This window comes from Pholis gunnellus (assembly GCF_910591455.1).
Source record: "Pholis gunnellus genome assembly, chromosome: 13".
Classification (NCBI taxonomy): domain Eukaryota; kingdom Metazoa; phylum Chordata; class Actinopteri; order Perciformes; family Pholidae; genus Pholis; species Pholis gunnellus.
The window spans coordinates 11,926,691-11,997,993 of NC_136540.1; the positions used below are offsets into that span (position 1 = coordinate 11,926,691).

The 71,303-nt window shown below is 42.0% G+C and overlaps 5 protein-coding genes across 5 annotated transcripts in view; 3 read left to right on the forward strand and 2 right to left on the reverse strand.

Moving 5' to 3' along the window:
• Window positions 1–200, forward strand: part of LOC306704782 (uncharacterized protein) — a 1,688-nt gene extending 1,488 nt beyond the window's left edge. Inside the window, exon 4 of the mRNA XM_079171300.1 lies at window positions 1–200. This exon is cut by the window's left edge and continues 609 nt beyond it. The gene's annotated coding sequence lies outside the window, so the exon portion shown is untranslated.
• Window positions 201–9,985: 9,785 nt separating this feature from the next.
• On the reverse strand, window positions 9,986–11,405 carry pou4f3 (POU class 4 homeobox 3; the record flags this gene model as incomplete). The annotated part of the gene is made up of 2 exons (XM_079171697.1): window positions 9,986–10,921; window positions 11,286–11,405. 2 exons carry the CDS (start codon window positions 11,403–11,405, stop codon window positions 9,986–9,988), a joined length of 1,056 nt encoding a protein of 351 aa, XP_079027823.1.
• A 2,542-nt stretch (window positions 11,406–13,947) lies between these two features.
• Window positions 13,948–30,555, reverse strand: rbm27 (RNA binding motif protein 27). Its single transcript, XM_079171698.1, has 21 exons — window positions 30,463–30,555; window positions 29,037–29,155; window positions 28,085–28,212; window positions 27,148–27,227; window positions 26,110–26,315; window positions 25,233–25,607; window positions 24,354–24,581; window positions 23,446–23,622; window positions 22,598–22,744; window positions 22,255–22,408; window positions 21,584–21,737; window positions 20,801–21,034; window positions 20,564–20,698; window positions 19,870–19,995; window positions 19,610–19,684; window positions 19,258–19,434; window positions 18,973–19,077; window positions 17,543–17,770; window positions 17,333–17,416; window positions 17,070–17,189; window positions 13,948–16,667 (listed from the first exon to the last, which is right to left on the reverse strand). The coding sequence occupies exons 1-21, from the start codon at window positions 30,519–30,521 to the stop codon at window positions 16,572–16,574; spliced, it is 3,207 nt and encodes a 1,068-aa protein (XP_079027824.1). The 5' UTR covers window positions 30,522–30,555; the 3' UTR covers window positions 13,948–16,571.
• A 362-nt stretch (window positions 30,556–30,917) lies between these two features.
• On the forward strand, window positions 30,918–50,744 carry lars1b (leucyl-tRNA synthetase 1b). Its single transcript, XM_079172240.1, has 32 exons — window positions 30,918–31,031; window positions 31,396–31,517; window positions 31,900–31,987; window positions 32,098–32,178; window positions 32,291–32,434; window positions 32,631–32,792; window positions 33,001–33,113; window positions 33,375–33,438; window positions 33,834–33,922; window positions 34,071–34,296; window positions 34,490–34,577; window positions 35,400–35,476; window positions 35,752–35,805; window positions 35,910–36,050; window positions 36,636–36,713; window positions 36,899–36,984; window positions 37,273–37,338; window positions 37,546–37,628; window positions 39,212–39,350; window positions 39,836–40,048; window positions 40,417–40,474; window positions 40,829–40,892; window positions 42,678–42,861; window positions 43,257–43,347; window positions 43,543–43,683; window positions 44,476–44,616; window positions 45,844–45,954; window positions 46,181–46,291; window positions 47,139–47,243; window positions 48,207–48,302; window positions 48,587–48,719; window positions 49,670–50,744. The coding sequence occupies exons 1-32, from the start codon at window positions 31,026–31,028 to the stop codon at window positions 49,873–49,875; spliced, it is 3,561 nt and encodes a 1,186-aa protein (XP_079028366.1). The 5' UTR covers window positions 30,918–31,025; the 3' UTR covers window positions 49,876–50,744.
• A 1,889-nt stretch (window positions 50,745–52,633) lies between these two features.
• On the forward strand, window positions 52,634–54,667 carry plac8l1 (PLAC8 like 1). The gene is made up of 4 exons (XM_079171804.1): window positions 52,634–52,762; window positions 53,325–53,557; window positions 53,741–53,877; window positions 54,144–54,667. Exons 1-4 carry the CDS (start codon window positions 52,737–52,739, stop codon window positions 54,273–54,275), a joined length of 528 nt encoding a protein of 175 aa, XP_079027930.1. The 5' UTR covers window positions 52,634–52,736; the 3' UTR covers window positions 54,276–54,667.
• Window positions 54,668–71,303: the final 16,636 nt, after the last annotated feature.

Sequence of the window (71,303 nt, forward strand, 5' to 3'; positions counted from 1 at the left end):
AGGGTCTGGTCTCAAACAGCTTTCCAAGTAGAAAATTAAACACCAGCATTGTTGTGACCCAGATCCAGGTCTCCAAACACACCTGCATATTTATTTCATTGTTTCCATTGTATTTAACCTAAGTTAATAAGTTATGGCTCTTAAATATATGAATGACATATTTATTGTAATAATATCATACAGCGTTGAAATAAGTGTGAACAGGAAAATCAATTGCATTGCCCATGAGTGGAGTGTGTATGGAAATGCTTTGTTCTATATGTTAATAAACACTTACAGAAAAATACTTTTCATCACGATTATTTTGATGTATTGCATAGATTTCTGAGGGTGCTGTACTTCGGACAAGTCATCTTTTCTCTATCAGTTCTTCAATCTACTTACTTCATGCCTTTGACATCTTGTTATATTAAAATAAAGCCTTGAAATGTGTTGAATCACATTTAAACTGCCTATTATGAATGCAGCATATTGACCTCATCCAACCTAGATGTTTGTCATCTATTTATATAGAGCATTGCATAATTAAAAAAATATAGGCCAAATGACTCTGCAGATAAGTAGAGCATAGGCTGCTAATCTAGCTGATTGATTAATCATTTCCTTTGTATATATGACTAGTGAAACATTTGGGGCTTTTTTGTTTACTGAACTGTAAACACAATGAAACTGTGACATCTCGGTAAAGGTTCATCCACTTGACACTTGGCGGGTGTTACTAGGTACCCAAGGGCTTGCCTTGGACAGGCTAGATGTTTAGTATGTAAAAAGAAACCTGAATAAGCAAGACCCTCTGTGCTGCAGCGGGGGCGTGGCTTCGCGGACCCCAGCGAAGCTCCGTAGCTGACGTCACTTTGTCCATGCGCGCACTCTCGCGACCCTCACAGCTGCGGCGAGCACAAATCAAGCTCGAGTCGAGCATGTCATCCGCAGCGGGCCTCGCGGCCCATTGACTGCGGGCCCTTCTTCTTCACTTCCCCCGGGGCCAAACTGCACGAGCGCATGCTGGAACAGCGCCACTCTGCCATTGGAACTCAAATTAAGTACGTTTTTGCCATATTAACCTATAACCTTACCGCTGGTGTTCAACGGGGAACAGACCTACAACAAACACCTGCAAAATACCTCTGCTAATTAAGTCCATGCTAATTTGAAACACCTGCATGTGTATTTTTTTTTGTGTGGCGTAGATCACTGGTGGCGACATTCTCATAAACCTCCCTGCTTTAGGGCAAACAGTGAAAATAGAAAGGTGTTTTATGCTAAAAGAAAGACATTTATTCACTTATTACTGGTTTCCTGAATCTCTAACCGATAGGCGGTGGTTGCTTGAATGGTTTTGTTCTAGTATGGCTACCGCCTTATTGATTCAAGTTCAGAGAATCATAGTGACGTTTCTCATCACCCATGCTAGTGGCGGCATCTTCTTTTTCAACCCCTAACCCTAATGAGTGGACAAACAAAGGTGTGGGCAAAGCAAGTATAAATCCTGCGTTCTCAGCTGAGGCCTCAGAAAAAGCTGAGTAATCAGTTTGAAGGCTTGTTGAAATCGCTTCTTCTAGAGTTCAACGACTAGATCGAGCTAGTATCATAAATATATTGATGCTTCTCCTGGGTCCTGAGTCTCGGGTTGGTCAACGCAGCTGTTGCCGGTCCTCTTCACATTCTCAAGTCCGATGTTCTTCAGCAAAATCTAAACAGGATGTATGACCTGCAATGCAGAGCATCTATCACTAAGGTAAGAACTGTATTCTTGTTTTGTGATCTTCTCCGTTTATTGATGCATTAGCTTTCAAAACTATCTTGTGCAGCACTGACTGACCTGCTGATTTCTTGTCTTTCAGGTAAAGTGTGAAAAGGTGGGGACAGACGTTTGGAACATCTCGAGCACTGTGTCCAGCAGAGAAACACCAGTGATAATGAATGATAGCAGCCTCTGAATACCACCCAGACCCAACACGTGTGTGTGATATTTGCGAACACACGATAGTGAACCAAAATGAGCAACAAGTAGAGAACTACAACATGGAAGTTGTTGTGGTCTGGTCTGAATGCTATCAAATACACCTGCTTGTTTATTACTTTTCTTACTGTATTTAACATGAATTATTAGTAAGCTATGACTGTTGAATATACTTGAATAACATGTATGGTAATGATATCATATCAGCATTGAAATATAATTGTGGGGTGAACCAGTGAAATAAATCTCATTACTCTTGAATGTAGTGTGTATGGAAATGCTTTTTGCTGTCATTTCATCAAATGTTACAGAAAGAAAATGTGTAATATCTATAGGCTTAAGAGGTCTCACATTGTGTTGAATTCAAAATAGATTTAGCAAAAGTGATCATGAATAGTCAATTAAAAACAAGAGCAAGCCAAATGATACTTGAAATTGTAATCTGTTGATTATTTACTTTTCAATAGGACCACAGGGGGAACCACACAATAAGAGTATAACTTTATTTATGTGTGTGCAGAAATAGCAATGCAGAAACGTTTAGAAGTTCAAGTGATCGCTCAAACATTAATGACTGTAAACCATTCAGCCCCCAAAGAACTTCTGAAGAACCCTGTTTTCGTAGAGTGCACTCAACCAATCGGCGCGCCCCAGAAATCCATTTTTGTGTATAGATGCTCCGAGCCTGGCTGTGGTGAGCTGGTTCCCTGACGGAGGAGCTCTCTGGGAGAAACATTTTTCACCACTCTTTTCCCGCTTGCCTGGGACAATGTACCCGTCACTCAGTGACTTGATGCAATGTGAGAGCTGTGGGGAGGCGTGCTCTTGGTGGTGGTTGGGTCTCTGTGTGGCGCTCAGCTGTGTGTATGTGGGCCACTGAACCGTGGCTCCCTCATTACTAAGTAAAGAGAATCACTCTCCTTTTCAACAGTTCTTTTTATAGAACTGTTGGAATATTCCCAATACTTTTCCTCCCATGCTTTTTTTTTTTTATATATATATAAAGGGCTTCAAAGGACAAATAAACTCTCAGGTCAGGTCAGCATTGTGTAGAGAGAAGATAAACCTTTACGTGGCCACTGCACTGCATGGCCATTTTCTTGTAGACCATAGCGTTATTAGCAGTGGATGAAGGAAGCATGTTGAGCCTTTACTTAAGTAAAAGCCGCAGTGCAGTGATGGAGAAATACATCATTACAAGTACATTTTATTCATCCACAATCTTATGAAGAAAAAACAAACCAGAAGTATTTCATATATATATATGTTAAAACTACTCATGACGTCTGTGAGTGTTCCATTATTATTTTTGTATAATTTCATTATTATTATTTGTCAACGTAAGCAGCATTTTAATGTTGTAGCAGGTCCAGAATAAGCTAATAACTCTTTATACGGTTTGGTAATTTTAGAAACGAAAATGTATCATATTTGTCAAAAAATGTCAGATTTTCACAGCCAAAACAGTTTACAATAACGGTATTATTGCCATATCTATAGAAAATTGGAAAAGAAAATAATGCTATCAATCATATTCATCTCTGACTTTGTTTTATTTTTTCTTATTTTTTTAGCAAATTACACCTAAAATACTCTATCTGTAACCATAACTGTATATGCAAAACTATTTAAGAGGCGCTGGATTTACACCATATTATCATATCAACATGATATAAATATGTAATTTTTTTACAATATCACGGCTATCGTCAATACCAGTATATCGCAACACCCCTAAAGCAATCATCCATTTTGGATTTTAAAAAATGCAGATACCTCAAAATTGCACTCCGGTCTGGTTTAAATGGGCTAAATGTACTTGGATACATTCCAGCACTGCTGATAAACGTTTGTTGGATGTATGTGTAGGAGAAAGAACATACTTTGATGTTGCTTGTTGAATCAGAGGACCAAATGTGCCGACATGCACTTCAGTCATTTAAAGCACTGAGTATACCAGTGGCATCCTGTCGCCTCATTAAAGGGTAAAATAAGATTTGTTTAGAACTGTTATCATGGCTTCTAGTCCAAACCCCATGTGGGAATGTTTGAAAGCATGCAAATGAGCTTGAATCACCCCAAGGCAATTTAACCTGAACAGAACCATATCACACTATCTTTGCTCCTCTACCTGATCTGATGGGTATTATTCTGTAGACTGAAGGTCTCATTGAGCTGCATCGTGTGCATGAATCTCTTTTGGTCTGCAAAAGGCCGAGCTGATCAGGATCATTACTTGTATTTAGAGCGGCTTGATGCATATCGTAACGGTACGTTTCTTTTTCTTGATCAGTGCACGCTCAGACATATGCGCTCAGCACCGGCTGACTCTGCTCCTTCTTCATTGTGTTCCTGGTCGATTAGCCTCGGGGCTGTCTTCAGGGCCTGGGGCCAGTGGGAGTAGACGAGGAGGGGGGAGGCGGGTGGCTGAATCTGCTAGGGGACCGCCTTCAGGGGCCCCACTGTGGCCTGGCTTGGTTTTCATGTCTGTCTTCAAAAGCACAGCCTCGTGGAGGGAGGGATGGGGGGAGAGAGAGAGAGAGAGAGACAGTTTGCCATCAATGGTGCTGCCATCGCAGCTTGCATGTGCTCCCGGTCTGTATACGGGTCTGAGGTGGCGGAGCGTGTCAACAGCGAGCTGCTTTTCACTTCCTTGTTTACATGATTTTCCTCCTTGAGGCTGTCAGAAATACAGAATGTACTCAGTGCTATCAAAGGATATGTTTCCAACCAATGTTATGATTAGATTGAGGCATTCAAACTCTGATTTAGGTTATAAGCAGCATGATTATTATTATTCATAAAGTATTTGTATAAATGAATGTATTGGCAGACAAAATACAGAAAGTACTGCATGTTTCCATGGCCTACTGTACTTTTAATATTCTAAAGAGGACTTGGCAAGATTATGTAATCAACACTCGGCCCATCACATCTTCCTACCTAACATTGTATTTATTTGTATAGTTATACAAAATTATTGGACACCTTTTTCTTTCTTTCTTGGCTTTCTGGTGGAGCGGCCATCTAACGGCAGCAGCCGCCCGAGGTTGCATCTCCATATTTCTAAATAAAACAAAAAGAAGAAGAAGCAGCTCTCAGCTCTTTATTTTAAAAAGGCCCTTCAATCTCTCTTTTGTACACGATCGCGTACTCATGTAAAACTGTAATATTCGGCATTCATATTCGGTTTCTCTTGTGCACAAATTCAAAATCAACGTAAAACAGGAGTGACGAGCTCATTAACAGGCCGTGGAAATGGCCTCCTGGTATCTCGTCTCCTCTCGGCGGTGTGTCCTCTGGGTGCTCCTGCTGTCACAGAAGTTTAGTGTCAGACCGTCCGGACCGGCGGGGACGCACTCACCTTGACGTGAGCAACTTGGAAATGAAAAGAACCAAATCCAGACAGTCAGAATGACAGATATGTCGACCAGGGAGTTAGTCTTATTCTTTCTTCTCTCTTCCCCTCTTTCCTTCACATGTCATTTCTCTCTGGCTTCCCTTTCTTTTACCCAGCTTCCTCCTTCCTTTTCCTCCTTCCGTCCATCATTCCTGTCTCTATTGCGTTGTCTTTCTTTGTTCTTTATCTTTTTTCCCTCATATTCTCTTCCTGACTGTGATCGCTCTCCTTCCCCTCTTCTGTTCTTCAAATCATGCCTCCCCCCTAACAATTCTTTCCTTCCTTTTTTCACTCGTCTCCTCTTCCCGTCTCACCCATTTCTCCCGTATCTACTATACACTATACAGCCACATTTTCTTGGAGAGGATTATTATGTTCAGCAGACTGTATGGTGATTATATGTTCATCTAGTCTAATCTGAGTTTGTGTGCAGACCTGTACCCGACCAGCTAAGTGCTTTGTAGAAAAAAAAAATCACGCCACAGTGAGTTATTTCTGGCTGGGTTAATCTTATTTCTCTGGGCACTTTGATAATGGAGAGGAGTTGAATAATGAATGTAGTATATAATACTGTTCTTCAGGCCCACTGAATGAATTAAGCAAGTACCTATAAGTGAGTTTCTGTGAGTGTCTCTAATATAGTGCCCCACGTCCTCCTTTGTCCTTTCAATTCCATGTTCTTATTTAGTATTTGTGGAATTAAAGCAAAAATATACACTTCGGCAGAGAAAAATGAAAGGATGCTCTATTAATGCTCGGTGAAATGTAGATCACACAATTGTCTCTAATAATCCTTATCTAGAAGGATCTCTGTGTGTGTGTGTGTTTCCTCACATCTCTACATGTGTGTGTGCACATCTCAGTAGTCTCTGAATAATGCATGGTGTGTTAGTTAGCAGACAATTTGACCTCACACACAGACAGACCATAATAGTGTTTCTCCGTCACAGAGGTCCATGGTCTCTCTGCAGAGCTGATGCTTAAGAGCAATGGTCTTGTGTGAGATCTTTCATTTCGTAGACGATTGTTCCGTTAACGCATAAATCACTGATGTGGTTTATTTGATGAAACATAGCGACCGATGGGGGAAAGTTTTGGCTTCAAATCCACTTTGTCGTAGTTCAGAATGCAGCGAGGAAAAGTCACAGAATCAAAAAATAAGAATAAAAGTTCTTAAAAGTATTTTACTGAGGTGTAATCAGCTTAATTTACACTACTATAAGTTTAAAACTAAAATGGCTTCTATTATATTTGCTTATAGGTTTTTTTAAGCTCTTAATCTGCAAAGTGACAAGTAAATTAGAAAAAATATATTGAAATCAAAATACATCTGTACTTGAATCAATGTAAATACATATTTTATATCACTGGCATCTTTAGCCACAATAGTCCTTCTTGCCGTGATCTGACTAGAATCAATTGTATAATGTGCATTCACACACAAAAGTGAGAAGGGAGGAGGGAAAGGGAGCTACAGATGGACAGCATCTCCTTCTACCTTTTAAAAGACACCCATCACCCCGGCCTCAAGTTTCTAGAGAGTAACACAATCTCACTGTGTGTGTGTGTGTGTGTGTGTGTGTGTGTGTGTGTGTGTGTGTGTGTGTGTGTGTGTCCATACTTGTACTGCACACAGGTGTGCGTGTAGACTTCAGCAGTAGTTGGGTCCCCAGCTGGTTTGTGTTCTGATGATAATAGAAGGTGACTAATAGAGAGCGCAGAGGTAGCTGTCTCCCTTCGCTCTGGTCACATTCTCATTTGTTGCTACTGGCATTGGATGAATTATTGAGTTTGGGGTGTCTTGGCTCCGACCCCTCCCCTCGTTGCATTCCCTCACTCTGCTCCTAAAGATGACAGCCACCCTGTGTGTGTGTATGTGCATGCATTCTTCAGCAATTAAACATAGCTTTCATCCTCATTCTGTCAAAAAAGGTCTTCCCTGCATGAAAACATCTCAAACAACCTCTCTCTCTCTCTCTCTCTCTCTCTCTCTCTCTCTCTCTCTCTCTCTCTCTCTCTCTCTCTCTCTCTCTATATCTCTGTATGTTTGTCTGTCTCCCTCTCTCTCCTCATAATTGTCTTCACATGTGTCAAACACCAGTCTTAACTCGGCTCTTTAATTCTGCTTACAGTTTGAACTAATCAACTTGCATGAGGCTTGGTTGAAAACGAGTTTTCCTACTAAACAGAATGCATAAATTGGACCCAACACCCCCATTATTGCATGAGAATATGCAACACACCTTTGAGCTGCTGCTGAATAATTCACGTGCCCTCAGTCGCCACATGCCGCTAACGCTTACAAGCCCTTCAGCTCAACTTACCACATAGCGAGTACGTTATGATATCAATACGGGTATTACAAAGATCAATAATTCACACGGCGAAGCTCCTATTTTAACCTTTGCATTGCGTCAGAAACATCATTGTGAGAGGGTTCGATGAGGTTTTAATGGCGAAGCACCTCCTGAAACATGTGAAGTATTTCCAAATGTGTCAGAAAGAAGCTTATACTGACAACAATAAACATTCGCATTTTATTCTGCACTTCCCTTTAAAAAAAAAAGAAAAATCACATGTATAGCCATAAATTAAAGACTGTGTTTAATCACGTCTCGGCATCAAAGAGAATATTAATAAGTGCCACAAACGTTTCCGCCTAATTGCGATGTATTGATCCCCTGGCTGAAACAACCCGCCGATAGTCTCACTGGGAAAACCACACAACCGCTGGCCACGGTGGCTTGGAGGATTCCGGTGGAAGCCTTTTATTCTTGTAATTATTTAACACAAAGTGTTTGGTTAATATTAGAAGAAAGTGGCCATTGTTGTAAGCGGAGACACATACAGTAGACCTGGAATAAAATGCGTAACATTACTCTTAACATGAATAAAGTCATACGAGTTGCGATTGCTTTTAACAATAATAATAATAATAGCAATTTGTAATAGCAATGTTGGCTAGATGGATACCGAGGTAGCATAGTGAAATTGTGTCCCGATCCTCTGAAGTCAAATTATTTAAAGAAAAATAAAGGGGAAAATACTTACTTAGTCAAAAGAGTAAAACTAAATAAAAATAATAATAAAAATACTTTAACGTCCCAATTTCCTCGGTAAACCTGTTGTGTGTCCAGTTCGTCTCTCCCTAGAGTTTCCAGTCCGACTTCTACTCCCAACGCCTCCACATTACTTTGTTTTATACCAATATATAATTAATATTGCATCGTCATTACTTAATAATTTCAAACCCCGTGCAGGAGATAACCCGGTGACACGAGGGCATCCATAATTAAAAGCGCACTAATCAGAAGGGCCTTTAGCAGCGCGTGCACGGGCGCGCATTCAGCGCTCCGCGGTGTGAAAATGACTGTGACAATCGAGGCCCTTTATTTTTCTGCGGCGTTTATATCATGTACGACAATACATTTTTAATCCCAGCAGAGGTTTGGGGAGTCATAAATAAAACAGTCGGGCGAATTCCCATTAAACAAACAAAGATTGTATCGCCCACTGCAGCTCAGAGAGTTTGAGACAGTGCATCACCTTTTTTGAGTCTGTTAAACTATTTGTGTGCCGCATTTATATGCCTAAATATTAGAGTAATACAACTAAATAAAACACAAAAAGTCGCTGCCCCATGTGAATTTCTTTTTTAAAAATAACCAATAATTTATTAAGTTTAAACTTCACACATTTTTAAAAGTGAAATCAAGAGTGAGGAAAAAAATAAATACTTAAATTAGGTGATACTGTATATATCTGGGCTACATAATAATTATAGCTCAAAAACATGTTCACATCAAAATACTAAAATATAGCAGCAGCCAAAGCCACATATATGTGCCTCATAAGAAGGTGTCATTTCCATTTCTTAATAATTCAAGATAAACAGACTCAGTGTGTCATAGCTTGTGAAATTACATTACTGTAATTATTAATATTTGTGCGTAAATGACCATCGAACAGTTCACGAGGAGAACAGATTGTTTTGCAAATTAAAAAAGAAAATCGTGGTTTAAATATGTGGTATTCTTTAACCCTTCATCTTCAACTCACATTCGTCTGAATTAGATTAAAAAAATAAGTGAGAACACAGTTCAAGATATGATGCACGTGTGAGCCAGTGATGTGGAGGATGAACTCAACCAACATTACAAAAAATCCATCATCATCATCATCTCTTTCTCTTTTAAAATCCATACAACATCAGTTTTACAAATAAACAGCCCATACATATATAGCCTCTAATCTCCACTTCATTATTTAAAAAAGTGAGTTTATATCCCTGAATGTGACAAACTGTCAGGGTGGATTTGCTGAAAGTTCATATTTAGTGTGTGCAAGATACATGATCAACAACATTAAAATCACCCTCCTCACAGATCCATAACGCAATCATTTATGAGTCCCATATTAATAACTAAATCGAAAAAAAGTGCAACAACGAAGAGTGAGTGACACGAAATGGAAAAAAAGGAGAAAAAAAAGGTCTTTTAGGAGATAATCCCAGACGAGACGTGAAGAGCTGTTGATAAATCCCTGTTAGTTAGGCTACTTAGGCTATTATTAATCACTCGATCAAAAATGTAGTAGGCTATTTTATTCATGATGTGTGAAACTCAGTGCACCGCAGAGTACTTCATTCGTTTCTGTTTCTGCCGCTGGTTACAAAACCACACTCGGACCACGTTCTTTTTCAGGTCCAGTTTTTCGGCGATGGCCGCAATTTTTTCCGAGGAGGGCCGGGGCTGGATGGCAAAGTACGCCTCCAAAGAGCGCTTCTCCGGCGCGGCGATGGAGGTGCGCTTTCTTTTCCTCTCGTTCCCGTTGAAAAGGTCCGGCTTGGTGCTCTTCTCTCGGTACGCTGCCTCCGCTTCCTCCAGCCAGGCCTGGAGAACCGGCTTGAGCGCGATCATGTTGTTGTGGGACAAGGTGAGGGACTCGAACCTGCAGATGGTGCTCTGGCTCAAGCACCCCACGCCGGGGATCTTGAGGTTGGCCAGTGCCGACCCGACGTCTGCTTGGGTCACTCCGAGTTTGATCCGCCTCTGCTTGAACCGCTCGGCGAAGGCTTCCAGCTCCCTGGGATCCGACTCCACGTCGTTGATGCACGCCATGCCGCCGTGCACCGACAGCGAGTGAGGGTGGGCCATGTTGGCCATCGCCTGGTGCAGCTGCCCCATGGTCTGCAGGTGGTGGTGAGGGTGCTGGTGGTGGTGCGCCGACGCGGTCATCCCGGGAGGCTCCGGAGCGCCCATCCCGGTCATGGACAGGCTGGTGGAGAGGTGGTCCAGGAGGTCCCCGGCCTCCAGGCTCTGTCCGAGGTGGTGGTGATGGTGGTGGGAGGCGATGGCGGAGGGGACGTGGGAGATGGGCACGGTGGTGGAGGAAGAAGAGGATGCTGAGGTGCAGGGGACACTGCTCATGGTATGGTAAGTCACGTCTGGTTTGAACGGGTGACTCTTGCCGTGAGAGACAATGCTGTCAGCAGCTGCCAGAGCCTCTGCCCGTGCCAGCAGGCTCTCATCAAAGCCTCCGAATATATTGCCCTGCAGCTGCAAGCAAGAGTGCGCATACTGGAGTCAGTGGGGAATTCTGTCAGGCAGCTCTCAGGATCTAAAAAACATTTTCCAAAGGCAAGCAGCGCCGAGGAGAGAAGAGAACCCTCCTCAAAGCGCAGGTCATAAAAATTAATATGAAAGCAAGAGCATTGCTTGAAAAGACATGTGGATGAGAAGGGGGGGAGGAGAGACGGGGGACACAGACAGGGGGGAGAGAGAGAGAGAGGGAGAGAGAGAGAGGGAGATAGTGGATAGAACAAAGTCCTGTCAAATCAACTTTACAGACATTTCCAGTGTGATATTTTCCCTCCTCTCCCCCAGTATGCTCCACAGCCATTCTCCCCTGACCCGAACGTACCTGCGGGGCGGGCAGACAGACTCTGCGCATGCCCTCCGAGCCTGAGTGCAGGCCGGGATACTTGGGCTCGTGCAGAGCCGGGTGCATGGAGAAATGCTGTTTGCCGTTCATGGTCATCATCCTCCTCCCTTCAAGCACCTCAGTGTGGCCCCTGACATGAAAGCCGGGGAGCGGACAGCTATACGGAGCTCCTCTGCTCTCCTTCACCAGACTGAGCTGTTATCATCGACAGCGCCTCCCGGCATCCCTCTCTCCCTCGTACCCCCCCCCCCCTCTCCTCCTCCCCCTGCTCTTCTTTCAGCCTCCCTCTCCTCCTTCCCTCCCACTTTGCTCCGTTTACAAGTTGAAAAATGTTGGCCTCTGTGCGCAAGCGTCAAATGAACCCAAACTAAATCACTAATGATATTCTAATAAAACGCTGTTTTGTGGTCACATCGTCATTATGTTGTATCAGTTAATTAGTTTTTCTGATGATGATATAGGGCGTAACAAAAATGAAAACACGTCACTACAAAGGTCCAATTATTTCAGCACCATGGACAGAGCAGCATCGCTGAGAATAGTGCGGGCTGTTCCACCGCTGTCCGTGGTGCTGACAGTGTTCCCTATATAATGCTATACCACAGCTAGATGAAAGTCCACAATAATTGACCTATAGTTTTGGTATTACATAAATACAACACTTTTTTATACGTAATAGGGCCCGCATGGTTGCTGACCAGTTGACCCGAGGGCCTTGGCCTGTGAACGCCCATCCTCCGGGCTGCTTTACAGCCGTCTCGTGTGGCTGCTTGGTAACTCGCGGAGTCGGGCCGGACGGGCCGAAAGAGGAGCCAGGCGGGCCGAGAAAGACCGATGACACCAGCGGAGTCCATCCGATCCTCCTAGCCGCCTCTCTGGTTCCCCAGACTCTGAATAATTTAGCTGCACGGTGGCAGGCATCCATTACCACGCTGGCATGTTCTTATTCATTACACAGATTAAAACAGCCGAGGTCTTTTCTCACCATGCAAACCTGTTGCAGTCTGGAGAGCCAAACGCTAAGAGCTGCGTGTAGGCTGGCTATTGCATGAGGATAGGGGAGAGAAAAGACTTAATTTGCGTTTTGCAGATAGAGATGTATTTAAATAATTAAAAAGAAAAGTTGAGATCTTTGATCACAGACTGAACGTTTTGATTGTGTACCTAATGAATGCATATTGAAATGTTACAATATAACAATACAATTCATCTGTTTTTTTTAATATAAAAAACGTAAAAGTGAGAGATAATGTAAGTGTCCTAAAACAGGCAACATGTGAGGAACTGTGAGGAAGCTGTGCAGGGATCCTATGGAATTCATGAGATGCTAGTCTGAATAAAGCCCCAAGTCCCTTTTCACACCCTTCCCTTTTCCTTTACCCTCAATAGCTGTTGTATAGCTGGGACCATTCATAATTTACAGCCCAATGTTTACGTCTGTCATATCTGTGCCTATTCTGGAGATTGAATATGACATGTTTTATGAAGAGTGCTCTCATATTGGGGCCAAATGTAAGAGAGGCTCTTTTCTTTTCACCCCCCATCTGGCCAGAATGCACTCCACCAGATGACCTAACTACTGTCACACCATGCATTCATTTATGTGGTGAGTAGTTTAAGGAGGCTACTAATTTTGGTTAGCTACAATTCAGCAGCCTTTTTTTGATGTTTCTCAATTCATCATCACTGATATGGTTGTTTTGCAACTTAATTTAATCAAAAAACTTTGTTTTGTCGTTGTATTTGATACATGTGATTTTCTAGACATGTCCGATCAGAGTTTAATTGTTTAAACATATACAGTATATACTGTGTATTCAAACAATATAAAACATGTAAATGTAAAATATATATAACTTGACTTACTATAGTAGTATTCCTTAGATGTCTAGTAATTTTAACATGTCCTTTTATTACTATACTAACCAATGCCATTGTATTAGAAAAACGTCCATTCTAATTTTTGTCAAATCTTTTTTATTTATAGTTATATCAAATTGTAGTGGTAATTGGCTTCCATAGAGCACAATTAGGCTACAAGTTCTGGTTTCCTCTGCAGTTACCAGGCTGCTGCTGGATCTGCCCAGAACAGTGCAGCGCTCACGGCCTACTTTGAAATTCTTTCCCCTTGGAGCCGGAAGCGTCTGCATTAAACTCAACGGACTCCGTTAACATCCAAACGTAAGAAACACTATTGCACTATATTCACAGATATTTCAATAGGTCATTAAACTGAGACTCAAAGGTCACAGTTTGTACCGTGATGTGGTGGGATTTGTTTGGGGGTGTGGGTGACAAAGTGAAGGTTATTTTTATATATGCCATTATTAGTATGAGACACACAATGGAAGGTATTGAAATATGACAATCCAGTTACATGTTCTTTAAAATTATGCCCAACATGTAACTCTAGACTAATGCTAAAACCTGCAGCAATAGTGTTTTTGAGTAATATATAGAGCCCTGAGCACTCCAAGGTGCCCTGTAGTATGAAATAGTGAGTAAGGCAGAAGACATTCTTTTTTATAAACAAGGACACCTTGTCTCAGAGTTCTCCTAGTACTTCAGATCAGCTAATGGATGCATTAACATTTCTGTCATAACATGCAAAATGAAGGAGACCACACAAGAGTTTCAGGTAATATTTTCTGGAATGCCTTTGCTTTCATTTTTTTCCCTCTCGCCAATATTGACATCTTTTTTTTGGGTCAATTTTCTTTTTATCTCAAAATGTTTTTTTCTTTCTTTCCCAGATCCAATTTAAATCGTATTTTCCCCTCTTTTCTTTTTTTTTTCTTTTCTTTCTTCTGTTTTGATTGTTTTCCAAGCACCCCATTCCTCTATCTTTATTGGCAAAAGCAAACATGCTAGTAAATTAGAAATCCATTTTTTACAAACAAAATACATGAAGAAAATACATCCACATCCTGCAAATATAAACAGTAACAAATCCAAAACTATTATCCAATAAACATTTACATATTTTTTTTTTACACCATTGTGATAGTAGCATACAGAAGATAGTACAAAAAGTGGGGGAGAGGCCTTCGCTGTATCCTCACCTACACAAGCAACAACCCTGCCTGTATAGGTCTGTCCTATACAAATGCCAGTGACCTCCTATAAATAAAAATATCACACGGGCAAATCATATTGAAGCATCGAGTGCTTTCCGTTGCACACCTGAACCTAATTGAATGCCACAGAACTCGATGGTTTAAATGAGACAATGAGGTCACTCGCAGGAGGCTTCTGAGTCATTAGTCAACAGTGAGATATGCAATCCCAACAAGAGTGCTACTGACATTGTAGGAGGGAGGAAATCACGTAATGTGTTGCAAACAGATTCCTTGTGGTGCTAGTTAAAGTTAGGAAACAATGCAGACCATTGCTGTTATGAATGCTATTGCAGACTACTCCCATGCAGGTAGATATCTGCGTGTATATTTACATGCAGACTCCCATATACAGCAAGATCTCTACCTGCATATTTGTGTAAAGTAGTCAGACTGCTACAGTTAATGAATAAGTTGCTATCCTTTGTTTTGGTGCTTCAATCTGACTGTTATTGGATATGGTTAGTCACGTTATGATAAGCATACGCCAAACACTTTATTAGGCTGCATGTAAACATAGTCCAAAGTAAAAACTTCTGTTCTTGCATTAAGCACATTTTCATATAAACTTTTAATGAATTTCATTCCTCCCACCTTAAGTATTTGCAAAGAAGGCAAAATGCAAAATAAAAACGTCTTGTCATGAAAGGTGTACACGTGCACTTGTAGAGTGGGTTTAGAGCACTGGCTGACAATGTTCAGATGCAGCCAAAGCTGCACCGGTGTAAAATTAATAGTGAGTGTTCTCCACAGCTCAGAAACCTCATTTAAAAAAAGAAAGAAATGTCCTTCTCAGATGACAAATTAAGTGAAGTAACAACATGGACTGGTTTAACACCAAATAAAAATCCTTGTAGGTAAGCAGAGACGCTAAGCACTCTTGCTCGACCTTTTCTACCTGACTGAACCTCGTCATTTGTTAAAAATGACAGAAAAAGAAACTCAAAGAAAACAAACAAAAAACAGTAATTTCTCTTTCAAGCATTTACAAAATTTACAAAAGTAAATCCCATTTCTTGTAAAAATTCAGCCATCCGCTGATTGTGTAAGGCAAAGAAATGATATATATAGATATAGATATCTATATCTATATCTATATATTAAAATCAACTGTTCAATATTACATTCAAACACCTGTCTCGGGATCTCACATTTTTTAAATGGGTGATCTGATCCTTGTCCTGCCCGGCCGTTTGGATGACCAGGAGACAGAATACAACAAGTGAAAAATGTTACACACTCTTGGAAAATGTAGAACTCCCGTGAGGGAGTTTATATTCACACAGAGCGGCACCGGACATTTAGTGAACACGCAAGCGGGGAAAATATGAAGATTTACTACAAGACTGTATCTGACGTGCATGGACACGGCAATTTGTAAACATAGTTTAGATTTTTCTATTGCACTAGTATCCTTCTGTACCTGCACTGGCTCTAATATGGTTAGGGCATCGCCACCTTTGGGTGCTAAGCAGTTTGTTTGTTTGTTTAGAGTACAACATGCGCACACTAGTATGCATTCATGCCACCACAGTGAGTCAAACATATTTGGATTGTTTAACATTTTTGGGCTTACCCATACCGAAACAAACGGACCAAAGTGAAATGGGAAACCATACCGTGCCACTATAGGTACGGCACGGGGCATTTATGCAGTGGAAAAATAAATAAATATCTCTCTGGTAGCAACAGAGAACGTTCTATTGGTGAAGGAATGGCTGACCCTGAACTGAGGACAAGATTTTTTCCAAAAAACTGGTGAGAAAAGAGCTTAAATACAGTATGTATAAAAATACCTATTCACAGTAGACACAAATGTTGTGCATTACTGATATTAATCATCTGGTATGCACACTGAAACTTACATAGGTTTTTTCTATCTATAAGAACAACTTAACATTTATCTTTCTCAGCAAAAGTGAGAGGTTTTAAATAATTGTTCAGTTCGAGGGATACAAAACCTCTGCCCTCTAAACTTCTTTCGATGTACAGTAAAGTAAAACACGTTTTTACTTCGATTAGAGTCTAAAATTATTTAGTTTGAAAATACTGGAAAGGAAAAAAAAAAAAAAAAAAGTCTATTGTATTGATTCTATCTGCACGCGGGAGGAGAAACGCCGCATTCTGCTGGAGACGAATCCCAACGCCCTCATCGTCTCCAAGACCGGCTCTCATACTCGTCATCTTCATCGTCGTCTTCCTCCTCCTCTTCTTCTTCACCGGGCAAATAAGCAATAGCTTCCTTCTGTAACACAAAAAGTCAAAACTTACTCGCACACGAGGAAGAACGCGACCTCAAAAAAACCAAACAAAAAACATGAAGATACAGTATGAGGATTTCACCTGACAGTAATGCAGTTCTACTCAAAGGGCTAAGATGCTCTTAGTACTGAGAGGCTGGCCCTGATTCTCCTTTGGGAGCAGCAGTGAAAGATTTAGAAGCACCGGAAAGAAATGTTCAAGTAAAATCTGTGAATAATACTAAAACTTTCTAAACTTCTCCCGCTTAGAATCTCAAGATGTGTTGAAAACGGACTACCTTTCATGGTTTCTGGGTGGCTATAGGCTACCGATGAAAACACATGAAGCCATAGGGGTGTGTGTGTGTGTGTGTGTGTGTGTGTGTGTGTGTGTGTGTGTGTCGTACCGTATTGTCCTCATCTTTAGCCTCTTCTTCCTCCGGCTCTGTTGTAACAGAAGGCGTCTTAGGCTTGTACCAGGAAATCTGCAGCACACGGCCTTTGAACTTAGCTCCCTGGTTAGCTGCCTAGAAAACAAAACAGTTGCAAGTTATACTTTTCGTACCAGTTAAACCAGAAAAAGAACTTTAATATTATGTATTTATTTAGTATTTTAGGTGATAAGGAAAAGAAAGAAAGAACGGGTCTGGTCCACAGTAATGTGACTTACATTCTCGGCGTCGCTTCGCGTCTTAAAGGTCATGACAACACTGTTTGCGTCTTGGTCACGGACATCTTCAATCTCACCAAAATTCTATCATAAAAAAAGGAAAAGAGTATTCATTTCAGTGTAATTCTTCAATAATCAATTCAGTTCTCTGCGTAAGAGTTCTTAGTGTAACTCCTGAAGCCGTTACTAAATGTGCAACACCGTCCTCACCACAAAGTGTGGCATCAGCTCTTCCTTCTCCTCCTGAGTGACCCCCAAAATAGACAGGGCCCTGGGTCTGTGGTCCACCACCATGCGGTTCACGGTCCCGCTTCGACCCATCATCTCCCGGCTCCGTCCCCTACCGCGGCCCACGTATACCGACCCGGGCTCCAGCGCCATCTTCCCTCGGCCCCGGCCTCGACCCACTGGGGGCCGGATCAGACCCAACCGAGTCGCCTAGAGGAGGACAGGAGGTTTAATGACACAAAACAACTGACTGGCTGCTTTTCAACAGACACAGACAAGAGTGAATAGGCGCCACCTGGCTGTGTTAAAATAATCATGAGGAACAGATGTGGAAAACTTGCGTAGAGGTGTTGAGCTTTTCAATGTTAAAAAAAAAAAAAAAAAAAAAACATACCAGGAAACTACATTGTGTCTAACTTAAAAACAAAATAAAATCTTAATTCATACAATAAACAACTTCAAGGAAAATATAAAAAATAACATTCAGTATAAGCTAAATATTACATATTGTAAACATTTTCTTGACTCTGGCCTCCTCCTCCGTCACGCTCTGCCCTTTACCATTAGTCGTCACTCCTACATTTTTAAAGGGACATCTCCTTGCTTCCTAAGCATTCCACAGCCTCACAACCACTCTCTCATCCATTTGTCCCGTGCTCACTTCTCTCCTCTAATTGTCACCTCACAATTTTCTTACAAGGACCAGCAGCTCAAACTTTAATGAAGCCGGCTCCATCAGAGTAGGACCGGTGTATGATTTGGCTTCGTTAGCGGCTGTTCCTCTGGGCTTGCTTAAGTGGCTGCAGTTTAATGTGCAGAAGGAGGGTTAGTTTTGGATGGGGGGGGGGGGTGGAATATGCATTTTTAATAACTAGCTAATTTAAGACCCACAGGGGTAGAGAAAAAAAACAAAACATGCTAGGCAGGGAGTTGCTAACGAAAGCTATGTTCTTGTTCGGCTGATCTTGTGACACAGCCGACCTCGTCTGTGTTTGTGTGCTCCAGAAGTCTGAGCTGATAACAGCTGCCGATGCAGCTTCTTTTCTTTTTCTTTCTTCTCATTAATGTTATGATGAGCCGCCTCAGCAAACAAATTCACAGATTCAAGTACGTTATGGGCGTGTGATGTGTAAGAAACAATTATCCACTCAAATATTGCAGAATAAATAAGATATGTTAATTTAAAACTGTATTACACAAACAAAACATCTGGGGATTGCATTCCTCTAGTTTCTTAGTGTCACATGGCCTCAAATTCTGTGCCCAAGAAAAACGCTGCTGATGCAAGCTGCTGTCACTGTCCATCTCTTTGTGTGGGGTGTGTCTTTTTAGACCCGTTGGTGGCAGTGCTAGTTATCTTCTCAGATCGTTGGCCTGTGGTTATGTACTGTGCGTGTGTGTGTGCGCCTTACCTCCACCTGTAACAGTCCCAGTTTTCTCTTGAGGTCTGTTGTATCCTCTCCAGAGCTCATCTTCTTGTGAAAGTCCAGCTCAGCATCCAGCAATTCCTTCTGGGCCTGGTCACATATGTCAAATAAAGTACACGTAATTCAGAAAAAAATACATAAAAGCAATGAAAGACTGATTAAGAGCTTCATATTAGATCTACAGTAGCAGGACAGAACTTCACTCCCGTCTCTAAATAAAGGAAATGAAACATTCCCAGCAAGCTCCCGACCAAAAGGGCCCAAACTTACATCAGTCTTTGTCTTGGACTGGCCGTGGTTTGGTTTAGCACTGGATACCTGGGAGGCGGGGTTCATTTCGTTCTGCAGCTGTGCGATCTTCTCGGTCAGCTCCTTTAGCGTCTTCATGATGTTGGCTCGCTCCTCAGGTTTCGTCCCTCGGTTCTTCTCCAGGCGGTTTATCAAGGCCTGGAGACAGAAGGACAAGCGGTGAGAGAAGAAGGTGTAAACGGCAGTAGACGAGATACAGCGGAGGGAGAATATAGTAAAAGGCATGGACAGAGCACAGGGGAAAAAAAGATGAGGAGGACGGCAAGAGCTGCAGGGATAAATGGATAGGAAGGGACGGGAAGGTCGGTCTTACCTTCTGGCACTCAATCTGTGTCTTCAACATCTCTTGCTTCTTCTTTCTCATGTCCTGCTGGAGTTTTAAAGTCTCCTAAATGGAAAAAAGCAAATGAAATACAGTCACTGAGGTGAGAAATATGCCATTGGTGAAATTTCATTTCTCAATGGTTGCTGGCTTCCCACTAGTGGCCCCAGAGAAAAAAAAATGAAAGGTCACTCCCGGCATTGCTATTCTTGTACCCATCAAAATACATATTAAAGAATGAAGCTGCATGCCTGTTTCTTCTTGAGGACTTCCTGTGCTTCTAGTGCTTTTCCCGTTTTCCCAAAGCTCTTCGAAGATGACTTGAGGGGTGTGGAAGTGTAAGGGCCCTTCTGGGTGTTCGTCAGGGCAGGCGAGACCTAAGTGTCACAGAGAGTGAGTGAGAGAGTGAGAGTGAGAGCGAGAGCGCGAGCAACACATTTAGGTCTCCAGAATGAGAGTAAAAATGCATTCTCAGTGTCAACAAAATATTATTTATTCTCCTGCATTGCTCCTAATGTTATATCCTGTTAAGCTGTGTGAGGGCTGTTATGAATATTCCATCTTCACTGCTTAGTTAAACAGCACGTTGGACAGACAGCTGGCAGATAAGTCTCTCCCTGTTATTTGGAAAGCCTCTAGACAGGACACACCAAGTCATAGTACTGATAATATTATACCGAGCATGCCAATATGCTGAACTAAGGGAGTTGACGTTATACCTGTTTCAACATTAGCATGTTAGCATTGGCATTGTGAGCATATCAGCAGGCTTTGGTCAACTTAAATCAACTTTTCACAGAAAAAACTACCAGCCTGACCATATCTGTATAGATATTAACAAGTGTGGTATTCCAAGCTTGTTGATACAAATCATATATTTGAAATTGCCATTTGACCCAGGTCTGGCATCACCTCACACACACATGCGTAGAGACTAAAACGTACAGTGACAGCGTCTGTGTTTGGGTTCAGGCTGTCCGGCTTGGTTGCAGCTGTGATCCCAGGCAGCGCTGGCATGCGATGCTTGGGTACAGTCTTGTTCAACACATAGGCGGCCGGGCTGTGCTGCTTTATCCCCTGCTGATAAAAGAAAAGAGGAGAACAAAAAGTTAATCGGATGAAGGGTGGCAGAAGCGTGGTGAGACTAAGAGACTTCCGTATGTTTCGGCTCTTGACACTAACCTTATGCATGTTGCCGTGCTGCAGCGCCTGGCTGGGTGCCGATCCGGCCGCCTGGCTGCCTGAACTCTGCTCCTGCTGCTGAAGCCCTGTTGTGTTGGTGCCGGGCTCGCGGTGCCAGTACACGCGGATGAAGCGGTTGTTGAGGACCGCTTCGGTGCTAGATATGGCCCGCCTGGCTTCTTCATTCTTTGTGTACTGGATTAACGCCGCCTCTGGGTCTCCGCCAAACACCACCTGGATTTAGAGCAGAGCACGCACATTAGGTATCTGTATATGACAAAACTAATTCTTAACGTCAATGCAAAGCCGCAGAGTAGCTTTGGGTGGGATCCAATCAGAAGGCTTTGTTAGCAGTCAATGAAGCCGTTTCAATTATCTGACTACGACCAATAAAAAGTCTCACTTCTTGCTTTCTGTTTACTTGATAGGTCCGATTTTTTTAAGAGGAAGTGCATTTTGCAAATGCCAGATTGCGAGTAGTCCCTCCTCTTTCACTCAGTGTACAGCCGATGTTTTGCTCTAACAAGTGACTGGTGTCTCCAAGTCGAATAATATTGTTTATTTGGTAGCTTTTGATGGGTGCACGATTGGATTTTATGCTGATGTTGTGGCGTCGGCCATCTGTGGTTTATGTATGTGCCTTATGTGGCCACCATGCCAGGCTATGTCATGCTGTTAGTTGTGATGATGATGTATAAGACTTGTTTAATTTAACTGTGGCGCATTCAGGTTAGTATAGTAGTAATGTCCTATTTTGGTCAACTGACAACTGGTGCATTTTACCTGGATATTGACGATGGTTCCAAACTTGCTGAAGTGCTCATTGAGCTTGGTGATGTTGTTGAGCTCACGTGGGATCTTGCGCACCTCCAACTTGGTGTTCACATAGTAATACCTCTTGGGGAAAGTGTTCTTATGTTGGTTGTTAAAGCTTGGCCTGAAACGAGAAGAAGACTGTGATGCTGACATCTGTAGTTTTTGTTTGAAAGAAAAATTTGTAATGAAATCATTTTGAGCGAGATAACGATGATGATGATGGCAGTGAAATACAACCCAGATTCATGGCCCAAGGTTCAAGTTCCTGCCTTCATATTGAAGTTCCTAACCCTATACTTAGGGTCACTAGTGACACATGTCAACCTGGTTGACACTTAAGATAGATTACAAGTAGACCCTTTGCAAATTAAGCAACATAGTCATGGTGATGTGGTTTGTGTGCACCTTCTTCCCATAACTGACACAAAAGATGGGCTCCTGAACTATGAGTCACCTTGGCTTGAAACAAGGCTCCCAATACTTTTACAAGAAAAAGCGGGGGTGGGTAGTTTGTGTGATGGGATCTTTGCACACCACCCTGATGCAGTACAGTTCACATGCGATCCAAGCTTGAGAATGTTCTCCCTTTAAAAAAATGATTACATCTTATTTTGGAGTGAAATTTTTAAAATCCGTACTTCTCCAACCATGGTTTTTTAATTACTGGTCCCTCAGCTGTACTGGGTCCCATGGTTCTCTTCCTGCTGTCCTGCTCTGTGTTGAAACGGCACACGTTATTTCCAGGAGTGCTGGCTGCAGTGGCAGGCTCCGTCTGTATCACTATGTTGGCAGCTAGAACACACAAAGAAAAAAAACAAAGAGAAACCACAATGAACACGAGGGAGCTTTTTCAATCGTCTACAGAACTTTAGTTTGGACAAGCATTCACACTTTCCCAATCAAATATCAGCCCAACAGTACCCATTACCCAGGATTAGGTTGGGGGAGAGTGTGAGTACTAAGAAGGCCAATACGGGTTACCTCTGGATCCTTGTCCTTCGTTGGAGGTGAGGCCGATAAGGTTGGAGCGCTGGGTCTGCACCCGGGGAATGAACTGACGGTACGTGTTACGACCTGCTGCAGTCAGGCCTGGAGATTCTGGGTTATAGCCCTCTGGATCATAGTTATCTAATGTGTACAAATGAAGACAGACACACAGGTTCAGAGGGAATATGAAACATTTTTAACAGCCATAATGTGAAAAAAACAACTTAAAAAACACAAAAAAAAATAACCGAGGAAGACTGAAATTACACAATGAAGTCAAGCTGTACTGCATGAATAAATAAGTGATGCCTGGCATTTAGTGACTTAGCTAGCACAAAACCAATCTCATAAATAGCGTGATGAGTTTAAATGTGTGCAGAGAAGTTACAGCAACCTGTGACAGTCTATGGTAAATACAGCGGAGTACGAATTCAAATTAAAAAGGTTATATTGAGAAAACTCACAAGGTGAAAAAAGATGAAACATCATAATATGATAATTCTTATCCTGACACACGGTTTACTGTAACACTAAATTAAACAAAATGGGACCTTACATGACAGTAAGGAGTTGAATTAAGGTCAAAAACCTGAGTTTGTAACTAACAAAAAAAAACAACAACTCCATTTTTTGTGTAATTGGAATTATTCATGAGCTGAAGTATGGGAGAAGAGCACAACACAATAGGATAGGACAGAGTTCATGTTAATTGCTCAGAGCTCCTCTGTCTTCTGTTAATTAACAGCGCTACCCTCTGGTCAACCGCCGTCACTGCAGCCTGAAGAAACCGTGCATCTCAAACACAATTTCCTAATCCGAACACAAAAAGCACCCCTGCTTACATTCAGACTGGACATATTGGGGACGAAGAGACACTGATGAGGACGAGGAGGGCGGAGGTGGAGGAGGAGGAAGAGTAGGCGGCAGCCCCACACCAGGTGGTCGGATAGGAGGAGAAGAAGTGATTGCTGTTTGGTGGTTGGGGGTATCGATAACACCGGTTGGTATCATTGGGGGTCCTGAGGGAGATACAAGCCCACGCTTATGTCTCAGGTATGACAGTGAGTCTCTGGTTTGTGCTACTGAAGCGTTTGCTTTAATATGGCCGTAAAGGTGGCAGGAAGTGATGACAACTGTTCAATGCAATGCTTCAACTTTAACATAAAGCTCGGAATAAGCTATAGACACAGTTATGGAAACGGTGTCACATAAAATGAAAGGCTACATAAAACACATAACTTATATTCAATTCTATTTACTGAAGTGGTGGTGGAAGCCAGACTAACTTTGAAAAATTGATGATGGAGCACAATAGCAGAGATGGAGGAAAAATGTGTCTCATGGTGCAAACAAGGGCTTTGTTGCACTACAACCTGGAATTAGAGTTGTTTTTTTTAATTTAGATTTTATGTAATGGACCTACACAAAATAGTCAAAATTGGTGAAGTGAAAAGAGGTAACACCAGATCTTAATTAGAGGCTTCACAGCAAAGGGGGGGTCAATATCAATGCACACACACAAACATTTTTTTTCTCTATTTTCCTATTTTGTGTAGGCCCATTACATAAAATTCAAATAAAAATCCATTTTGAGTCCAGGTTGTAGTGCAACAAAATAGAAAAACCGCCATGGAGGGTGACTCGTGACAGGCACTGTAACTAGCTGCAGTGGTTTGTTGTTGTTCACATCAAATGGCACCACATACGTGATTTGTAGAAGTTGCATTTGTGTTGCGGCGGTACTACTTACCACTCATAGGGAAGACCCCTGGTGGTGGAGGCTGGCCATAGGGCGGCATCACGGGCATCCTGAGGGGAGGGGGTGGCTCAGTGATCGGGGGCATGGGCAGGCCAGCAGGGGGCATGACGGGCGGAGGAGGGAACGGAATCATGTTCGGCAGATTGACGTCATCGACGATGAGAGGGTCGTTTCCGTGGTCGAACGGACAAAGGTCACCACGTACACAAAATCCCTTTTCTGTGTGAGACAGAGAGACGGATTTACACATGTAGGTGTATTACACGTCCAGGACAGAGCAAACAAACATCCTCTAGGCTCCAAGGTAACCTCCTGTAATACTTCTAAGGGCTTTGGGCCCCTGGAAGTCAAACTAATTCACGAAAAATATGACTGAAAAGGAAAATAAGAACAAATAAAAGGGCAATGAGAATAAAAACAAAACGAGATGAAAGCTTGTCCAAGTTCAAAGCAGCTAAGACACAGAGTGCATGTATTTACCCCACAGTCTCATTAAGGAACGGGGTCCCTGGTGGCAGTGTTTGAGTACTGTGACAGATAGCAGTGTGCTTCAGGGACAGTGGGTAAATTTAAACCCTTGTGTCTCTGGGGTGAGGTGGGTGCGAGCCTGCTTGCTTTCCTTCCTTTCACGGGGGACAAAGAAGTATGGGAGTGCCTAACAGTGGTCATTAGCGATGAGACTAAACAAGGCAATCAATAACCCTCACGGGAGGAAAATGGTGGCAGTTACACAGCAAACTTCACACAATGACCTCGTCATTTTCTTGGGAAATAGTTCTAAACATCAATAGGCACCGAGATGGAGGGAGGAATGTGTCAGCAAAAATAGCAGAAAGGCTTTGAGGTATTGACAATTCAGTCTGTTCCTACCGTCGTAGTCCCTGCAGCGCTGTTTGAGCGAAACGCTCTTGTTGCTGAATGGCTTGATGCCACCATCCTGCCTCTGGGCGCCATAGTAGCCGGACCAGCTGTCTGTGGTGCTGTCGGGCAGGTGAGCCGGTGTTACTACGGGAACACCTCCGGCTACGGAGACGCCAGCGGACGACGAGGAAGAAAACGGGTGCGGAGGTGTGGGCAGCGGCAGGAGAGGCGATGGGTGCTGCTGATGCTGCTGCTGATGCTGCTGCTGCAGCTGCTGCAACTGCTGCTGCTGCTGCTGCTGCTGCTGCTGCTGGGAGCCGGATGTGTTGGAAGAGTTGTAGCAGTCTGTATCCTTCCTTTCCAACTCAAACTTTGACTTGAAGTCTGTTAAAGACGAGCACAAAACACAAATAAGTACAACAGCAGAGTCGTGGACCACAGCAGAAATTCTAACCCTGAACATTTTGAAGCTAAAGCTAATGTAGATTACCGTAAACCTGTGAGTGATATGGCCAATTCCAGGCCGTGTTGTTGAATCCCCACTGATGTAATTTCAAAGCTGTCCACATTGTTCCTTATCGATAAAACACTGACCAACAATCCAGTAGAATATAATACAAGCAGCTACATCCAGAGCTCTGTTCAGCCTACTCTCAAAAACCTTAAGGGCGTCTGTGCATTTCACACTCAGGATGTCTCCAGCAGCACTTCTGCATCACTACTGCACAGTTCAACCGTGCCGACAGGAGCTTCTCCTGGGTCTGATGCCCTCCCTGTGTTGTTGTCATTGGCTGTGTGTGTGTGTGTGTGTGTGTGTGTGTGTGTGTGTGTGTGTGTGTGTGTGTGTGTGTGTGTGTGTGTGTGTGTGTGGGGGGGGCTTTCTCACCTCTGCCTCCTCTGTGCTCCCTGTCCCTGCTCTTCCCTCGGCTGCCACTCCTGCTCCGGCTGAGGCTCCGGCTGTAGCTCCTCCCACGGGGGCTGCCCCTGCGCCGCTCGTGGCGCTCCCGCTCGCGGTTGGACTCGTTTCCACTTTTCCCGTGCCGATCGAAGTCGCGGCGCTTGCGCTCGTCTCGCCTCCTGTCATCGCGGCCCCTGTGTGGTTGATGAGTTGGAGGGGAATTTATTTCAATAATTATCTGTATGCCTGTTTTGAGTCCAACAAGGCTTTGAGTTGAGACGTTTTCACTCGAAAGATGCTTTTATTTTCCTTGTTTTGTGAGTCTATTCAATCACATCTTAAAAAGTGAAAGGCCTCCCTTCTTTCTGTTCTGCTCATAAGCTCAGTGTTAATTTGCTGTTGCTGCAGCTTGCTGTTAATGAAACCTCAGCACATTTCTCAATGTATTTTATATTACAACAATTACAGCATTTCTTGGAGCATAATCCCGTTCATTCCCTAAAAGGCTGTTGGTGTTCAAAATCTACAGGAAGTCTTGACTTTCATTAACTTTACACAGGAAAAACACAATAGATCAGAATGAATAAACATCACGAAGAGAGAGCAAGTGGTGAGAACCACATGATTATGTTGTTCCACTGTTTTAATGCTGAAGAATATAAATCACAGAGCAAAGCTCATTAAACACGCCAACTGTTGTTCTGAATGTTAGCACGACAGCCATTGTTTTGTTCTATCCGTTACCGACGAGGTGTGCTACAGTCAAGGGACCGGCTACTGGACACCAGGGCCTTCATCAAGCTAAAGGCAGCACTCACGGGGTTTTCGAAATAACCATGCAAATATATCAACAATGTCAACTAGACGATGCAAAACAATGTTTTAGTTCTTTTTTCAGCAGTAAGAAATGAAGGACCTTAACTCTATTAGAATGTTTAGCCTGACAGACTGGATTTAAGTTCCTAGATGTCAGAATAGCATCTGCTCCGCTTCGACATTAAGCTGTTCTCAAAGGCACAGCCGTACCTGGCATCGTTGAAGTCGGTGCGGTTTCTCAGAGGACTTCTTCTCCGCCTGTTTTCTCTCTCTTCATCTGGAGTTTCAGCCTTGAGGGGGAAAAAACTGTTATTTGACTTAAACTCCTCTCTATTTGGCATTTTTAAAAACAGAAGATTTATACACAGTGTCCTATGAGATATTCAGCAGATTTGTTGATCCAAAGTCCTAAATACGGAATCACCATCTGCTGTGATATGCTCTACCAACTTATCTATAAAAGTAGTTAAAAGACACTTTGATGTGTGGGAAGCTATATTTCACAGGAAAGTTATTCTTTTTCAAAGTCTTATCGTAGCCAATACATGTCACTGTAGAAAGCAGAGGCCTGTTTTGGACACATTTGTCTATCCTGAGCTTTATATGTCAGACAGATGCTGTCATTCCTTTTTTTACTTCCTGTTAAAAGGTTTTCTTTTGGGGGGGGGGGGGGGGGTTTTCCTCTCCTAATACGAAGGTCCTGGGACAGAGGATGTCATATGTGCACAGATTGTAAAGCCCTCTGAGGCAAAATGTGTGATTTTGGGCTCTACAAAATGAATTGCATAGCAAAGACTGAAGCCCATTTATGGGAGCAGTTCAGCCGGCCGGACACTGAATGTTGCTCATGAGTGTTGTGCTTTTATAGCCCTACACGTTGTGTGCGACGGACTGTCCTCCTTGCTTGTTATGGCTGTCAGATTGAGCATTAACAAACTCATCTATACAGAGTATGAAGCAAGCGATCTCTGGCATGGTGCTCGTGGTGAAAAAACAATGTCAAATATATAGATAGAAGCCCAAATAGGTAATAAAAGGCAAAGGCTAGTCTATCATACAACGGTGGTTGTGGCACCCTGCAGACACCCTGCAGACACTTGTCTGCCAGAAGAAGCTGCTGTATGGACACAGGCTTGACTCTTCTTACCTCCACACCATCAGCTTTGACTGCAGGTGGTTTGACTTCTTCTTTCGGTACTTCCTTGGCAACAGGATTTCCCAGGTAGTTCTTGGTTGTCAGACTTTCAAAAAGCTTATCGACAAATCCTGTTGTCTCTGCAAAAACAACACGAATCATGCAAATAGATTTAATATTTTACTGAATTATGTGCATTTATAACATTAATTATGGTCCTGTTGCATTTCGGTGGGCAGAGGGGCCTGGGATTGTGCATGCTGGCTCACTGGAATGAATGGCTGAGACACACTAAATACAATGGGACCGTCATTAATTTGATCTATTGGCCTTGTGTTTACCTTGCTAAGACATATTGGCCCTCAGGCATAGAATGTACTGACATTCCGCCTGAAGCCCACTGAAGGATTCTCTGCTCCTGGCTACACTAAATATATCCAAAGTCTAACAAACCCCAAATCACAACAGCAGAGATTAACAAGGGAAAAGCTGCTCCATGAAAAACGTTACAAAGAACATAAAGATTCAAATGCAATCCACAAAATATTATTTAAAAGAGGTCATTTGAATCATGTATTTGAGTACTGTGCAATTACAAGTAAAGTGATTAGATCATTTCAGCTATTCTCCCCACCAAAAAAAAAAAAAAAGAGGATCTCTACTTAAGAAAAACAAGTGTAGGCTTCCTGTAATACAAGCGGGAGAGATTAGAGGAGAAAAGTACTTTGAGATGATGCAACACACGCTCTGGTGGACATGTTTCGGATCCACGGGTAGTGGATGGTGTTCATTTACAGCTTATTGCACCTCTAAGTGTATAACTTAAAGTAACTAAAATGAAATTGGCTTGTTAGCTTAATGGTAGAAATCTCTGCCAGAGGAAAACCTTCTGCACAACTCTCTTGACCTCATGTTGCATTCAGTCACATTGGCAGAGAAGCTACGTGTGACATGGCCTTCATACCTTTTTGTAGGAAGACATCAAGCTGATCAGCACACAGTGCTTTCAGATCTTTCTCCGTTTTGTCCTTCTTCACGAGAGCCACCACATAGTTGGCCAATGCAGAGGGGTCAGCGTCACATCTGGAGGATGAAATATACACACTCTCAAATTAACAATACAATGGAAAAGGGGGAAAAAAAATAATAGTGAAGCTTTTGCCAAAACTACTGAGACAAGACTGAATTCAAATTCATAATTAAGCTAACTGTAATATGTCAGTGATGTCTGGTGCCCTACCATGCATGCAGAAATGTTATAAACAAACCTACTCTGACCCCCACTGACTGTCCTCCCCAGGACAATTTCCTACCAGACACTCCCCTGCACATCCTTTCTACGTTTCTTTATTTAAACACAATCGACACTTTTACACTCCACTTTATCATACTTGTTTATAGTACTGTTATCTGCTTGTTTGTGCACTTTATTTTATATTTTTATTCTTTTGGACATGCTAATATGTTTCTATTTATTGCACCGTGTTGATTGTTGTATGTTATGCACCACCCACCATGTCAAATTCCTTGTATGTCCAACATACCTTGGCACTAAAGTCAGTACCACGTGAGCCCCTAACCACACCTGCAGGGTACAGAATTGCTACACAAACATCCAAAAAATGGCCAGAGAATGACTCACCATACATTCTATTTCACAAAATATTTACATTTTAAAGTCCTGTTGGGGCTATTTACAAAAACATCACAAGCATACAAAGCCACAGGAAAACACTCTTGACAACTGTAAGCTAATATATAACTAACTTACATAACTAAATGACTAACTATATACTCTCAAAAACTACCTTCACTTCCATGTCCAATGTTTTAAGCGCGTGTCCTCTTCATTACGATGTTATTTATTGATTTACATGTGAAAGAGACGCACCAAGAGTGTGTGTAGCTATGGTAACTCAAACAGCTCTTATTTATAAAACCTCACGTATAACAACAACAACTCCATAACGTAACGCCAGATATAAGTAAAAAAAACGAGTCAGCACTTGTTTTAATCTCAAGTAACGTCAACAGCGTGCAAGTTATCTATTGCAGCTTTTGATAGCTTGCTTACCGAGCTGTGATAAAGTCACATTATCGTGGGCCAACTGGCGCTACGTGCCTAACTTACCCTAAAATAACTGTGCGGCAAAACGCTGTACATCGTGCACCAATGTTAACGTCTTAAACGTGAGCTAATGAGTAGTCCTACAGTCTCTCTTTTTCTATGGAAAGCCAGCTAGCGGGCAATGGTGGTTTGCTAACTCGTGCAAGAATTCGCCATCAGATTCTAGCAAGTCCCCCATTGATGCCTGGCTAACCCACTTGGCTAGCTAGCTAGCGTAGCTACGTACCATGCAAGCTAAATGCCATTTCGATTCAACACTCACATTGGTTCCAGGAGCTTTGCCAGCCACGATTTCAGGGCTTCCACATTCTCTATGAGCATTGTGAGAAAAGACTATAATACTGTCTATAAAATGAAAGTGCGTTGCGATAATCCTGCTTTCATCGTCTATAAAATGTATAAGCTTTAAGGCCTTCTGTCTCTCTCTCTCTTCACTGGCAGGTCGGACAAAAGTGCTTTACGACATGGCAACACAAGTTGAGGTGTCGTAAACGCAGTGCCGGGGACGACGGACGTTCAAATCATGTCGTGTAGTTATTCAACGGCGTTCATACAATTCAGCAGTTGTGTATTAAAATATGTAACACTAAGCAAAACAAATACCACGTGAATAAAAGTCCTAGTTTACAAGATATGGAACAATAACACTCATGAAAGGTTCTTCGGACTGCATTTCCCAGAACCCTTTGCGTGAAGCTGATTGTAGGTGTCGTCAGCCAGGCACCGGTAGCGTGGGTTTGTCTTGTCAAACTGGATACTACGTCTACTGTTTCTTCTGTCTAAACAATAGAACAATTGTCTTAATTGCTCATAATTTGGGTCAAAATGACGGTAGGTTGTATGCTCCATTTATCTGCAGTTTAAAACGGTTAATGCTTATTTGTAAGAAGGGGTTTCGTTAACTTACTGCAGCAAGTAGCTAAGTTAGCTAACATAAGCTAGCTAGTTGTCGAGTCAACTGTCTGAGCTTGACCAGAGATTACAGCTGTTTTCTTTTTGAACACATGTGTTGAACAGTTTTTTTTATCGTCACAGTTTTTTATTCTAACATATTATATTTTATTCTCGGGTACTTAAGTTTAAGAGTTTCCTTAAAGTGTATTTTTGTTATAAAAAAAATGTTTATTCAGTTGAATTGCAGCTATTACTGCACGTTCTCTAATGAGCTATAATCTTGCACTTCATTGTGTTGCAGGAGCGGAAGGGAACAGCAAAGTTGGACTTCTTGAGAAAGATTGAGATAGAGATCCAGGAGAAATGGGAGAAGGAGAAGGCATTTGAACAAGATGCACCGACAACAGTTGGGGAAAGCACAAAGTGAGTGTCTGTTATCATGAGGAAAGATCATATGTTCTTCTACACTTGACCGAGGAATAGCCAGAAATGTAAGACCATCTTTTAAGAAAGCAATATTCATAGCTTGCTGTACTCAGGAATGCAGGTGTACTTCCTTCAACTGATCTCTTCCTGATGCAACTTAATAGGTATTCTAGTACGTACATAAACAAAAAAACTAGCTATGCAAGTGTGGGTGAAGCTCTGAGATTCAGTCGTTTGGTACAGTTTACATACCAAGGGTGAGCCTTTGAATGGTTTCCCTGTGTTATTTCCCAATTTACAGCACTTTGCTCATAAAAAGATACCAGATTTGAAATCCTTTATGTTGATGAAACTCTTCTTTTTTTTTTTTTTCTTCCAGCAAAAACAAGTTCTTCGTCACCTTCCCCTACCCTTACATGAATGGCAGATTGCACCTCGGTCACACGTTCAGCTTGTCAAAGTGTGAGGTAAGTTTTCATACAAAAGCAACTGAAATTAACTTCTTCAGTCAGCAGCACCTATGACATATTATTGATGATTAGGATCACTGACTCACTGCTGTACTTTCTTCTCGTAGTTTGCTGTTGGCTACCAGTCCATGAAAGGGAAGAAATGCCTCTTCCCATTCGCGCTGCACTGCACAGGAATGCCAATCAAAGTTAGTGTTGTTGTTTTCTTTTCAATGTAGTTAGCACTGCATCTTCAACCCCCCCACAAACACTGCCTTTTCCTTCTTTCTGGTATTCATACATTCATATTGTTTCCACCAGGCCTGTGCAGACAAGCTGAAGAGAGAGATGGAGCTTTATGGAAACCCGCCGCAGTTTCCAGATGAGGATGAGGAGGAGAAGGAGAAGGAGAAGCCAAATATATCTGATGAATTCATCATCAAGGACAAATCAAAGGGCAAGAAGGTCAGTATCTGAGAGACCTGACTGATGCCAAGTTCCACATAGGGATGGGGAAAAAAACACAGTTGATGTTTTTTGCCACTAACAGCTATGGCTCTTTACTCCAAGTGTTTTTTTCTCTTTTGGTTCAGCATTCACAAAGGATGTGTCAATTTGCAATATCTTTCATCTCTTATTTATTATTTTATTCCTCTGTTAGAGTAAAGCAGTGGCCAAATCCGGAACGGCCACTTTCCAGTGGGACATTATGAGGTCTCTGGGCCTCGAGGACCAGGACATATCCAAGTTTGCCCATGCTGAACACTGGCTGGAATACTTTCCTCCGATGGCTGTTAAAGATCTCAAACTGATGGGAGTCAAGGTGACTAATTGTAACTCTAGCACACATCTGAGTTTGTTTTGTTTCTGTACCTATGACTCCTCAATATGCTTTGATTCTAAACTATTTTTTTATTGTGTATAGTATAGTATTGTTGTGAATTCACCAGAATGAATCGATCCTGAGGATGATCACGTTATTCATCGAGTCGATTGTGCCTAAATCCTGGTGTCATGTCATCACTTCACAGGTGGACTGGAGGCGTTCATTCATCACCACCGATGTGAACCCCTTTTATGACTCCTTCGTCCGGTGGCAGTTCATCACACTAAAGGAGAGAAAAAAGATCGCGTTTGGCAAAAGGTGAGGTGGTTTAGGAGTTCCCATGTGACTGTTTAACTTGTTCTGTAGCGCTGTGTTGGTGGTAATAAGGAGATAAGTAAGGAAAGTAGGAAGTGCACTATTATGCGGTATGAAAATGTCGAACACTTTGTCTTTGTTGCTTTCAGGATCAGTTGAACTGTTTTGCCTAAAACTAAGTCCTCTACCAATGTCAATTCTTTCCATGTGGGAGAAGCAAAGGGAATCAGTAATATATTGTGACTGTCCCCGACTCTTCTGCAGATATACCATCTTCTCCCCCAAGGATGGGCAGCCATGCATGGACCATGACAGGCAGACAGGAGAGGTACGCTTACCTGGCTCAATGAAATAACGTATCGGTTGTGAAACACCAAGACTGTGATTATGATCAATTGGGAATCCAAAAGCAAACATTAAAAGGGACTGTGTTCTCACTCTCAATATTTATATTATTGTTCTTTAATGTTCTGTACGTTTACCTCACTACCTTACACCTCACATCCAAAACACTTGACCGTGGGATCATCTGTGCTTTTATTTTACTCACCATGTTTGCCTCTTACTGCAGTTTACTGGGGGATGTAGAAAATTCCACGGATTTCATTTTGCGAATGTTTGTTTTACTGATGATAGCACAAAAAGGAAAAAAACAAATCCTTTAAAATGGTCTTTCTGTATTTTGTTCTTTGTCTTTGAACTACCATTGTTCTCCACCTGCAGGGAGTTGGTCCTCAGGAGTACACTCTCATCAAGATGAAAATAGTTGAACCCTACACGGCAAAATTCAAGTCCAAAGTCTTTTATAGCAGGTAACAAATAACACACACTGACTTTTAACAGTCTACACCACAGACAACGTCTACATGCACTTCACTATAATCCTCATTTTGATAAAAACAGTACTACCGACTCGTAATGTGAGACTGAAGTAAAGCGCTAATGCTCTCCTCCTCACAGCGCCATGAAAGGCAAAAACATCTACCTGGTTGCTGCCACTCTGAGACCAGAGACCATGTTCGGTCAGACCAACTGCTGGGTCAGGCCCGACATGAAGTATGTGGCCTTTGAGACCAGCAGCGGGGACATCTTCATCTGCACCAGCAGGTCTGCCAGGAACATGTCTTACCAGGGCTTCACCAAAGAGAATGGAGTGGTGCCCGTGGTCATGGAAATACTGGGACAGGTACTACCTTCAGCTGCAAATACATTCTACTTCATATCAGGCACAAGGTTTCATGGCCATGGCGCAAACAACTTGCAAAATTGATTCCTTTTGAATTACTCATGCTCTACCTTTTACCTGGGAAGAAGCAAGGCACATATGCAACATACAGTGGAAATCAAACCAGGCTCTGCATCATCTTTTCTCTTTCTAGGATGTCCTTGGCTGTGCCCTGAGTGCTCCTCTGACCTCCTATAAAATCATCTACGCTCTGCCCATGCTCACCATCAAGGAGGACAAAGGTAGGAGTCAAGAAGTTAGGGGAAAATAGCAGGCAGACATTTTCCACATTGGTTAAAGTGGCTTCGTTGTTGAAAGGTTTCTTTGCCAGCGTCAGAATACCCTCTGGTGGAGGCACTTTTCTTTCTGTTTTTTATGTTCCAACTTGAATTTGAGTGAAATATATCCGACAGTTGGTGAATAGTTCAACAGCTGCTTTAAAAGTGCCAATGTATTTATATATGTCTGCATTAAGGTATTACTTTCTGCAGACAATCTGCACGGAGCTTTATCCCTTATCCTTCCTCGTCTTCGATATAACTGGAGGAGCTTTTTAGAAAAGTCTCAAAATAGCCGGCCAAGGTCACCATCGGATGTATTACTGTAGGAGCTGTGAAGTCAATGCATGGCTGCTTTTTTGACCTGAGGGAGAACATTTGTAAACGTATTAAATCAATCTAATTGCACCCAGAGGCCTCTCTGTTCTGTTAGAAGTCAGTACTATCTGTTTTTCTGGGGTGCTCGAGGGCCGTCGTTTGTCTGAGTGTCTTCATGTGTCCTGTTGACGTTTGGTTTGTAAAATAGCCTTAATTGGACTTTCTGAATAAGTGCCCAGTGTGTGTGTGATGGTTATGGAGAGCAATGCGAGAGGCCGGTGACATTTTTCAGTTTTCAGATCAGGTTTATCTGTTCTTCCCCTCTTCACAGTGAGTTAGTTGCTCCAGTATAGCTGCCCGGAAATAGCAGTGAATATTTATAATGTCAATGAGACATTTACTACCTGGCAGGCATAAATACATTTTATGTATTGGCCTTTTTTTTTGCCTTGTCAACGTTTCTCTCAGGTACGGGGATAGTTACCAGTGTGCCTTCTGATGCTCCTGATGACATCGCTGCTCTCAGAGACCTCAAGAAAAAACAGGTGAGGAAATATCTACTATGCTGCCATTCAGGAGGCCTTCATACCTCAGGTGCAGTCTGACGCAGAGCAACACAAAAGACAGCACAGCTAAAGCTTAGAAGGCAATTTGGAAATGCATATTTTGAAATGTTTAAACAGATTGTGCTATTTACTTAAATAGGGACTAAATCCCAAATTCTTAAGGAAGAAACTCATTAAAGATGCATCCATTGTTTAAGCATGCACTACCTTTTGCATTTGATTAAGGTGCCTCTTAATGTTTGCATTTCCAACAGCCTCTGCGGGAGAAGTATGGAATCGAGGACAAGATGGTGTTGCCTTTTGAACCGGTGAGCTGATCTCTGATTGTTGCATTGAACAAATTGAGTCCAAGATGGTTGATGGAGCCTTGATGTGTGTGTTTTATATATGTGTGTGTGTGTGCACATGTCAGATCCCCATCATAGACATCCCAGGCTATGGTAACCTATCGGCTCCTTTGGTGTGTGATGAGCTGAAGATCCAGAGCCAGAATGATAAGGAGAAGCTGGCCGAGGCCAAGGAGAAAGTCTACCTGAAGGGATTCTATGAAGGGGTGAGTCCACTTAGTGGGTGATAAGTTCAAAATGCATCCATAGGCCAGCAAAATGCAGCTTGTATGATTTATCTCCAAGGCACAAAACGAGTGATTCACAACTTAAGGGTAGACTAAATTATTAATTGACTGGCTATCAGCTACGTCTTGCCCTCAGAGAGTTTGGTTCTGTCTACTGTGAAAAACTCTGCATAACCACAGGCTGAATTTGTAGATGACACACACACATATGGGCAAGGAATACTTTTTCTTTTGCGAAACCCAATTTTTTCCTGTGACAATATCATGACATTAGTCAAGTCAAACCTTCACTGTCAGCTGATTGTGCATTTGAACGGAATAAGAATTTAAATGTAGACACTGCAGGGGGCCACTCAGCAGCACATCTCATATATATATATATATATATATATATATACACAGTATACTCCGAGTACGTATCATCGCACCGAGCAGTTCATGATAATGTGTGATTGTTGAGTGCACTGCAGAGACATGACCCACTTCTTGTGGACTGAACTGTCAAAACTGTGAAAGAATTGCATCACTGTGGATGAAACGTGTGTGACTGAATTCCCGTCTTAGATCATGCTGGTTGATGGCTACAAGGGGCAGAAGGTCCAGGATGTCAAAAAACCCATCCAGAAGATGATGGCAGAGAGGGTAAGACACTTTGCTTATTATGCAAAAAGAAATCAGAATACAGTACATTTGAAATAACAGCTTTAAATTCTGACTTAGTCCTGAGTTATTTTTGGTGCGCTGTGATCTTAGAGTTCATTGTATGCCATGTATGGTCGAGGTCCGATCTTTATTCACGATGTTGGCTCTGCACCACTTTCTCACAGGGCGAGGCCATGATCTACATGGAGCCAGAAAAACAGGTCATGTCGCGTTCAGCTGATGAGTGTGTGGTGGCTCTCTGTGATCAGTGGTGAGTGCCACGGGAATTCTGAACATAAACATCTTTATACTTTAAATCTTAATGTGGGTTCATTTGTAACAGGACGGAATCATTAGCGTGGATCCGAAGCTGCATGGTAGTGTGATAGAACTAGGGGAATATACGTTCTTTTCTTCTTTTTTTTTTTGTAAATGCTGGTGGTAAAACATTTAATAATTTATGACTAAGATGATCGGAGATGGTTTGCATTTTCAAGCGTAGAAAGTCTCATGCCATTTGGGCTGTCTTTGATTAGCAGCATGCCAATGTGTCTTCCAGGTATTTGGACTATGGGGATGCAGAGTGGAAGCAGAAGGCTCATGAAGCCCTCAAACCTTTGGAGACGTAAGACACTGACCTCTGCTCTGACGTACCGAATTCCCTTCCCTGTCATATTTTGCTCTGTGCACTGTTTTTTTTGTGAGCGGCTCCTGTGAAGGTCTAGACAATCTAGTATGGAGTGTATAAAACAAATGAAAACAAATCTAGTTGTGTCAAAGTCTAAAAACATAGACATGCTGTGGTTTTATGCTCTTATTTTACACTACGCAGATTTTGTGAAGAGACCAGGAGAAACTTTGAGGCAACGCTGGCCTGGCTACAGGAGCATGCCTGCTCTCGTACCTATGGACTCGGTAGGCGTTCATCTCTTGGCTTTTTGTGTGTGAATGATTGGGTCATGACTGCAGCCACTGTTAATATAAGTGACATATACAACTCTGTTGCTGCATATTTCAAATGTATTATTGCTTCTTGTGTTGTACCACCCAGCCAAAGATGAACAGGACTTTATTTAAGTAGTGCATGACTGATGTTTTTGGTCTATAGATGGAGACAGAGGACTGGTGATAAAGCTCCTAGCAACAGTCTGCCTCTCTGTTCCTGCAGGAGTAGATGCAGACTGGGGGCCAGCTGGCACACAGTGCAGTAGTCTCGGCCTGTTGTAGACTCTTACTGTAGAAATCTCCCCACACATTTTCAGACTATGAAGCATAACGTTTCACCAACCAGACAGACTGGTGTGCTACATGACTTTACTACATGGTGCAGGTTGTGCTGATTTATTTTAGGGCTGCAACTAACAATTATTGTCGCTCTCAGTTAATCTGAAGAATTAGTTGTTTGGTCTAAATAATGTCAGAAAATTATGAAAAATTTCAATCAGTGTTTCCCAAAGCCTAAAAAGAAGTCCTCAAATGTCTTGTTTTGTCCACAACTCAAAGATATTCAGTTCACTGTCATTGAGGAGTGACGCAACCAGAAAATATTCACATTTAAGAGGCTGGATCAGAGAATTTAGAAAATGACTCAAACCGGTTTAATTGATTAGCAAAAATAGCATTCTGTCTCACTTGTGGAAGCAAAACATACTTAAATTTGTACTTTCTTCCTCAACAAACGTCGTTCATACACTGAAAGCTCAAAAGTAAAGACGCAGGTTTGTATTTTGATAGCGTGATCACAGAGAAGATTCTGTTTTTCATGCAGAGAAACTCACGAGGCACACGGACTGTACCCCAGTACCCCAAGTATATTATAAAAATACATGTTTTTATTTTGTGATATATTATGATTTCTTTGAAGTTACATTTTGTATGTATGCAAGTGTAGGTGCGTTTATTTTCTATTTGATTATATTCTGATTCTATATTTAATGTTGTTCAGGTCTCTTAATAATGTAGCTCAAGCTTGCAGTCATTTTCTGTTTTCAACCATCGAAAGCTGGTGAAAGATCTCAATAGGAGCTCACTGGAAAAACTAAAACATGAGCTCAGTGCATTTAAGGCTGGCTGAGTAATGTGCCCCCCCCCCCCCTCTCTGCACTCCTTAAAGTAAAAAAAAAAAATGTGATTTGAGGAAAAGCTGCAAATCAGCGAGTGAGGAATTGTTGCTGCTATCTGTCAAAGCAGCAGGTTGAATGTAGTTGAGTTTATTTGACAATAAAAGGTTTACTTCTCTGCTTGTTTGCCAAGAATGACACAGTGACGCCTTCGTGACTTATTCCGTTCTGTCGGTGTTTTTCTTGGCACCGGAGTTTAGCCAGCTTGACGAGATGGCAAATGCAACAAGAGATTGTGTCGGCTCAGAGGAGACAATTGTCCTTCTTAATCATTTTGTGTCTCTCTTTTTGCTTTCTCTCCCGTGTTTGTGTGCATGTGTGTCTTTCTCTATCTCTCTGTTTGTGTGTGTGTGTGTACACACCTACTGGTTACCATAGGAACGCGGCTGCCTTGGGACGAGCAGTGGCTGATTGAGTCACTATCAGACTCCACCATCTACATGGCTTACTACACCGTAGCGCACCTCCTTCAGGGAGGTGTGCTCAATGGACAGGGAGCCTCACCACTGGGCATCAAGTACGGACACGACACACACACACACACACACACACACACTAGATTAAACAAGGATTAAGCCCGAACTGATTCACTCTCCTCCTCTCCTTCCCTCGTCCTTCTCTTTCTGCCTCCAAACAACCACAGAGCTTGGTCGGCTGAGGGAGAAAAGTCTCCAATTTAATAACTAAACATAATATTTCCAAACGAAAGGTGTTGTTTTGCAGACAAGGTCGATGTGTTGCTTGATATTCATCCATAAACTGACGTGAATAGAAAAAATGTCCACTCTCAATGACAAATTGCTGCATTTCATAAACGGTTTAGAAAAATCAATTCATAGCTCGATGTTCATTTTAGTATTGAGGTAAAACTGAGGTAAAATGGTAACACTGTCAAATGCTACATTTAATTACTTCTCTTGCTTCAGCCCTATGCATCCCTCTTTTTTTTTACCTATCACCGTTTCTGTCTCTTATTTATTTATTTTATTTTTTGCTCCGCAGGCCGGAGCAGATGACCAGAGAGGTGTGGGACTTCATATTCTTCAAGAAGTCTCCTTTCCCAAAGACGGACATCCCTAAAGAGCGTCTCCAGCGGCTCAGGAGGGAGTTTGAGTACTGGTACCCTGTGGACGTCCGTGTGTCCGGCAAAGACCTGGTGCCCAACCACCTGTCCTACTACCTGTACAACCACGTGGCTATGTGGCCCAAAGACAGGTGAGTCTGCCCGCTCCATCGACGATGGATGAAGCAGCTTTACAACATATCCAAGCCACTATTATTTTATGTAACTTGTAAAAAATGTATAACTGCGTTATGCATTTAATTGATTAATATTGATTTTGCATACGTTTGTTGTATAGAGAAGCGTATCGATGAAGGATAAAAGCACCTTATTGATATCATGGTCATGATTTTAATTGTCCAGCCTTAATGTGCATTTATTCAGTGTTGGAAAGGGTTTCAGAAAAACGGTCTTACAAAGTATGACATTTGATTTTAAGAAGTGGGCGTTGGATTAGGGTGAACTTGATTATATTGAGGGTGAAGATGACGCGAATGAGAACATTCTCTCTCGTCCACAGTGGTAAGAGGCCACAAGCAGTGCGAGCCAACGGACATCTGCTCCTCAACTCTGAAAAGGTGTGTCAAATATGAATGGTTAGCAATATGAATCTGTTAATTAGATTATAATCTCAGGATAAATAATGTGGTATTTTGTCTGGGGTATTGATACATTGAATAACAATATTAATATTATATTTTGCTGTAAATCTTTGTATTCAAACACCGCTCTTCTTAAGTGCCGGTAATTAACTTTTTGTTTGATGCTGTTAAGATTTTAAATTACTGTTGATTTGCACCTTTTTTTTTTGTTAATTTAAACACCAACAGTCTGTGACGTGATGGTTTATTCCACTAACCGTTGTAATGAACTTGTGTGGGTGGGCATGCTTGAAAGAATCTGGCTGCTAACATCTGTTTTCTATTTGCCAGATGTCCAAATCAACTGGAAACTTCCTCACTCTCTGTCAAGCCATTGACAAGTTCTCAGCGGATGGTACACTTACTTTTTATTCTTGAGTGATCTCTCTCCCGTGTTCTGTTTCTGATCGTTGACTCTCTCGTGTCATGTTTCACTGAAACGTGGGAGACAAAGCCCATCAGGTGTACGTTTCGATCAGATTACAAAGTGTTTTCACAGTGCATGGACCGTTACTCTTGGTTATAATATAAGCATCTATTATCCTGTTCTGAAGATAATTAGAAAACGCCCAATCTTCATAAGATAGTTGAGGTGTTGTTATTGGGTGCTATGAGCTATTGTATTCATCAGACCCCTTTTTATTGCACTTTAAGTAATGAGTTTCTGTAATAATGTATAATGAATGCAGTGCTCGTTTAAAATACGCCGGTTCAGACGGGGCCAAATGCTTGGCATTTGGTGTTGCTAGTTGCAGCTTGCTCATACAAACAACTTCACACTCGACATTGTGCTTCCTTGTCTCGAGCAAAACACCTGCTCGCGCCAGCTTCACTACGGCAAGAATAAACTTTACGATCAGAAACATCATTGAAATACACTCTGAGTTCACGGGGAAAAAATATCCACTATTCTAACTCATTGTACCCTGAAATCACTTACAAAGGCCACCAAAGCACGTCAGAAATATGCAGTTCATCTGTGTACTACTACCGTGTATTTCTACTTCAGAGGAAAACATTGTCGTGGAATACTCTCATTACCAAATAGGCGTTTTATAGTCACTTGCTTTGACGCGTCCTCTGTGGTTATAAAGTGGAGCATTTAATTAGTGGAGGTGATGTAGATCAGATGAGCCGTTCCCCAGAAGTATGTGAAGAACAGACAGACGGAGATTACTTGCTTTGTGAGTCGGATGGATGCTTACGTCAAGGTGTAGCGGTAAAGCAGTTCATATTCAACATTATCTCCCCATCAAAAGCAAGTTACTGAGGTCCAGCAGCTTTATATTATTTCAATTAAAATGTTCCAATCAATCGAGACTTACGATGTATTTGCATGATCGTCAATTCTAGAAAGTCGGTACCGTCTGATGCTCTCTCCACAGGACAGGATGCAGGGGAGGAAAAATATAGAATCAAATATTTATAGGAACTTGAGAGGACGACATGATTTTGTGAGACTAAGAATGAGAGTTGATGCTCAGTGAAAATGTATTTTAAAACAAAACCCCTATGTTTGGGGGGGGGGACTCATGAGGCATGATTTATGAAAATCCGTCACGGAGAATTTGAGTCTAGTGTTGTTCATCTCCTTAGTTTTACTTGGTTTTAGCTGTTTTCATCTATATCTGGTAGAGACACTGATTAACCCCGGTGTCCCTCCTGAACTCAGTATACCTCAGGATTACTTGATTCATCCTTTTTGTTTGTGTTGTCATTTCTACTCTGTTTTTTATGTTGTGAAGGAGCTGAATAATAGATAGATGTGTCTGTTGTGTCTCTAGAAGCCACTTTGCTGTGGAAGTAAAAGAAAAACGACATAGACTGACAGCAGATAGATGCATTGAGTTGGCTTCCTGTCTCAGAGCTTGGAGTGATGTATGCTGGGTATTTTAAGTTTTCTCAGACTTTGCAGAAGAGAAAGGAAGTACTATGTTAAGTGTATGATTTAAAGGGACCTATACAGTTAAATATTACATTTTTTTAATTTTGAAAATTACAAAGGCATTGATGAGAATGGCATTGGCCATTTTAGGGTTTTTGCTCTGGTGAGAAGATGATTCATAGTTAATTTCTCAGTTATTTTGCGCCTGGTCTGTCTTCCGGCTATTTTAACACACCCGTGCGTTTCCTCTGTCAGGTATGCGTCTGGCTCTAGCCGACGCTGGGGACACGGTGGAGGACGCCAACTTTGTGGAGACCATGGCCGACGCTGGCATCCTGCGCCTCTACACCTGGGTGGAGTGGGTGAAGGAGATGATCGCCAACCAGAACAACCTGAGGACGGGACCCGCAGACACTTTCAACGATCGGGTCTTTGACAGGTAGATGCATTGAGACGGCGTGGTATTGCATACCAAGATATACTGCAGAGCTCTCACAAATGATTGAGGATTTATGGCCTTGAAATAATGTTTGTTTTATTCAATCATTAAATCTATAAATTGTCTGAAAGTAAGAGAAAATGCCCATCTTTAGACACAGAAGTTTAAAATGGTTATTACAACTATCAATTAAGAGAATAAGCTATTGTTTTTGTTTAATTTATAATGAACTATAAACCATTTCATCTGTAGTCTATATCCACTTTAGTGTGAAAACCAGATGCACTGTGTGTCACACTCAATGAAACCAGGCGAGTCTTTCAGAGTTCTGAATAAGTGAATGGTTTACTGACTCTGCAAACTGATTGTAAGGATTTTGTGTCCCGTCTGTCTAGCGAGATGAATGCCGGTATCTTGAAGACGGAGCAGCACTATGACAGGATGATGTACAAGGAGGCCCTGAAGAGTGGCTTTTTTGAGTTCCAGGTAAAATAAAATGTCCATTTATAAAAAACGCTCTCTAATGCACGCTTTAAAGACAAGCATGCTTTTCATCCTCCGTAAGCATTTTATGATGATATCAAAAATTCACTTATTCACTGGAATAATGATGGTGTCTAGGATAGTTTAGAAATAACATAATAATGTGACAAAGACCTTTTAAACTGTTTATGTGTGCAGGCAGCCAAAGATAAGTATCGTGAGCTTGCTATCGAGGGCATGCACAAGGACCTGGTCTTCCAGTTCATAGAGATGCAAACTCTGCTGCTGGCCCCCATCTGCCCACACCTTTGTGAATATACTTGGGGTCTGCTTGGCAAGGTAAGGAAACATGTGTTCGGCCTCATAATGTGGGTTTCATGTTTTCCGAGTTGTTAGCTTTGACTGTGGGTTCAGATGTGTCTTCCATCCTCTCGTCCCATCGGTCCCTCGTTTTTATCTCCACCTTTGTACTTGCAAGTAAAACAGAAGTACTGTGTGAAAGAAGCAATTATCTTCCTGTGTTCATTTACCATCATGGGTACACCTGGGAGCAACGAACTAAGATACCATACTTCCTGTGCTGTAGGTCTGAAGCAGCACTTTATCCACTCAACACTGACTCTGGTGTGAAACTACTAACGCACACACATTCCCTCTGTTGGCGTACATGTCCACCAGCAGCCTGTATGCAAACACTTTTTTTACGCTCCCAACAGCACAGCAGAGAGTCGAGAATAATTTTAACACTGGATTTTATGAATATGAAAGAGTGCTGCTGCTCTGGAGATTTCTTTTTTTTTTTTTTTATTCGGTTGGTTGTGGGGCTTTTGTTGTTGCTAAGCGACAGTGTTTTCTCCAATCATGTGTGCAGCACCGCTAGCTAAAGAGCTAAGAGGCACTCGGTGGACACGGTGGTACACACATCAGTCTGGCATTCTTGCTCATCGTTAACACGGTGTGTGTGTGTGTGTGTGTGTGTGTGTGTGTGTGTGTGTGTGTGTGTGTGTGTGTGTGTGTGTGTGTGTGTGCCTGGTTTTGTTGTTTTGTTCGCCGCCAGAAAAAAACACTTTGTTGCCATGTTGTCATCTCTCCACCGTCACTCGTCAGCCTTCTTTCCTCTTTGCCCAACAGACCAGTTCTCTGATGAAGGCATCGTGGCCTGTGGCCGGTCCAGTGGATGAGATTCTGATCCGGTCCTCCCAGTACCTGATGGAGACCGCACACGACCTCCGGCTGAGACTCAAAGCATACATGCAGCCCCCCAAAAACAAAGTAAGAACCGTGGGCCGTGTTGTTTCACATGCTTCACTGTACTTCACTGCCGCAATGGCTTTTTAAAGTCATTCTGAAAATGAATATTGATTTCACAATTGATTGCTTTCTTTCTTTTATAGTTATTATAAAATTCAACACTTCGTTTCAAAGTGCATTAAGTTTGGTCATTAAATCCTTTCTGCCTCAAGTGTTGTTAAACAGCACAATGAGGCAGAAAACAATAAAACAGCTTGAAAATATCAGGCAGCACGCCGAGGGTAGAGGTGAGATTCAATAGCATTCAATCTTATCTGCTTACAATCTGCTTTTTTACTCTGGATCATGTTAAATCACACATTTAATATATAAAGGAGGTATTCACTTGACTTGGAGCTGAACAAATCTATGCATTTTATCTGCTTTAAAATCAGTATAAAAGAGTTTTATTACTGTTACTACTGACTATGATACATTTTCCTTTGGAAGTGCATATAGATTATGTTTTGAACATAAATGAGGTCTGTTTGAATCTTGCTCTGTGTATTTTCTATTCCCAGGCCAGTTTCACTGACCCTGTTTTAACCAAAGTATATAGGAATCACCTTTTCAATGGTCTGTACTTCACAGTTTGACACATTGCATTTGTAGATTATCGGTGTTGTATATGGCAGGTCTAAGGTTATTTGTTATATTGGTCTATATGACTACAATCGTCTTGACTATCCCTTTAAATACTCTAAGTACCTTTTTATATAACTACTTCAACTATACCTTAAGTCTGTGTTCTGTTTATGGCAGGTAAGTTAGTGTGTTGTTTAACAGTTTGGCTCTTCGGTAAGTGTCTCTAGGCAGCTGGGAAGAAAGCAAAACAAGTATTGACAAGATTTGAAACAGCCGAAATCTCAGACTTCCAGACCGCTGGTATTGATTTACTGTAAATGTTTTGTTGCCATGGAGGCAAGATGGAAGGATAATGGGGGGGGGGGGGGGGAGAAGGAAGGCTGTCTTTTCATCATAATAATAATATTGTTTTCATACATTTCTGTCAAGGAGGCAGATGGATTTTATTGGCAAATGAGTCTCTTACCCTAACCTCTCCCAGGCTGGAACCATCCAAACGCAATGTTTGCGTCTGATTGAGCCCGCCCACCCCCGACAACACCACGAGAGTCCTGTACCTGACTATGGTTGCACCGGATGAATCTGAAATGCTCCTCTTTCTCTGCTGTGGTTTCTTCCCAACAGAAAAGCGACTCAAAGCCCCCAGCCAAGCCTTCCCACTGCAACATCTATGTTGCCAAAAGCTACCCTCCATGGCAGCACAGTGCCTTATCTCTGCTCGGCAAGCACTACAAGGTGACAAACTAACAAACAACATTCATACAGACAGTACATTTGTTACATGTGAATGCACAATGGTCCATGACACAGCGATGCACTGAAATACTTGCCCTTGTATTTTAAATAATCACTGAAGTTATTCCACGTAGTTCACCTCGTACATCTCTCTGTGTCTATGCTCCTGGCCGGCTGTATGTTTTACCCAGCTGTTTTTGTTGTTGTTTTCTCGGTGTCTTTCCAGAGCAACAACGGAGCCCTCCCAGACAACAAGGTGATCGCGAGTGAGTTGGGAGCCCTGCCTGACCTGAAGAAATACATGAAGAGAGTCATGCCTTTTGTAGCGATGATCAAGGTAAATCTGGGGGAGGCAGGAGCACAGTGAAGGAGCATTTGTGTGTGTGTGTAAAGGCACATACTGTCCGTTCTATAGAGTCTAACATGGACAATTAATCAGTGCATATTCCTCTTTTTTTTTATTAATTTAATGTCGGTATTCTACACATATTTGCCTTTTAGCTCCTTTTTGTGTTGTATTTTTTTCTCTGCCTTGTTCAAGTTGTTTGTTTACCACCTAAGAAACAGCTCAAGGTGTTTTTTTGGTCCTGGTACTTTGAGTATGCATCATTAAATGCTGTTTTCTTTTCTTTTTATTCCCCTTTGTGTTGAACAATGACCAAACTGTAGCCAATATTGTCTGAACAACCATTTTCCCATGTCTGGGATTCTTGGTCTATTGATTGAAAGAGTACAAAACATGCTTTTGAGAGGCTGTCTCTGCTTGTTATTATGCATCTTTGCTACATTCATGAAAATGTTTTTATTTTTCTATTCAGCTTGGCAGCACATCTGTCTTTGTCCTCACCTTTTCACATGTTGGCTGCTTTGCTTTTAGATTACATTAAATTCCTATCAAATTGCATCACGTCTAGTTAAGGTGTCTCTGTTGATCAAATACCAGCATTCACTGAATACATCTGGTGCATGACAAGTTGGTAAATATTAGAAAAACTTTATTTTTCTTCAATAATCATGATCGCAGCATTAGCATGACAATTATCTTATCTCCATATTGCTGGCTTGTTTGTTTTTTTTGTTCTCTTTAGCAACGTTAACTTCCTGTTCGTTCCTCAGGAAAGGTTCACGTCCATCATTCGTGCTTGTATTTTGTGTGATTGATTCTGACTATTTGGGTTCTGCAGGAGAACCTGGAGAAGAACGGGCCACGGGTCTTGGATCTGGAGCTGGAGTTTGATGAGCGGGTGGTTTTGATGGAAAATCTGGTCTACTTAACCAATTCTCTAGAGGTATGATTGGGGATCATTTCTAAAGTCAGACATGACATAAAAGTGTCCAACCTAACAACACGCCTGACAGCTCTACATTTTTGTTAAAGACGGGATAAAACACTACATTTGTTAGTCAATAACCCCAAGCAGCACAAATCTGCTCTAGCAATATATTGTTATCTCAAATGTGAGCAATAAACACAACAAGTTAACTCGATTAAGTGCTGTTTGTCGAGCTGTAACATGCAGTTCCAGCATTTTTGGTTTCCTCAGAAATGCCTCGGCTTTAAAGCTGACTTTTGCTACTTTTGCAAAAGTCAGTTAAGACAATCCTGAGCTCAGTTGTCAGTCAGGAAAGCCCTTAATGCTTTTGTCTGCAAAGAGGCTTAGCCGAGTCGAAAGTAAAACCTGAGTCCCTAAGATACTTTTGTCAAACCAACGCACATTTAACCACAGAAAGAAAACTACGTCAAAGTAATACCCTGAATCCATTTCCAATGTTTTGGATAGATCATAGCTCAAATAATAAGCTTCCAGAGAGAAGATGGAGAAATATGCTTTATGATGTAGGGCTGAAAAAGAGTGATGTATTACTTACCTCTCAAACATAACAAACTGAACTGAACTGATTTGAACCTTAAATCTGTTTTGTGAGAAACTAACACTGCAGTCTTTCCTTTTGGATGGTCTGTGGTGGTTTATGCTGTGGATGTGGATGTTTCTATGGGCACTGTGTACTTCTTTCTTTCCTGTGTTTAACTAGTTTACACCACTGTTACTCTGTGCCATCTCAAACTGAAATACCATCCCCGATTTTGAATGTGTGAGTGGCGAAGCCAGATCTTGTCTCTCTGATCTCTGCATGAGCCAGATTAACACCACCGCTGTTTGCCAGTTCGCATACCAAACACACCTGTACACACACTATCCGATAGCGGATTGATCTCGGCTGATAATCCTTCTTTTTCACATCCTCTACAGTTGGAACAGATCGACATCTTGTTTGCGTCTGAGGCCGACGACAAAGTGAAGGAGGACTGTTGCCCGGGGAAACCGTTCTGTGTTTTCAGAACAGAGGTAAATGCTTTTGGCTGTGTTGGCTGCTCTTAAAGCAGGTTGCCTGCGTGCGAGTCTCTGTTAGAGGGCAGGTGTACGCACCTTTTTCAGCCACATGTTTCTCAGATTTTGTGATCTGCATATTCGCAATATGTTCCTGTTTTTATGTGTTTATCTCTGTAGGTGCTTGATTACCTGTGTGCATCCCTTGTGCAACCGTGTTTGTGTTTCCCAGATGAAAAAAATATGTGTTTGCACACTTAAATCAACAATTAAATTGAGTGTTTGTGCCTCTATTTCCCCAGCCTGGAGTGTGTGTGTCCCTGGTCAACCCTCAGCCGTGCAACGGGCAGTTTTCTACAAAGGTTGACGTCCGCCAAGGAGACAGCGGAGACAGCATCATCCGTAGGTTAGCTAAGGTCAACAGACTCATTAAAGGTTAGTAAGTTAAATGGATATACAGCACAAATTCATAAACTATGGTTAGGAACCCTAAATAGGTCTGTTTAAACACCAATGATCTAAATAGGATGGAAACATTTAATCTTGTCATGTCTTTGAACCGTGCACAGATTATTCATCTTTTTTGTGGAATAAATTACATCTATGTAATTACATATTATGTTACTGATGTCTAACAGCCTCCCAACCTTGTTTCAGTCTTTCCCATCTGCCATCCTTGTGCACGACGACTGGGGAAGGGAGTTTAAATGTCTACTTCCATACCGTTTCCCCCATTGTCTTAAAGCCAAATCTTTGAGCAATTTTGACAGGCCCTGGTTCTTTACATAATGCAGTTATGACATTAAATATCATCCACATTTGATTTTAACCATCATTATATTCAAAACCAAGCTATGTGCTTTATGTGATGGCAATTTACCCACCCACTTCCCCTTGTGACATTCTCTTTCACAATCATCACTTCGACACAACGCAGTGCTTAGCTTTCCTCTCATCAACTTCTCACAGAACTTCATTTGAGTTTATTTTCATTTTGTGGGTTTTTGTTTGGAAGCCTCTCTCCATCTCCCGTGCCCCGTGCTGCAGTACCGTTCTCAACCTCCGGTTCTGAAAAGTGTAGACAACGCAGAAGTGTCTCAAACTTGCATTCTCTCTACTGGCCAGCAGGGGTCGACTCCATTGGTTGCAAAAAGAAATGTGATCGTCTAGAAGTCTATGAGAAAATGACCCTACTTCTGACTTGAGTTATTGCCTCAGTAAACATTGTAAACATGAGTTTATCGTCTAATTTATGGTCCCATTTAGAGTAAAATAGACCATAAAGCAGGGTATGCTTTAGGGCGGGGCTACATTGTGATTGACACACACACACACACACACACACACCTCTCTGACTCTGCCTCTGCCTGACTCCCCTCCACCAGATCTGTCCAGAGTCAAGTTGATGAGGTACGAGGACCCTGTGCTGGGGCCTCGCCGGGTACCCGTCCTGGGACACGAGGAACAGGGCAAACTGGCCATCTCCAACAAGTCGGTGTTCAACGTAAACCTGGAAGAGAAGAGGGTCACTCTGGCCGACAACGGCCTCTCTGTGGACATCGGGAACTCTCTGGTTTATCTGGTTCATTAGAGTTACATTCACTCTATCTCTCTCACACACACACACACAAGCATATGTCGGCACATTCAGCAGTGAATTATTTGTGAACGGTTCAAATGCGTCATTAGTTGTTGACTCAAAGCCATAGAACAGTGACTCAAACATATATCTGTGTTTTATAATGTTTCTGTGGATGTGACCGATTGTTGTGTACCTTTTTCACTGCTGAATGCGACCTCAGCGAGCATCTGAAACTAATGGGACCTCAAGAGTTTGCCTCTGTCCTCTTACAAAAACATGTACAATAGTAGTACATCCGGATCTGGTTTTGTTCTGCACAAAACGGATGTTTCAGGGTCAACCCTATCCCCGGAAAAACAGGGGATATTGGATCTTTGGTACTAAAATTAGGGTTCTTTAATGGTGTGACAAAGCAAGCAATTTTGAAAATATCCTGTACTTTCCCTTAAGGATTTTGTATCGGAGGATAGCACCAGGATTTGTATTCTGTTCCGTCTTTTCATCGTCTGTTTAAGTTGAATCTCGTTATTTTTCTCTATGAGTCACTCTTTTTCCTATTTGATAAGATGCCCAATAAATCTTTATAATTAAGCTCTTTGCTTTTTCTGAAGGGGACGAACAAAAATCTACCACCATGTCCTAGCCAACGACACGTGTCATTACATGGTGCGACTGCTCCTGCAGCCTCCTCAATGCCCGTTTTATTTTTTTCATATAGATGGTAATGTGCCTGCTGTGTTGTTTTATACATTGAAGATGAGGCATATCATTCCCTCATGTTTTGTCATCCTGTCAGACAGCGTTCCTATTTTCTAGCAGTGGATGGTGCTTGTCTCACTTGTGCTTTCCAGAGAAATAATAAAAACCTATGAAATATTCAGGCTCCTTGTTTATTGTTTCTCGCTACCCCTCTCCATGCGGCTTCATTTTTTCCGAAGGAAATAAATAGGGCGACTGTTTCCCACGAGAATAGGGCTTGTGTGAGTCATGGCTTTGCTGAGGCCATGGGATGTTTGTCTCTTTAGTGTAGATGGTGAGGAATCGGATAATCTTAATGTGAGCAGTCTTCTGATGAGGCCGATGTGGAACAAGTGTGGATGAGACGGGTTAGAGGTTGTACGAATTTGGCATAAACACACCTACTGGTAGTATTTATTGGTGACTTGGAATGGCGATATGCAAAGGAGATGAAACAGCCAATAAATGCTTCATTTGACTGAGTAAATCAGTCTCTTATCAACATTTAAAGGAAATGTTCTACATTTAGGGAAATAAACTTGCTTTTTTTGTATTAGATAAGGAGATTGAAACTGCCCACATGTATGCTACAATTTGAATGCTAGCTTAGCTTAGCATGCAGACTGGAAACTGCTAGCCCAGCTCTGTCCAACAACATCTACCTATACCAGCACCTCACTAATTAATAAGTTGGCTGTATAGTTTCTTAGTGTGAAAACCCGCTCTTTTTTTTAATTGGGGCCTGTATACTTTGTCTTTGCTGGTTGCCTGGCAACAACTCCCAGCAGGAAAGCCTCTATGTGGAGCGTTGTCATTGACCTAAAGACAACAACCCTAAGAGCTGAAACCGTAATACCGTAAAACCGACTTACATGGAAAAAGGATACCTTGTTGGAGCTCAACTTGCAAGTGAGTGAATCCAGGTCACTCATGTTTCACCGACGTTGCCTGTGTGTTTAAAAAATCGATTGTTCATGAATATACTTCTAAGTTGATGTATCTATCACATCTTTTTTTATTTCAGAACTGTTCCAGGGGTTTGGCTCTGCGGTCCGCTGCTTCAACGGCTTTCCAACCGGGATCACTGTAAGTTAAACATCTGCCGATAATCAAATGCAAATCAGCAACAGAAAGGCATTTCTTTTTATTTCAAGGATTCCATTCAACTGTAATCCTTTTGATGCTTCTGTCTTTGATGCATCGCCTACAACTTAATGACACCATAATAGGCTACCTTTTTTATCCCGAGAAGGAGCTAGAAAAGCGTCCACTTTCATGGAGTAAATTACATGTTTCTCCGAATTTTCAGACCCATTGTGAATGTGAGTGAACTGTCTGGGCCTCTCAACCCACGATGGTTGCACTACATGTCCTTCCACCACGTAAAGCTCCCCTCACTTCTCTCTGCTGTTACCCACACACACACACACACACACACCATCAGTCTAAATTTAAAAGGTCAAAGTCAGAGCAGGAAATGCATGAATGTATTTCTTTGATTCTAAAATGCATCTTTCACTTCCCAGCTCTCTACTGCATGAGTCTGTTTCTGCCTCTGTCTGCTGGTAAGTGTAACCGTATGTTGTTGTTTTTTTGTTAAATTTCGGAATGTCTTTGAATATCATATAGGTCAAACAAACTGTTAGAATTTACGTAATGTGTTTGAGCTTTTATTTGACATCCATAATCTTTACTCAATTTCCCATATATTTGTGCACGTTTTAGATGTCTGTTGCATACTACTCGCGTAAATAAGTAATCACTCATTACACGATTCTGGCTTGTTCCGACCTCCCCGTGGATTCGTGTTAAAGTGTTTGGATGCATTCACATCTGATTATTTTATGCCAGATGTTCACGCAGCTCGATGTGCATCTGCCCCGTTTGCATTCGCTGCATTAGCGGTGGCACGCAGTAAACGTCACAGGCAGAAGGCAACTACAAGACTTATCTCTGTCACACAGCTTCTAGGCCGAGCCATTCGACTGCTGGTTTATCTGCTCCAACACACACCCTCTCACTGGGGAAGTGTCACTCCCCCTCCACCTCCTCATTCCTGCTGACTCCCCGCTCACCCTGTCCTCTCGCGCCTCCTCGCCTCAGCCCTCTCTGGATGCCAGTAGCTTCTAGTAATGGAACAGATGACAGTCACACACCAGTAAGTGCATTTTCTTGTCTCTCCCTTTACACATTGGTGTCACCACTGAGCACAATGGATTTACAGCAAACAGCTCACTTATCTTATTCCGTTTTTGTTTTTTTTGTACTCCTTCATTTCCTCTTAATCTTGTTCTCCTTTTATGTCTCTATGATAACTGATAATGTAAATTAAACACTAACATTTCTTTAATCCATTATTGCTGCGTTCTAAAACTTTAACTGATTTTGCCCTCACTAAAATGTGTGGGGATTTAAGTGTTGCTGAAGGCCTTAAACACTTGAATGCAAGAATAAATCATGTGTCATAAATTGTGGTAGGATCATATTAGTGGGATAATAGTGTACAGTTTTATATTAGGCCAGCTGACAAAACATGCTGCTCAAGAAAGAATTATTGAAACAAATAAGATTTCAGCTTACGGGAAAATGAATTTCTAATTTAAGACTCATTTAACATTAAGCCTACAGCAAGCTATCAGTTAGAGGCTTGACAAGCCATGATGAGTTAATCAGCCTTCCATCTAAAGGCAAATAAGATTTAAAAAAAAATCTAATTTCAGACCGAGGCTGTCAGTCACCCGAGGCTCAGCATCAGCGTTTCAAGAGGAGGAAGTGGGGGGCTTCACCACAGGAAGTAAAGATGACTTGAGGTCAAACAATGTCCCTGCAGTGACAGACCCAGCACTCACACAGCCCGGCCTCGGCATCACGACGACGACCATCACCACCATCACACAGACGGGAGGAGACTGGAGCACTGGCCTGTTTGACGTCTGCGGAGACAAGACTACATGTAACACGAAAACACAGACGGAAGCTGTATTCTCATGTGCCAATCATAACTTTATGACGTTTTCTTCGTATCATTTTTTGCTCTTAGTTTAGTCTTGCATCTCTTTTGTCCGTCACAAGCAAACACACATCGCTCACACACACACACACACACACACACATTGTGCTTACCCTGTGCTTGCAGGTGTCCTCGGGGCTCTGGTGCCGTGCTGTTTAGACCTGAGTTTAGCTCACCAGTATGGAGAATGTCTATGCATGCCTCTGCTACCGGGATCCACTTTTGCCATGCGGGTTGGGATCAGGGAGCGGTACAAGATACGGGTGAGTGTGCGTCCTTGAACGCACCGATAAGAAGACTTAATAAAAACCCGATAGCTACCAGTCAATTCAATAACATTACTAAATGCACTCAAAGGTTCACTTTTAAGTTGCGTGAGAACATTTCTGTTTTGATGTCTTTCCATGTAATGCACCTCATGGTCCTGGACCTGTTCCTGCTGTGTCGTCGTGTCTACACGTGTGCTTCTTTTCTGTGTGTTTGCATGTACATGTTTTGTGTGTGTGCCTGTCCGCATGTTTATCCACAGGGAAGTGTGTGTGAGGACTGGACCACAGTGTATTGCTGTTACCCTCTGGCTGTATGTCAGATGATAAGGGAGATGAAGCGGAGGATGAAGACACTGACCTATCATGTGTCCACTGCCCTCGAATGCTCATGAAGAAACTCGAGCCACTAGATGAGGCCTGTCCTTTCACAATGCAACAGAGACGAGTGAGGGCCATCTAAGACGTACTGTAGCACCAAGGATCAATACCATACTGTTTTTAAATGCCTTGGACAGTGAATCCTACAACTTTCAAAGAAGTCTGGAAAGGATGAACTTTCATTTAACAATAAACAGCAAACTGAATCATTGTGTAGGGCCTGTAATTGAAACCTACCTTTATACTGCTGTTTGGGCCTCTTTTTAGAGAGGATATTATGAATAAACTTGGTAGCAATAGTCTGCTTTCCTTGCAGAGGCAAGAACTCGACTACATTTTGAGTCGAGTGAAAAGCAGATGGCATGACGCACGCTTTTTTTTGGGTTGCAGTAGCTGTCAGCAAACAGCACCAAACATCTGGTAGAAGTCTGTCATACAACAGAGACTTCAAAAAGCAGCCAACTGTCTTTAATTCTAAATGCACGCAATTAATTCCATCTCGACTCAAAAAAAGGCGGTACTTCAATTAAGCTCAATGTCAACAGTTCACAGCGACACTTTCTTTAATAGAAAGTGGTACAAATGAAGTGAGAAAAGGGGATTTGGGTGAACCGACCCTTCACCGGACATCGTGTTCAGTCTCTCTCAGGCGTGAGGGGGAGATGAAGTGAGGAAACATAACACTTGAGACATGACTCCACAAATCTACTACTACTACTAAATCTAATTTTCAGCATCACATTTAAAACTAAATCCAAGTAAAGCAGCAGAACCACTTAAAAGCCGAGTGTGCTCAGCCATTTGGTTTCTTAAGGAGACCTCATTGATTTTGAGAGTTGTTTTCTTAAATTCAGAGTGTGGAATGAAAACTAGTGTGCGAGTCCGTTCAGTATGCAGAAGCACTTGTCTTACCCGGCAAACAGGCCGCAGCATTGCTCCGGTTACAGTCAACAGTTCGAGTACAGTCTGATGATAATGAAGTCCATTTTCATATTTCATATTTTCTTTTATCCCTCTGTTCTTTAGTTCACCTCAGGCATTCAATCATATTATCAATCCAGTCCTGATTGCTGTGGTTCCCTGAACCCGAAATGCCAACCAGCGGGAACGAGTGTGGAAAATGTTATTTCTACACAAAGCAGATGGGTCCTCAAAGGGCAAGAATGTAATTTGTTAACTCTTACGAATGTGGTCCCCATACCTGGCAGCTGCTTCAAACGAAATGGGGAAAGAGAGAAAATGGATTTTGTCTCAAAAAGGAGTGATGTGAATAATAAAATCTAAATCGTATTTTACTTACTGTACAGTTAATCTGCTGCATGAAAATACATGTATTTAAATCATTGCAAGAGTAAATGGATCTGTTATCTGATTATTATTTATTTTGTATTCTATTTACAAATTCCCAGCTGAAAAACATGTTTAAAATAATAGGTTCACCCAGTTATAGACTAAAATAGAGCGTATACTGGTACAGATAGATACACCTGCCCCCTATAAGCTAAAATAGCTGCCATCCCTGTGATGTCAGCTGCTGTGTACAAGTGCTGTTGCATTATTTTCAGTCCTCACTTACCTGTTCAAGTACAAAATGTTAAGTTTCATGACAGCTGTAACAAGTTCCACATGGCCACGGCGGTAATAAGGTCAGCAGTATCTTACTTATGTCTGCATCAGGGCACCAGTATGTCCTGAGCAGCCCCGGTTGGATACATCTTCCTGCATCTCCACCGCTCTCTGCCTACTGGGGGTTGTTAGTGAGCGGGATCGGCCTTCAGGCACTGTGGTAACATCTCTCCCTCCCTGTGCAATGTCCAAGTGTTATTGCTTCAGCATCAACAGCTTTAAATTGGGTAAATAAATTGGAAATTTATTTGCTTTGCAAATCAAATACACCCTTAAAATGTCCTACATGCTTTCAAACTTTATATGTATATTTACACATATATTTGTCTTTATTTATTTTCAAACCGCTCCTTCCAAAGTATTAGTCATTCCAGGGGACATTTAACTATCCTCCCAAGCCCCTATAAAAGGCTGTTTTTCCCTGCCGAAGCATTACATGATGCATGACCTGCATCTTGCATCCTCCAGTGTCCAGATTTCTACTATTAAAGGGTCAGTTCATGCAATTTATTGTCTAATTTGGGCTGAACTGACCCTTCAATTACGTCACATGTGTGATTTACTGCTGTTTCATGGAACAAAACCCCAAATACAGCGAACGAAACAAGGAACCCTTGTGTGTGCTTACAGTTAAACCTCAAACCTATTTACATCTTGCACGTTTACTGTACCATCACACACGCACACACACACACACACACTGACAGCCTGGCCTTACGTCATCTGTCGGATACACTTCCATGACTGAACCGTTAGGGGGCAGTGCTGTCCCAGATCTGGATCCCTTTTGTCTGTTTTCTATTCCCACAGCTGCTTAAGTCTTAAGTGTTGATCTGAGGTCAGAGTTGGGATTTCCACAGCAGTCGTAGAGGTCAAGATTTGGAACAGTGAAGCCCATCCTAAGTCAGCAGTCGGACAGGGACCATAAAACACGTCTGCTGATGTTCTTTCCTGCCGTTTCAGCACCGGAGACGACTATCCCCAAAGATGCATCAGGTGTAGAGTACAGGCTGTTATCGACAACAGCACCTCAGGGAGCTGTGTTTGTGTGGGTGTGGAAATGTGTGTGATGTATGTATCCGAAAAGACTTTCCCCATGATTGTGCTCATCGCGGTGTTACTGGTACAGTGAACACAGCACAGGGGGGGGGGGGGAGGGTAGATCATGCCCTCCAGAGCTGCACACGTGACTGAATAACAACCAGCTGAAGGCGTGAGTGTTTGTACTTTCCCCAAACTACACACTGACATTTCTGATATGGCTTTTTAATGGATTTCCCTTCTCTTTTCCAGTCCGTCGTCTCTACCTCCTGAATGCATTTCCTCTCGACGGTCTTTTCGTTCTTGCCTTCCCTCCATCCCTCCCTTTCTCCTCAATCATTTCATTTCTTCTCCTGCCTTTGCCCTCTTTTATTTATTTCTTCTTCTTCCCGACTCCTGCTAGTGTGTGTGTGTGTGTGTGTGTGTGTGTGTGTGTGTTTGTGAATAAAGAGAGGCGAGAGAGGGAAAGAGAGAGGTGTGGAGGGACCTGCAAAGCTGGAGCAGTTGTCCCCCTGGTGATACTTCTATCCAGGACAACAAGCGCCACCTGGGGTTTACATAACACACACGTCCTCACACTCTCTCTTCATATCACTTTCTCTGTGATACTCTTTTGTTTAATCCTTGCCCTTCCTATGTCTCTCTCTCTCACACACACACACACACACACACACACACACACACACACACACACACACACACACACACACACACACACACACACACACACACACACACACACACACACACACACACACACACATCATCTTCATCGTCATGGAGGGAGGCGGGGGGAGGCATTGAGCTGCTGGTTCGCCCTGCAGCTACAGCTGTAGAAGCCTTGACAGTTTGTAGGGGAGTCGGTGTGCTCTGCCACTGAGTGGAGTTGTCCTGTTTTGGGTTGTGTGTTTGTGTGTGATGATGGAAGCTCGGGAATTGGTTGGCACCGCTCCGCTCCTCAGACTTAGCAGGCGGTTTTTTATAGATTTTTTTTTCTTCCCGAAGACAGACAGGAGGAGGATTTCATTGTGGGAATGATTTGACTTCAAAAACCACAGTCATACACGGGGATTATAATACTAGAGATTTGCTTGCTTTTGTAGTTTTTGTTCCACGCCAGGACTGTATTCCTCTCTGCTAAAGAATTTATCCTTAAATTCCAAGAAAGGGGAGGAACATTCTTTTCACCATGTAAGCTGTCGGTCCTTTGAGGTCATTAAAACATGGCAGTAACCAGAACTAGAAAATATGGCAGATGGCTTTCTTTTCCTCTAGCATTAATTGAAATAAACAAATATGGGCAATGTTTACAATTTTGTCATGGATCGTACTGAATTATTTGGATGTATTTTAGAAGCTGTTTGAAAACATTGAAGCAGTTGATGATTAATTCAGTAGCATGACATTGCTTATAGCTGCAGATTAGTATTGGTCCCACGTTACATTTGGACATACTACCCAGAGGTAAAGAATGGATTTATACATTGTAACTTAATGACGAATCAGTTTATATGTAACGAAGCAGAAACGCCAAATTCGACTTCAAAGTTAAAATTTCAATTAGGGCTACGTGTCAACTTCAAAGGAGGTCTGATGCGACCACATATAGAAGGGAGCTGAAGCAATGTGAGGCAAGAAACAGGTCAAATAGTTTATAGGGTTTCTTGAAGAAAAAAAACACATCCTTATTGTTCAAAGAGTGCAACGTTGCAAATAATCCTCCATAAAAAATTAAAAAAAAGATAACCATCAGGATAATTTCTTCCACAGAAGTATACCTCATAATTTACTGCGGGAATATTCTTAATTCTGTATTTAATTAATTAATATTCATAAAATGGAGGGTGGCAAAATAATCCAAGGCGTCCTATAATTGTGAGTTTTAAACACCTCTATAATAAAACACTTGCATTTTGAGGGTGTTCAAAAAGAAAAGCCTCTGTTGAATGTCACCTTAAAGTCGGCAGATGCAAAGTTTTCTTGATTTATTCTTGCCCTCCTGCATAGATTCCATCAATACTCACAGTTGTGCCGTGACGCTGCTTTATACACGTCTCGCTGTTCTTGTAGAGGTGTAAGTTTCTACCATCTCTCTTAGTTCCTGTAGAGCTCCAACACAGACACACAAATTATCACACTACCGCTGGCTTTTTGGATCTTCGTCCTGCAAAAACATGCATATTTTTGATGTGAGCATGGATTATGAGTCCCTTGATTTCTCCCTGCAGGCTTGGAGGACCAATATTGCACGATGTCCGTACGGAGCCCTAAATGTCCAACAGACAACCTGAGGGGATGAACACTTCATTTGAAGGTGTCATGATGGCTTATTTCTTGTGACAACTTCAAAGTGAATCTTTCGGCCAGAAGGTCTTTTTGGCATTTCGCTGTGCAGTGAGGAATCTTAGCAGAAGTCACTTCACACATAGACCCTTCTTGTAGGGGCCCCTTGACCCCCAGGGCCTCTGATCTGTGTCTGATTGGCTCGCTCAGAAATCCACCCCTGAAACCCATGAGCAATGGGAAAACAGTTTTGTGTTCTGATGAGTCATCTATTTCCCACTCGACACATTTACGTCTTCAGCACACACACTGCCAGTTGTGATGTGTCGGAGTGTTCTGCAGAATAGCTAAAGAACCTTAAACAAGGTAGATGACCGTATACTCCTGCCTGATAATATTTCCACACACACTATTCCCACAAACAATTCAAATATGGATTTAAAAACACCAGAGTGATGTCTGGTGTCCTTTGAGCCTCCCCAGTCACCAGATGTAAACATCATTTCTATTTCAAATCTGTGAACTAGATTCCTCCCTCCTTCATTCCTCTAAGACCAATTCCTCTTTGCCCTACGAAGAAAGACAAATATCACACACACAGATGATATAGTGCAAATTCAAGTGGACTGAAGTTGTCCTCGAAGAAAACGCAGGTCCAACTCCTTCAAGCGTCATAAATCTTTCGGGGTTTTCGACAGGTAATTTTGTCTCATGCGCGCATTCTTTTCTTAAAGGAATAGTTCAACATTTTGGGAAATATGTGCACTGCTCTTACAGGGAGTTATGAAGTGAAGCTATTTCTTGGTCAACAGCGGCAGTGACTTCCTGGAGTCTGCGTGTGAAATCACAGCTTATCATTTTGACAGTTCTGTTTTGGTATGGTCTAAACTTACTTCCAGTCTTGATGCTAAACTATGCAAAACTAATCGTGTCCCGGCTTCATCTCCATTTTTAGCAAACATACGTGAGAGTTGTCCCCTCGGAAACAATATCCAAAGTATCCCATAAACTTTTGTTTTATAGCCTACATTTGTATTACTTGTCAATCATCCTAATTCCGTTACACATAATACATCATTTATGAATATAAGGTGCAAATGTGTCGAAACTTATAAGGTATTTAAATGAACTTTCAACAAAGCATAATTCTATTTGTTTTTAAATAAATAACAAAAACACTGTTAAAAGAACCATTTGTTGCCATTAGTATGAAGTTAATGTAAAAGAAGGCTGCAATTTTAGGAAATAACAACTGGCATGGCAGCATTTTTGGAGTTATTGTAATTTTCACATTTTATGTTGTTTTTCACATTTGCATAAGGAAACAGAACTCAAAACAACTAAAAATAAAACAAAATTATTCAATAAGACTCCAAAAACATTCTGTTGCTCCACATAACAGCACAGGCTGGTGGAAACTGTCGTCGCAGACGAGACCTAACACTGTCCCTGGAGATTAACTTCTCATTACCCACTCGATTTACTGCCGGCTGATGTGACATAGGAGGGTAGATGCCATGCAGCTCTGACAGAATGATGCTTCACTTTAAGCTCTGGGGCTTGTGTCCTGTAATATCTCTGTACAATCAATGGGTATCAGTGCAGCACTGGTTGCTGGAAAAGGTCAAATGTGCTGCATTGACTGGGATAAATAAAGGTTTAAAAACAACTGTCAGTCAACATGATGCCAGGAAATACGCTATGGAAAGTGACATCTTACTTATTCGGTGTGTCAGCATAACATTGCAGATTTTGCATGGGATGGATATCCCTGATAGAAACATTAAACATTTAAATCATGTATTATTTTAATTTCCTATCTGGCTTCATACCTGCTTACCTGTCAGTCTCACACCCTTATTTACGCTAATGTTAATGATTTATGTACCGTTGATTTTGCATGGGAAACAAACTTGCTAATATTTAGTCCACATTATGTGTTAGTTGCATCATGATGTAGTCTTAGTCAATAACTCTGTTTCTGCACATCATCTTAGGCAACTGCTACAGGCCATTTTCAATCCGTCAGCCCTGTCACATTAGCTGTTCTGTTCTGCATGTCTTCTATATGTCTCTCCATACCTAATGTCATGTGACCTATGAGTGTGTATGCTGTATGTGTGTGTGTGTGTGTGTGTTTGTATAGTTTGCGACCGCTTCATAGCTTCCATGACATGAAGGGTTGTTACAGGCTGGCATGTGTTGCATTATGCTTTTATCTCTACGACGCACGCTTCCACAGTCCTGCCATTGATGTAGGTGTTCTTTCATCTGGCACATCCAAAGTGTGTGTATGTGTGTGTGTGTGTGTGTGATTACTACATGTCAAAAGTCTGCAGTGCCTTAACAAGTGTGGAAAAATCTGTAGGTGTGCGCTGCGAAGGCAGTTGAAATGATGCGGAGAGGAAAAGAGAGTGTGCGAACGAGTGATGCAAAGTCTTTGGGGTTCGTCTTCTCCATCGTCTAGCTCTCTCCTCACTCCCTCCCTCGCTCCACCCGTCCTCCCCTCCCTCACTGCTCGCATGCCAGACTTTCGTTGCAGCTCCAGGCGTGGTCCAGAGACATTCCTCATCTTGACTACAAACACATCAGCTGCGTGTCGGCTAACTATTGCGGCCAATAATCAGAGCCAGGCATCACTCCAATTAGGATGTTTACATGGGTGGACTGTTCCATTAATAGTCCTGTTTCCATACTGCACACTGTGGTTAATGGCGAAAGACGCATCCTACATGTCATGTTGAAATGTCACAGTCTCTATGAACTGATCAACCGCAAACCTAATGTTTCTCCCCGGATGCCTCAGTGACATAACCTTGTGGCTACATTCATGAATAGTGAGCTCTTCTTTTTAGCAGGAGTTTCAAAATAGTGTACAAAGAGAAAGACCATCACTTGTTTAATGACACATAGCCCCACTGGATGATGCTAGTTTGTAGCCTTGACAGTGTTCTTAAATAAACAATGTAAGGGGCATGACCTTCGCAGTTGCGGTCATATTTGATTAAAGTATAATTAGTAACCAATTTAAGTGCATTCTGAGGATGCTTGTAATGTTTAAGCAGCCCATTCAACCATTGGTTTGTGATTGCTGGATGTGGATTTTCCAAATCAAGTATTTACCCAGTAATGAAACCCGATTAAATAGCCGGTTTTCTAAGAATTACCATCAAGCTGCAGGCTGCCTGTTCTGTGTTTTTCAGAATAAGGTCCCTTTTTTAGTTCTGCCTGCAGGTTTGGAAGACCCATATTTTCAGTACGGAGCACTAGTTCTGAACGAAGGTGTCACGATGGCTTCTTTCTTGCGGCAACTGTAAAAAGGTCATTCCTTTAGTTTGCTTGAAATATATGTATGTCATTTCACTGTGCAATGAGACATCTTAATTGCAGTCAGATCACACAGATACTCTTGCTTGTAGGGGCCCCTTGACCCCCTCCCCAGGGCCTCTGATCTGTGTCTGGTTGGCCCGCTCAGAAATCCATGGATGTGAGGGTTGCAAACCTGAACCTATGAGCAATGAAAAACAATAATGTGGTCTGATGAATCATCTATTTCCAACGTGACAGCTGCCAATGCGGTTAAAGTAATTATTATCTAATGTAAGAACAACCTGTGTATCTTTACCTCTGTTCTGTTTACCTCCAGTGCTGTCAGGCAATGTTTAAGCGACCCTTTCAACCATTGCTTATTGTTTGCGGATGTGGGTTGAAACCAGATTCACTGCTTCTTCAGGGATTTTCAAAGAATTACCTCTGTGTGTGTGTGTGTGTGTGTGTGTGTGTGTGTGTGTGTGTGTGTGTGTGTGTGTGTGCATGTGACATAAAAGAAGAATTTTGCATGGTGTCAAATGCACTAGATTTCAATAGAATGAAACATCAAAACAACTAGTAGCTCTGTGGAGCTCATTATCACACACACACACACAAACACACACACACACACACACAAACACACATCTGTCACAGAAGAAGGGCCTCTGACATTTAGTCTATAGTTAGAAATCTTTGAATTTAGCTAAAGTCCATCTGTCGTGTGTGTGTGTGTGTGTGTGTAAATGTTCCTCTGCTTCATTTTAAAATGTCCTTGAATAATGTGCAACCTCCACAGAACCATATACAGAATGACATGAGAGCTACTGTGATTGAATTACATTACACCTGCCTACTTGCTGAAGCTAAACTATTCAACCGCTTATCTTTGTGGGGTTGAGTTTTTTCTTCTCACCGCCTGCATATACTCATAAACTGATTAATCCTTTAGAATGATAAACTGTCTTTGTGTGTGAACGAGAGACAGTTATACGTATACAGGGGGAGAGAGTAGAAAGATGAAAGCTGGTTTCCATCATTCAGCATGATAGCAGGATACTAGCCCCCACCAGTAAATGGATTACCTTATCGCAGACCTCTAGATGAGTGTGTGTGTGCGCCTGTCACAGTTGTCTTTTAGAGATATGACCAGAGGATTTTCCTTACAGGCGGGCGGGTAACTGCTCTTTTTCACCTGTCCACATCCCTCACTCCACTCTCGCCCCCACCCACGTGCTTCAAAATGATCAGACGTAATATACAGTGTTCTTGCATTGTACAGGAACAACTGCATGCTGCATGGAATTGTTTAATTTGTTGTTTTGGACTATGTAAATGTATTACTTTGCAGTTCCCTGCCTACGTTGTGAGAAGACTAGTCAAAGCCTGAAGATGCCTTCAAATTTCTCCTCGTAGCGGAATGTTTCAACGCATAACAATAGTTTATCTTTATTGCACTCATTGACAATGTGTGCAGGTTACGAACCGCAAACCTTATAACTTTGAATGATCATCTAATAGTGTTTATTTCATACTCACTTTTCTCTCAACAAGAGTCTATGGCCGTGCCAGCTGCTCTGATACATTGTACTTTGAGTTAAAAACATCAGCAGGCGATCATGCTCACAATGACAACGCTAACATACAGATGTTACGCAAGTGTAATGTTGACCATGTTCCTCTTAGAGTGTTGTGTAAGCATGCCACTATTTGCAGTAAGTACAAAGTTGAGGCTGATGGGAATGTCGTTAGTTTTACAAGTATTTATTAATGAACAACAGTATTGGACAAATCGAAATGGTGAACTCGTGAAAAGCTATGGGAAGGCCAAAGTGAATATAATTCATTCTGACGAGGAAATGAATGTGTGTGCCGACTTTCACTGCAATCCATCCAATTGTTGTTCAGACATTTCATTCAAAATCACAAATGTGAAACTCATGTGGGCAATAGTGGAATAGACATGGGCTCACCACAGTCATTAGGATCTTCCCCTGGGTACCATGAATGTCTGCACAATAAGTCATGGCAATCCGCCCAATACTTTCTCACAAAATCTCTGGAGATTGCCATCTCTAAAAGGATGCTGATAAAAACCTCATAAAAATACTAACATGGAATTCATTCCCTAGGAATATCTGTTTGAGTCAACATTCAAGCCCTTTGGTCAAGCTCAGTTGTGCCTTTCAGCATCCTGGGACTATGACCTTTATTAACTAAGGATGCTGATGAACAAGACGTTCTTACCGGCCCGTTTATGTGTTAGTTTAAAGTAACCTACTTGCAAATTGTTAGTTACCATTTGATTTTGTTATATCCCAATGCAATGTGACGTGCAGTGGTTGTGTTCAAGAACAAACATTAACAGCAAACATTAAGCTCCAGCAAGTCTCCCTGACTCACCTCTCCAATCCGAGAACATTAAAACAAATACTACAGATAATGTGTAACTACTGGGGGCCTGATCTCCCTGTGTGAGATGTCTGATCAAAACCGAGTCTCCACAGTGTGAACAAGTGTGGAAGACTATAAATAAACCAGAGCAATACTGCCTGTCTGTCTTCAAACACAGCCCAGGCTGGGCTTGAGCAAGCGTGTCCAATCTAGAATTCTTAGGCGATGCAAACATCTTTTGAGGATGACATGTCAGTCAAACGAACAGGAAAACAAAGAAGAGCAATGAGGCATGGAGGAGACCGACTGGTTGAGGTGCCATTCAGCGCACACAGAGGACACACACACACATATACAAGACACAAATGCGTACACATGGAAATGTGTGTATTTGCGGGAATTTGCACACGTGGTGTGCATGACCACAGGCAGAGAACTGGGCACAAAGATTTAAACAATTTTACCCAGGAGAGATACCCAACTCATACATGTGTACAATAGGACACAACGTTTGAAAAGAGGGTCAGAAAAGACAGACGGCCATGTAAAGAGACATATAGAGGAAAGACAGACAGACAAGCAAATGCACCAAAGAAGCACATGTCCTTCAATAGAGAAATTGACTGTGAGAGATTGTTGAAGTGGCAACACAGGGGATTCAATTAGAGGGTATTGTTTTGACTCCCACTCACCAGCAAACATCAGTCTGTCAGAGGCAACAGCAGGCGGGAGCAGTATGTGTGTGGTCCAATCGTGCAGATGTATGGATGCAGCACCGTACGCATGAGTGCTATTCCAGCTGGGCTAAAAGCGCTCATGGGGATGTCTGTGGTCGAAGTGAGTCTGGCCCGAGGGTAGCCCCGCAGAAAACCGGAAAGTAAATGACAGGCTCCATCTCCCAGCCATCACCTACATCAGTCATCCTTTCGTTAGTACAGCTGAGAGCTGTGCGAGGATAGAGAGAGAGACAAAGTAAAGGACAGAAAAGCGACAGGGGGAGACTAGAAGAATAGACAGGAAGAAAGACCGGGATGAAAATAGCGAGACAGAAACAGATAGAGGCGAAGGTAGACTGACAAATATTTATGTAAAACAGAGATGAGAGGGGAAAGGAAGATGAAGCCACCGACCTGCTCTATATCCTCGTCCCAGAGTTTCATTGACAATCTGAAAGGGAGGAAACGTTGACATTTCAAAGTAGACATCTTTGTAGACAAAGTAGAACAATGTGTAAAAGGGGAATGAGCAGGCGAGGATCAGACAGAGAGAAGACAAGGAGAGAGGCACAGAGAAACAGAGACTCAAATGCAGGAAAAACAAGTGACAGCCATAGTGTATGGAGCTCCTCAGATCTTACACATGACAGACAGGAAGGTGGGAACACCGGATATTAGTGTATTTAAAGCATTTGTGTCCATCTTCTCTGCGTGATAATAACAGTAATTCTACTTAATGGACCTGGTGAGTGTCCGCGAGTCCGTGACGGAGTGAGTGTGCATCTCTGTGTCTGTCCACGGCTAATCTCCGTTAACTGCATAATATTTTGGGTGCCAGTCATGGCTGCTTGCTCAAGGACCTCTCGAGGTTGCGGTGAGTCACACTTTATCAAAACACCTTTTATCACCGGTTTTATACCGCCATTGACTGCCTGCTCACTCCTCACTGGTGGCCGGCGGTGATAACACTGCTGAGTGCATCGTCGAACCCCAGACACTATACTTTGCAGCCAGAGACACAGTATGTCAGTTTGCGCACTGTAATTGACAAACGGAACTACCAGTACACACACTGCTGTACCTCGCCGCCTCTCAGCCGCTGCTCAACAGCCAGACAGCTTGGTGAGTTAACCTTTGTGTCTTGGCATGATTTTATAAATAAGTGTATTATATGACTGCTTTGAGCCCATTGCTTGTATGATGTTACATCAATGCTTGCTTTTGAGTTTCAACGAAGTCTGTCTGACCACACGTCATGGCGCTGGTTGTATTCATTCAATCACACAATACAGCAGTGGTCTTTGCAGACTCAGCTGGTGAATATCTGCACTCTAATAAAAGCACCTTTCTAGTTTTCACTGTTTCCTCTGTTTCAAATTGTACACAGTGTTTTTAAAAGTTTGTTCCTTCTCTCAACTGGTTTCTTTTTACAACTTGATTGTTAATGCTAAAATAAGGATGCGTGGCTAACTGACTAACTTGTTCTTAAAACACGATACCTGCCTTAAGACAAGTACTGGAATGTGTCACCTTTAAGCATCTGGCACCTGCACTGGCATGCACGCTACGCAGCCTTGCCGAGACACACAGCAGTTCTTTTGAGGTGACAAGACTAGATAATGATGTGTGGCGAATGATGCACTGCTGTAAGGGTCAGGTCTGTAAGATTCATATTGAAACAGACAACTTAGTGTGTATGAACCTCTGGGATCCGAGACATACTAACGGTATGAGACAATATTAAACACAGAATTAATAACAGACTGCTGTTCACAATATCTACTTGAACATGTTGCACGATATCATGAGAAAATATGACATGAAGGAATGACATGACAGAATGTGTTTGGAAACAGCTATTTAAAAGTTAACTTTGTCAAAACAAAACTCAGGTGCCAACCCTGAAACAGCTGGTGCTTGCTGTCATTGTCTCCCCTGTTTAACACAGCCATTTAAAGATCCCTACCCAATGTGCTTTCAATGAAAGTGATAAGAAGTCATCAAGTAGGTATCTCCCAATGTTACAGTCCTTTTAGTACAAAATGTCCTCTATGTGTTTCCAGTGTTTCCTTGCTGAGCTGTGGAGCTTCAGCCTGATTCTTACCATTTTTCTCTCCCAACCTGTTCATAACTTTAGTGTTTTTCAGACCCTGCCACTTCTTCCTGACCTGCAATAATGCCTGTTCCCTCCATTCCGCCATCACCTGACTGCCCCACCCACCTGCTCACCTGTTCCCATTTCCCTCATTACCCTGGCAGTGTATGTACCAGCCCTTGTTTACCTATTGTCTTCTCATGCATTCCCCAGTAAGTGTTCCAGCCTATTCATCTGCCTGTTGCCTGGCTGCATGATGTTCTGCCTGCACGCTGGACTTTTGCCTAACGCAACCTTTTGTTGTTTGCCAGCCTGGTTTTCTGACCACTGTCTGTGTTTCTGACTACAAGTAGAGACAAACTTTTATGTTTATCTGCCTGGTCTCTGTGTCATGCTTTTGGGTCCAAACCTGCAGTCGCTGAGGCATGACATGGAGAGACAGTAACACATATTAAACTACTACATTCACTAAAAAGACTAACTTTAGAAGATACCCACTCAATTTGTCTAACTCGGAAAGTCAAAGCCTCAATTCGTTAGGAAGGGATTTCCTCTGTCTGTATGTTTCAATGAGCTTCTGATAATTGCTTTAAGACACACCGATCCTTGAAATCGGTGGTTGTGGATGAATTGGGTCCATTCTTGTTTTGAGCACCACTTTCACCATGTGTGAAATTTGACTTGCTTGTTCCCACCCACATTTGAGCTAAAATCCCACACAGTTGACTAGAGATATACATATAAACACCCATATTATGGCCTTTAAAGACCACATTACCTGCTGCACTGTGCATGACAAATGTAGCTGAATGGAGAGAATGTGGCACCAAAGGGTTTGCAGCAATTTCCCACTGGAGACAACCGTGCCAGAAATATGGATTTTGCCCTGGTACTGCAAGGCATTTTACGCTAATGCCTCCATGAAATGCCCAATGCTATAATTTATTATGAAGACACCACCTTTTCTCCTCACTATGCTATAGTGATGGCAAGCTGAGAAAGATACACAGACGGTGTGTGAAGAATAATAAGTTGAGGGGAGGAAAGGTCAAGGAATTGGATAAAGTCGGGAGGTAGAGACAGTAAAAGGAAGGTATAATTTAAAAAAAAGTATAGTTAAAGTATAAAGTATAATTAAAAAAAGCTAAATTTTTTCTTGCCATTATATAACATCTAATGTTTACACTAAAATGTTAGTGAGGCAGATCTTCTGACATCACGGAACTGTTAAATTTTAACAGCAGAATTACAAAGTCATTAATTTACAGCGACCGGGGAAACAAATCTATAACTTCAAATAGTGCCTTTCAAAACAACTGTGTATCCTTATCTGCTCTCTTTCTGCCTGAACATGATCACATCCCTGCAGCAGTTTAACCCCGATTAGCCCTGTAAAAGGGGATCTAAGTAGTTATATCTGCCCTGGATAAAATGAGGCTGCTGTGTAAAAGGAGAAGCTACAGTGTCTTAGTTATCTGGAGGGTGTGATGGCTATAAAGCATTATCTAATGCTCTTCTATGGTGCACTTTTTGACCGCATCTTTTGAATTAAATCTTTAGTTTTTTCAAACTAAATAACAGAGTACATAAAGTCAGCTTTAACATACAGGACAGATATAATGTGAGTACAAACAAAGTTTTCCACAGCAACTGATTACATGAACTCTTTTAAGAGTTTGGAAGAGTCATTTTCTGCACGGCACTTTAGTTTTACTCAATAAGAAATCCATTATCTTGATCCCATTGGGCTTCAGTGCAATATGCTGTACTGCATCGAGTACTACATACTGATTTATTGAACTGAAATTCAACTCTTACACTACAGGGATTGGGATTCCTGTGAGGACATGTATGGTTGTAACAGGACAGTAGGAAGATAGAGCAGAATAGTTTGGTGACAAGGCGAGTTCAGGGTACTATTCATTTCAGCAGCCAAGATTAGGAATATGACAAAGTTTGTAGATAATGGCATAATCCATCACCTTTGGTCTCTCTCTCTCTCTCTCTCTCTCTGGCCATAGAGAGGACCATATCTTGGGAATAGTTTAGATGAAATAAGCATCCACATGATTTTCCCAACCTGCTGAGCCAGTTTATTTTACGGTTATTAGAAAAACATAGAAAATATGTTTAGGAAACTTGCAAACAAATGTCTTCTCATCTTTTTTTTTAAGAGCATGATCTTTTAATTTGAGAGCATGATAATTGATTGATTTCACATCAGATTTTGTAATGCTTTTCTCCCTGTCATATAGCCCTTGCTTGCACATGGATTTGCTCTTCTTCTGCTTAAACTGTATGCTTGCATGCAGATATGTTGTTGCTTGCACAGATTTCCTGCACTCCAGCTTCAGCCCTTCTCCTCACACTCAGGCTACATCTCAGTGTTTGTGGAACGTCCACTCTCAGATTTCTCTTCTGCTCTTGGATTATTTAGTGCAATAGCCCTGCCAAAATGCCCCAACCAATAGTATAGCAGTATGCATGGTGTAACATTGACCAGTGACATGATCCCACCATTATTGCGGGTGTGTTCGCTTTACTGAATGTCCCTGACGGTTGTTTTTTCTTTAAGCAAATTATAAAATGAATGGAAGTAACCTACTCTATAGCAAAGCCTAAATGGGATTAAAAAAAAAGATTGTGGGCGAATGGCGCTCTTGAACTATGTTATCCTCCAGATTTAAAAAAAGAGCTCTCTGTGATAGTCAAGCTCCCAGGATGAGCGCCAGGCTCTGAAGAAAATATAACAGTGGCTGGACAAAACTGTGTAAATGTTTGTGTGTAAAACATAGACTGTCTATGCTATAATCTATACTGTTGTTGCCGTATTAATACGCAGATGGCGCTATTTTAAGTGTTGATAGAGCAGCGACATTGTTAGCATAGCCTGGCACCGATCAATCGAAACTCCATTAAAAAAAACAAGCATTTTAAAACTGACAAAAAACATGAATTTAGACTTTTGAAATGTTAGCATCATTAAGTAGTTTGTTTAGCACCTTTTTAAAAATATATTTATGGCAGCAAAATGTCATTATTTTGGATTCATACCGCTCTAGTAAACCCGCTGACGTGTGGCTTGTTAGATACTGTTCCAGTCAAACAGCACTCATGCTGGGAGCCTAGGACGTGTTTTATTGTCTCTGAATGAGACTGATGACGAGCGTGGCCGTCCAAACGGTGGAGAGTTTTGGTGATTAAGTTTCTCACCTGTGCTTCACACCCCCATAATTGTTTGTCTAGTTGTAATTTTTGCACTTCCTTCAATATTTACATAGTTTTTCGCTTTGCTTTGCAGTGTGTGTGTGTGTGTAGGCAGGGCACAGGAGTGTGCGAGTACTCTGTCATAGTATACATTTCTTCCCCTTACTGTCTACAGATACGGCCAACTATCCTTTAACATTCTCTTCACCTGTTGCAGTTTCCATCACAAGTATTTTTATATTATACCGTTTTTAAAATATACAAATTATACTAATGCATTTGCTGTTTTTAATATCTTGTTTAATTGTTAGTTTTTTGACAAATACATTATTATGTATCCAGCTCGGCCACACATGCAATCGCAGATACTT

Coding starts and splice junctions, on each gene's coding strand:
- rbm27 (XM_079171698.1), bottom strand. CDS start 30,521: ATGCTCATAGAGAATGTGGAAGCCCTGAAATCGTGGCTGGCAAAGCTC. Junction 19,435..19,609: donor CACAGATTGAGTGCCAGAAG/GTAAGACCGACC, acceptor TTCTGTCTCCAG/GCCTTGATAAACCGCCTGGA. Junction 17,190..17,332: donor CGCGAAGCGACGCCGAGAAT/GTAAGTCACATT, acceptor TTTGTTTTCTAG/GCAGCTAACCAGGGAGCTAA.
- lars1b (XM_079172240.1), top strand. Junction 32,435..32,630: donor ACAAATCAAAGGGCAAGAAG/GTCAGTATCTGA, acceptor TTCCTCTGTTAG/AGTAAAGCAGTGGCCAAATC. Junction 34,578..35,399: donor CACCATCAAGGAGGACAAAG/GTAGGAGTCAAG, acceptor CGTTTCTCTCAG/GTACGGGGATAGTTACCAGT.
- plac8l1 (XM_079171804.1), top strand. CDS start 52,737: ATGGAACAGATGACAGTCACACACCA. Junction 52,763..53,324: donor CAGATGACAGTCACACACCA/GTAAGTGCATTT, acceptor ATCTAATTTCAG/ACCGAGGCTGTCAGTCACCC. Junction 53,878..54,143: donor GGGAGCGGTACAAGATACGG/GTGAGTGTGCGT, acceptor GTTTATCCACAG/GGAAGTGTGTGTGAGGACTG.